Here is a 60948-nt window from a genome sequence, read left to right as displayed (position 1 = left end):
GTATGATTGAGACTATTTGTTGACAGGAATGGTTGGAACCACTTAAAGAATGTATGATTGGGACTTTTTGTTGACAGGAATGGTTGGGACTACTCATAGAAGGTATGATTGAAACTAAATATTGACAGGAATGGTTGGGACTACTTATAGAAGGTATGATTGAGACTATATATTGGCAGGAATGGTTGGGACTACTTATAGAAGGTATGAATTAGATTATAAATTGACACGAATGGTTTGGACTACTTACTACCTATATAGTTTGGGTCTTTGTATTATGTAGGGAAATGGCTCTGCATGCTAGTGTTGTAATTAATGTAATACGACGTGAAACAAATTGACTTGTATCTTGTATCTTTTATCGAGAGGAATAGGTTAGCATATATGTTTTTTTCAAATAATTTGAAATATCCATTTACAGTCGCATACTTTTTATAATTGATGAATTTTGGAACGACCAATCAGCACCCGATTGTGTAACATTTGGTAACTTATGCATATGTTATATATATGCTCTCTGACGATAGGAGCATTTAGTCGCCACTTTGGTCGTCCGTTCGTTACACATTTGTCGGAGAAAAGCTTTAAAACCTCTAATTGGCTTGGAGTTGAACTTGGTATATACATAAGGGTGAATGAGAACAAAACACTGAACTGAGCCATAATCAAATCATTCATGTAGTTATATCCCCTTGTCTATAGCTTCCTAATCGATGTTTGCCCGGGCAAAGTACTACACGGATTTAAATTAAACTTAAAATAAAGATATATCGCGTTGAGGGGAAGTTTTGCATTAGAAACTTTATCCTGCTCAATATATTAGTTATCTCCCCTGATCCTGAAATGGGTCTTTGTCGGGCCATGTTTTGAAAAATAGTAAAGAGATTGAAATGGATTTGAACTTTAGAAAGATGGCAATGAGAAATTGTGATGTGCCAGATAATCATAATCATTCCTTTCATTACCTGATTAGTTTCCTCCACTTTACCTGATATTTCCATAATGGGACTGCTTGTCCCGATCATATATCATTCTTTTATATGAACATTGATGGCAATGTTATGAAGTGCAGTCCTGAAAGACCATCACACTGCTTTGAATTTGTTTAGTTGTTTTCCGTTGAAGTTCTCCATAACCTAATAGTTTTCCGAAATGACATTTGTGCGGGCCATATCATTTAAACTACTAAAGGGGGTGAAATAAAACTAAAAACGTAGACAGTGATGTTAATGGTATGCTTTAAATAGATTCAAATGGGATTTGGAATATTGATATAAGGCAATGCCATAATAAGATATTTGAAGATACATATTCATGCAGTTATGCAGTGTCATTAAAATAAGCTGCTGAGGTTTACCCATACCCTTGTTTGTTTAGTTTCTCATCCATATAATTTGATTGCTTTGTAGTTATTATCGGAAAACTAGTTAACACTTAACCCTTACATGCTGACTTTGACCAAACCAATCAGAAATGATTTGCTAACGATTTTATTTTTCAATATGACATCAATATTCATCAAAATGATGCATTTTACAGTATTAATTTAATTTTTCATGACAGAAGCGCAACACATGTACAATGATATTGTCAGTTTATCCCTCACTGTGTCACATTTGTGTGTAAAATGCAGACACAGTAAAATGGTTTATTATTTTAAATATCTAAATTTAATGCGAGATAGTATCTCTGTGATAAAATTGCCTTGTAAGAATAGTTTTAATATATGACGTAATTTTCATGAATGCGAATTTCTAGCATTTCATCATTTTAACATGTTGCATTGATTTCACGGATTGCGTCAATATTTTATTAGTTTCGATTCTCTTAATACCTAATATAAGTTCACAAAGTTATTATTTCTTGAAACAAAGTTTACATTAATAACCTATTGATACTAAAGATGTTTGTGTCAATGATCTAGAGACCCATTTTGATGACACTTTCCAATCCATCAAACCTACTTAGCACCAATTCTTCGTCTAAATCGGTTATTTATATGGCTAACCAGATTGTAACTGTACACCCTATTCATTTTAAACGACGTCGTTAGAGCTTAACAAGATTTAAAAGGGGATTACACCATATTTCGCCCAGAATTTCAAATTAAGCTTAACGTAAACCGCCCATTGTAAAATAAATACATTTGAAACACAATCTCCGACCTACGCTTTTATAATTCGTTTTCCTTGTCCATTAGTCTCCTCCAGTTAGACAGAACTAACGGACTAATGTGAAATGTAAACGTATTTCAAGTTCGTTCACACAGTGACGTGACTATTGTCCACTTACTCCTCATATAAATAGTTTTATAGAACTACTTGCTTTACTATGGAATTGATCGCAACATGCTGTTTGTCTTTTTTAAGTAAATAAGCGCGGTTTTATATAGTACTCGGTATATATTTCAAGGTAATTGCCATATATTTTTACCGATCTTTCCTTGCGATATACACCTTCTCGCCACTTGATAGATATGATTTAAAGGCGTCAGGAGACAGTCATGTGAGAGGTTGCGATGCCCGATGAATACATGTTCTTATACCTACTGCTACACATTAATGTTAGGTTAAAGTTTAATCCTACTTTTTGCGAAAAATCACTTTATTAATCTTGTAATTTTATGCTCGCTGATAGTTTGATACTCCTGCTCCTCGTCATATTGAATATGCCAGTATATACATGTATTATTAACATTCGTTAATAACGCAGTAAATAAAACGTATCAAACACTGATATATGCTTTTATGATGTAGTGAAAAAACCTTTCCCACACATGCACCTGCCTTGTTGAAATAGTATATGAAAGGTAGCCACCACTTACACTAGCCTTTATGACGCAGTGTATGAAAAATAGCCCACATGTATACATACCATGATAACAAAGTGAAAGAAAAGTAGCCATCACGTACATATACCTTGATGCCGGAGTGTATGAACAGAAGCCCTAACGTACATACATCTTGATGACATAGTGTAGGAAAAGTAGCCATCACGAACATATACCTTGATGACATAGTGTAGCAAGAGTAGCCATCACGTACATAGTATATATCTCGATGACAAAGTGTAAGAAAAGTAGCCATTACGTACATATACCTTGATGACATAGTGTAGGAAGTTTAGCAATCCTGAACATGTACCTTGATGACATAGTGTAGAAAGTCACGTACATATATCTAGATAACATAGTGAAGGAAGAGAAGCCATCACGTACATATATCTTGATGACGTAGTGTAGGAAGAGTATCCTTCACGTACATATATCTCGGTAACATAGTGTTGGAAGAGTAACCATCACGTACATATATCTTGATGACATAGTGTAGGAAGCCACGTACATATATCTAGATGACAAAGTGAAGAAAGAGTAGCCATCTTGTATATATATCTCCATGACATAGTGAAGGAAGCCACGTACATATATCTAGATAACATAGTGAAGGAAGAGTAACCATTACGTTCATATATCTTGATGATATAGTGTAGGGAGAGTAGCCATCACGAACATATATATTGATGACATAGTGTAGGAAGAGTAGCCATTACATACATATACCTTGATGACATAGTGTAGCAAGAGTAGCCATCACGTACATATATCTTGAAAACAAAGTGTAGGAAGAGTAGCCATCACGAACATATATCTTGATAACATAGTTTAGGAAGAGGAGACATCACGTAAAAATATCTTGATGACGGAGTGTATGAAATGTAGCACTCTAGTACACATACCTTGATGACATAGTGTAGGAAGAGTAGCCATGACGTACACATATCTCGATGACAAAGTTTAAGAAGTGTAGACATGACGTACACATATCTCGATGACAAAGTTTAAGAAGAGTAGTCATGACGTACACACATCTCGATGACAAAGTTTAAGAAGAGTAGACATGACATACACATGTCTTGATGACAAAGTTTAAGAAGAGTAGCCATGACGTACACATATCTCGATGGCAAAGTGTAGGAAGAGTAGCCATCACGTACATAAATCTTTATGAAATAGTGTAGGAATAGTAGCCATCACGTACATATATCTTGATGACATAGTGAAGGAAGAATAGCCACCACGATCATATATTTTGATGACATGGTGTACGAAGAGTAGCCATCACGTACACATATCTTGATGACAATGTGAAAGAAGAGTACCCATCATGTACATACATCTTGATACATAGTGCATGAAGAGTAAACATCACGTACATATACCTATATATCTCGATGACATAGTGAAGAAAGAGTAGCAATCTCGTACACATACCTTGATGACATAGTGTAGGAAGAGTATCCATCACGTACATACATCTTGTTCACATAGTGAAGGAAGAGTTGCCATCACGTCCACATATCTTGATGACATAATTAAAGAAGAGTTGCCATCACGTCCATATATCTCGATGACAAAGTGTAGAAAGAGTAGCCGTCACGTACATATCTCTTGATGTTATAGAGAAGGAAGAGAAGACATCATGTACACACACCTTGATGACGGAGTGTATGAACAGTTGCCCTCGCGTGCACATATTTTGATTGCATAGTGTAGAGATAGAAGCCATCACGTACAAATATATTGATGACATAGTGTAGGAAGAGTAGCCATCACGTACATAAATCTTCATGACATAGTGTAGGAAGAGTTGCCATCACGTACACATACCTTTATGACATAGTGTTGGAAAAGTAGCCATTACATGCATTGATCACAAAGTATATGAACAATAGCCCTCACGTACACATGCCTTGATAACATAGTGTAGGAAGAGTAGCCATCACGAACACATACCTTGAAGACAAAGTGTAGGAAGAGTAGCCATCACGTACATATATCTTGATGCCATAGTGAAGGAAGAGTAGCCATCATGTCATCATATGTTGATGACATAGTGTAGGAAGAGTAGCCATTACGTACATATACCATGATAACATAGTGTAGGAAACCACGTACACATATCTTGATGACATAGTGAAGGTAGAGTTGCCATTATGTCCACATATGTTGATGACATAGTGTAGGAAGAGTAGCCATCAGGTACATATACCTTGATGAAGTAATGTATGAACAGTAGCTCTTACGTACACTTACCTTGATCACATAGTGTAGGAAGAGTAGCCATTACGTACATATATCTTGATGACATAGTGTAGGAAGAGTAGCCTGTACGTTCATATATCTTGATGACATATTGTAGGGAGAGTAGCCATCACATACATATATCTTGATGGCATAGTGTAGGAAGAGTAACCATTACGTTCATATATCTTGATAATATAGTGTAGGGAGAGTAGCCATTACGTACATATAACTTGATGACATAGTGTAGAAAGAGTGGCCATCACGTACATATTTTATATCTCGATGACAAAGTGTAAGAAAAGTAGCCATTACGTACATATATCTTGATGACATAGTGTAGGAAGAGTAGCCATCACGAACATATACCTTGATGACATAGTATAGAAAGTCACGTACATATATCTAGATAACATAATAAAGGAAGAGAAGCCATCACGTTCATATATCTTGATGACGTAGTGTAGGAAGATTATCCATCACATACATATATCTCGATGACATAGTGTAGGAAGCCACGTACATATATCTAGATGACAAAGTGAAGGAAGAGTTGTCATCACGTACATATATCTCCATGACATAGTGTAGGAAGCCACGTATATATATCTTGATGACATAGTGTAGGAAGAGCAGCCATTACGTACATATATCTTGATGACATAGTGTCGGGAGAGTAGCCTTCACGCACATATACATTGATGACATAGTGTAGGAAGCCACGTACATAAATCTAAATGACATAGTGAAAGTGGAGTAGCCATCACGTACATATATCTTGATGAAATAGTGTAGGAAGAGTAGCCATTACGTACATATGTCTTGATGACATTGTGTAGGAAGCCACTTACATATATCTTGATGACATAGTGAAGGAATAGTAGCCATCACGTACATATATCTTGATGACATAGTGTAGGAAGAGTAGCCATCACATACATATATCTTGATGACATAGTGTAGGAAGAGTAGCCATTACGTTCATATATCTTGATGATATAGTGTAAGCAGAGTAGCCATCACGTACATATATCTTGATGACATAGTGTAGGGAGAGTAGCCATCACGTACATATATTTTGATGGCGTAATGTATGAAGAGTAGTCCTTACGTACACTTACCTTGATGACATAGTGTAGGAAGAGTAGCCATTACGTACATATATTTTGGTGACATAGTGTAGGAAGAGTAGCCATTACGTACATATACCTTGATGACATAGTGTAGGAAGAGTAACCATTACGTACATATATCATGATGACATAGTGTAGGAAGAGTAGCCATTACGTACATATATCTTGATGACATAGTGTAGGAAGAGTAGCCATTACTTACATATATCTTAATGACAAAGTTGTTATTTTGACTTTAGACTTCTGCCTCTTAACATTGTTTATACTTAAATGTTGGACTACTTGGATTGTTCCCGCAGTTTGTATTGTAATTTACAAGTACTGCACCTTTATCGAAGGGTACAGATGAATGATCGGTATACCTTTAGTTCATTTGAAATTCTAAACGTCTTGTGACGTTCTCTGTCGCTGACTCATACCATGAGATAACTCTATATTTATTAATATGTTTGAATGTAACTATGAGTATTTCGTATCTCTTGTTTGACAATGTTGCGCTTTGCCTTATTTGACATTTAAGGCTCCTTGGCTTGTCCCGTATTTTCAATTGTATATATAAAACTACAGAACATTTAAAGAAGGGAGCATATAAATCATGCTTTGGGAATCTTTAATAATAAGTGTTGTTGATATTGTAGAGACGCTTTAAACAAACTTGAAAATGCCCTTCTCATTTCCTTACATTTTCTCTACACGGTCGATACTAATTTGAATATCTAACGATAGCTAGTTAAAAGTCTGATGAAATAAGATTACACATAAGACATATTTATTTCTAGACTTAATGGACTTACTGTCTGGAATAGAGCAACTACTACCATTATTGTTAAAGGTCAATATTTAATTCGCTGGGGAATAGCACTTTTGTAATAAAACAAAACTCTTAAGATACAAGTAAATATATATATTTTATTTTTCTTTAATAATGTTTAAGCGGGTGCAGAAATATAACATAGTAAACATGAAGTATATAAATAATGTTTCATATAAAAATCAAACAATTAATTTTATTTACAATTCGAAAATAAGAGTATAACAATTTCTAATTATACAATATGTATATAGTTAATAAAATGATGTACATTGTACTTTACGAATACCATTAATATACAAATTAATGTTTCTGTTTAAGTAGTCAGACACTACAAGTAAACGTCATTGCTAGATGCTTTACATGAGAGCTTTCGAAATGCCATTCTAAAATCCTTATTAAAGAACGTATAGATAAACGGATTACAAGCTGAATTAAAATATCCTAGCCACATTACACATTTGATTAATATACTAGGAATGGCGCAGTCATAACAGACAACTCGTAAGAACGTTATTATGAAAAACGGGAGCCAGCAGACACTGAAACATCCCATTACAATTCCAAGTGTTTTTGCAGCGCGTTTCTCTTGAGATATTGCTATTTTCTTGCTTTTTCGAGAATTATGACGTCTTAGTGTAGACGACTTCAGTTTACGTTTAACCCTTTGCCTAGTCCCTTGTCCATCGTCACTTAGTTCATCATGTGTATCGTCAGTTTCGACAGTGCCAGATTGTCTCATCATCTTTAGTTTAGCCGCCCCTGTTGGTTGTTCACTCTCATCTTGCAACTCAAGCTGAGCTGCCGAGACGATCTCGTGTATGACCTCTTGGTGTAGACTACTATGGCGTGCACTAGACAAGCGATGACCACGCAGGTTATTGTATCTCCGGCTTTCAGAACTAAAGCTACGACTCCCTTCAGTCGAAGAGCTATAGCTTTTGTCTCTTCCTTCAGTGCTTATACTGCTGCTTCGGTCGCTTGTGTCTGAAAATGATGTTGTCGCCGTTTGGGATGAATCAGTCGAAGAATAAAACGCAGAACCTACGCTAGTCATAGTTGCGTTTGATAATATCCGTTTTGATCTTTGACGCATTTGGTATATAGCTAGCAATTCTGGTTCGATGCTTTCTCTACGAATTTCATCTTCTGGAACGGACAACTGTGGAATAATTTTATCAGATGCCGTTTCCTGGACCGTGTGGGTAGACTGTTCTTGTGTATCTGGAAGCTCACATTTTACTTCTGTCAAACATGGTGACGAGCTACATGTAAAGCAGCTTAAGCACACTCCCCGGTTTTCGCCTTTAATTTGCGTGTCCTTATAATGGTTATTACCAGGCCGCTGATGCCACTGATAACTTCTGCTGTAGATTTTATAATAAAAGTACAACATGATAACCATGGGAAAGATGAATGCCATGAAAATGGAGTAGAATGTGTATCCAGTGTCTTGACTTATCATACACTTTCCATCCGGAAGGCCCGTTTCGCCTTTCTTGCGCCAGCCAAGAAAACGAGGAACGGCGATTATTACTGAATACACCCATACGAGTATGACGACACACCAGGCACGTTTAAATGTCCTTTTTCGAGCGTATTTCATGGGTTTAACAATGGCATTACTTCTATCATACGCTATGGCACAAAGGTTGAGAATACTTGCGGAGCAACATACAATGTCAAGTGACACCCATATATCACATACCACCTCGCCAAGAGCCCACTGCTCGGTGATGTCGTATGTTATAGCCAGGGGACTGACTATTAAGCCAACGAGGCAGTCACTGATTGCGAGATTTATAATAAACACATTTCCAACTTTTCGAAGTCGTTTTTCACTGATCACTGCTACTATTACCAAAACGTTTCCTATAATTGTCGCTAGTGTTATTAAAACTCCGAGTACATAAAATAAATAATTAAGCACCGTTATGTACCGTATTTCTTTAATTTCATTTTGTAATGAATGGTTGTGACTAGTGTTTTGTATCACCATGGCACCAAAGCTCCCATTCTCCGAAATGTTATTTATTATCCTCGAACCTCCAGAGTGCAACACGTAGCTAGCAAATGACATGTTCATGGCGAAACAATTAAACTGCTTTCCACTGCACTATTAAAGTGTAGCTTTTTCCGCCTTTAAAGGAAATTGTCACTGACAGGAAATAAGAGTTGTTTCTTTTTACCACGTTGAAACAGATGCTTCTTAAAACAAGAGATTTATTTTTCTGCGACGATAATGACAATCGTATTCTTGGCAGATTCTTGTTTTCAAATTTTAAGACGAGCGAAAACATTTTGAATGTGTTACAATGTTCCTCATGTATGCGGTTTGAACATCTTGGATGAATTTATTCTTACCATGATGACCTTTAATTGTAATCCAAAATCATCAATTGAAGTTGACCGTTTTAAATTCACCTTTCGAATATAAGAGTTAAACACCACAATACTATTTATGTTCGTTGTTTAAAGGCGTTATCCGTGATATTTATCGAAGTAACAAGTCGCCGTCAGACGTAAAACTGGCGCACTGAGCTGCATCCTCATGTTTTATATCAGCGTAAAGGGTTTAAGATAAAATAAAACCACTAGTGACACTTTTTCCATTCACAAATATCGGGACTGTAGATGCCACCTACAGTCTGTGACGTTTAAGTCACGTGACAAATTCTAAGACTTGTTTTCTCTAGCTACATTGAATGAAATCGGGAATCGATACTCATGACAGGAAAATTCCTAAGGGTTGAAGCTTCATCTCTAATGTTCATTATATGTTTTGAGTGATGGAAATGCTTCTGTCGTAAGGCAATACGTAGGCGTCTGGTTTAATGCTGGAAATTTGTCGAACAAACATGTCCTTTTATGTCATGTTCTGGAATAATGAGCATTAACTTTTTTTACGTATTCATGAATCTTAAATACGTTGTAGTTGATAAATTACATTTTTTTCTTCTCTGTTTTACAAAAAAGTTATAGTGTAGTATAAAAATCTTCTGTATTTTGTACTAGTGTGAGCGGTCATTGTAAAGTTATATTTAAATTGCTATGAATATAGAGAGGACCTAACATGACCATTCAATGTGGGATGAATTAAACGAGATTTCTTAAAATCACGAAAATTTTAATTGCGCGATTGTGATAATCATTTTATTTCAAAACTATTTGGGTGATTATCAGCTCTTGATAAAACGTCGCTTTATTGTGCACACATTTTCAACGCGATTAACTTTTGACGTCATGTCAAAAGTTATTTATCAAAACTATCTCTTAATGCCATTGAGTTGATATGAAAACATGTTCAAGAGTTTTTTAAGATCACACGAAGCATGGAATGCAAACATACACGCAACAACGAGTCATACATTGTCTTAGACACTGACGGGCCTCTTAAAGCAGTAAAATATCGTCATAAATCAATATTTGCATCTAACAACTAGGCTAAGGCAGTTTAACAATACATCGGTTGATGATCGTAATGGGAGAAAACCCAGACCATAAGAGCTTCATCGCAAGAACTTAAATTAGCATATAAACTTGTTTGGGATTATTTTGACTTATATTATCCAACAAAATGGTTAGAGTAATCAAATTTAAATGCATGCCAAATAATGTCATATAAAACGGCTTTTTTGGGGATGTTATTTTGTGCATTTTAGTTTTGCCATTTCGTGTAATTTTCGTGCATTTTTTTTAGTGTTGATAGTGTATTTTGGTGATGTTGTTTTGTGTGTTTAGGTTATGCTGTTTATTTTGTGTGTTTTTGTGTATTTGTTTTCGGTGTGTTTTGTTGATGTTGTTTTGTTTTTTTAGGTTATGCAGTTTATTTTGTGTATTTGTTATTCGGTGTGTTTTGGTGGTGTTGTTATGTAGTGACAGTTTGTGTTGATTTTGTTCAAACATCACTGAACAAACAAAACATAATTGTGAACATGTCGTGTCGGGATGTTTTGGGTAACATATTTTTCGACCTGAAAGAAGCATAGTTTATAAATGTTTCATGACCGTGCCGTTTATGTTTTGAAATCGACTGATGCTTTCTTTATATATCGGATTATAATTAACGTTATCGTTAAGTTATTGGCGTTGCACACGACTGTTGTAACAAATTTCAGTTCTAGATTAAATTACAACCGTCTTGCATTAAGCCTGCTTATGTTGTCTTTTACCCTCTTCATTTGAAATGTATGTATACGTGTTTCTTTCAGGTATACATATCTTATATATGTGTCACATGTAATGCCGACTCATTATGAAACAGTACACGTTTTTTTTAATACACCATGTGCGCATTGTTTAAATAAAAGCTGCATTAAAATGACAGAAAGTTTGTGTAGCACACTAAATTGTCCGATATCGTATCTATCAGCAGCTTGTCGCACGTGGGCAAAACTGCTAATGAATAAATACCCACCAAACACCTCTACTACACCTCTACTACTGAAATGTCTCTATCATAACTCTTTGAAAATAAATGTATTGTGTCACCTTAACTGTCAGCATTTGATGGACATTCTTAAATTTGCTGCATATATAGCCTTATTTATTTAAAAAAATCAAACATTATCATTTTATAGCTTGCGTTTCAGTTGGCTATTGTTTTATCGTTGATTATTGTTGTTTATAGCAATCTTTGTGTTTCCCTTAATAACAAATCTTACCCCTCTGCATCTATGCTAATGTACTATAACTGAAGACAGACGTAACCATTGAAAGTGGAGCGAACTGGGAATTATAATGATATTTCCTGCAAACCAAACGCGTAATCCTCTCTCTTACTTTGCAGTCACAATATCTCGGAAAGACGTCATTGATACATCCATTAGCCAGGGAAAAACATAGCATGATAACTAAAACGTAACAAAGATTCCCCAATAAGGATTTAAAAGAAAGTTGTGAAGTGGTGTTAGGTGTCAAATAGTATTTTTCTGGTAAATTGATATTGATATTGGTTGATACTCCTACTGTTTATTTTTAAGCAGGCGCTAGGGTCGGTGACAGTGGTGCACTGGCATTTCACGTTGTTTTCTCAATTTAAGTCTTGTTTATGTTTGCTGCGATGAGGTTTTTTATTCTGCGAATCGATATAAGTGGGAAGGTTGCGCAGAGCTTCTCGTTCGTGAGGAATTCTTTTGCTACGTGCTTATTGAACAATTATATAGAAAATATTGTTTATTTCAGTGTAAAATCGTATTTTATTTTACAAGTGTCATGGTAAAAAGATTTTCACGATGGCGTATTAACAAGTGAATTTTAGTACGATCTTACACTAACATAACCAAATATTATGTTTCTTAAATGCTAATTTTCGGAGTTTTATCGGTATTTTGATTTATTTTCTAAATAACCTCTTTTTTGAAAAGAGCGATATTTACGACGCTACCCGAGGAACGCCCGTTACGTAAATTATAGCTGATTGCGTAACTCTCAAGCTACTATTTCCGGTTTCTTGAGAAAATATAATCTAATTTTCTTTTTAATAGTCTTTTATTCTCTCGTTTAGTGCGACAATTTTATGAACATTAATCAATGAATCAGTGGACCTGGGGTGCGTTTTGCCATTATCGTAAATTTACGATCATAATAACGACCAACTTAACGATAATCATAAAGGCGTTTCAGAAACGTCTCGTAAACTCTCCGGTCGTACGTAAAAAATAACGATAAAGCACAGCGTTAAAGCGAGTGACCCAGTCTGAAGTGAAATGACGTTACGTAATATTAATCTGATGAGCGCACCTGTCTTTTTTACTAATGATAATTATAGTAATAATAATAATAATAATAATAATAATAAAAATAATAATAATAATAATAATAATAATAATAATAATAATAATAATAATGATAATCTATTGAAGGGAATCAATTAATGTAACTCTCCTTTTTATAATAATTGACACAAATGATACAAACTTGTGGCCTCTATTCTGATTAAACATCTGCTATTTATGTTACAATTGTATCTTAAGTAAATCATCATCCGGGATTTTTTTGTGATGGAGGCAGTCCCTTTAAAATTGGTGTAATTATAATGAAAATTGGACAACAACAAAATACTTTTTTTTCAGGCTGGTGCTTTTACTTTAAATTCGTCTTTGATAAGTGAAATATTATAGAATGCGTATTAAGAATGTTCTGTAAATTAAAAGCAAACGTGCAGCGTTGTGCTGATGATGATGGTCACGCTGATGCGACGACAACGACAATGATAATTTAATAATAATAATAATAATGCGACAACGAAACTATAATGATGATGCGATGACGACGATAGTGATAATGCAGCGACGACGAAGGCGAATATTATGATTATTATAATGATAATGCGACGACGACGACTAAGATGATGATACTAATTATGATGTGACGATGACGACAATGATCATGACGAGATGATGATGCGTAGATGATGTTAATGATTGATGATGTGGATGATGATGAAGGTGGTGAAGTTTGTGGCTGTGGTGGATGATGATGATGATGATGATGATGATGATGATGAGGGTGATGATGATGACTGATTACAATCATCAACAAGCGGCCTTAGTTCAGATCACAAGTAATGTTCATACGTTTATGTACCAAAACTGTGACTGAGAGTTATTGTATTGGGAAACAGTTCGAAAATACAATTTTGACTGGATGGATTTTTTGTATGAAGACAATTCATAAATCCATCTTTATTGGGTCAATCGTTGTAATAACAGTTAAATAAACAGTATTTCAGATCCATTCAAAATACATGATAAAATCTACATTTGCAGACATGCTTCAAATACACAAAATGACTAAAAGAAATACAGATATCTTACAAGCTCGTCTCATCAAAACACATTATTCAACAAAACGTATCTTAACTGGTGCAGATTGCCATAGTGGTTAAGTGTTCAGAGTTTCATGCAAATATTATCTATTATCTATTTCAATCATGTTACGGTATACACTTGAGTATACACTTTATGTAGCATTCTGTGTTTTAACATGAGCCAGTCAAAGTAAAAATAAATGTATTCAGAAATATCAAAAGATTCACTTAATTTCTATAAAAAGATAGTATGAAGGTTTACATGATCAACCATGATAGTGTGTGTGTTTTATTTTATCATAAGTTTGAATAAATTATCATTTAAATTTTCCTATATAATTCAAAAGTGGTTTAATTTTTAGAGGAAACATGTACAACTGGATATACATCACAGTTGAAACTGTATAAAATATATATATATATATTTGGAAAATCTAATGCTACTGTAATGGCTTTTAAATGCAAAGTCAAATTTAAATAAATATAAGAAATTTCATTTCAAATAATGAAGGTTGCACACAAATGCCTCACTGCCTATTTAACAGTTTAAAATCTTATGTTGTGTTTGGATATGCAATGAATTTCATGTTCTGTGTCAATATATCTGTAGTTATCTGCTGGGTCTGGTATCTCCAGTGTATGTAGGTATAAAGTACTGTTCTGACAAAGTCTCCTAAAACAAACTGGAATCATTAAGGTGAGTATCTTGAAGACTGACTGTGAGCATATTCTAGATGTTTGAAACCTTGTAATTTCTCAGTGTCCTGAAAAGACAAAAAGTTATAAAATATTGTTTAATACAGCACAATATAATACATTTATGAAAACCCTTTTTAATGGTTAAACTACAACTAACACATAATTTACATTCTCATTTTTCAACTGAAATAGTTTGCATATTTTATGAAAATTATTGTCTTTTTAAAAAAAAAATAAGTAGGGTATTTAAGAAAACATGAAAAACACCATTCTGGTCACATTTTATTTCTTGTTTAATGTTCATATAAGTTAAATAACAATTTTGTTATGCAAGTTAACTGCTCAAAGTGAGATGCCCAACATTGTATCAATATAAAAAAATATCTTATTGTATTATTCATAAAATTGGTTTATATCCTATTGCATTTTATCATTTCCAACCTACTTTTACATTTCCCTCCATTGCCAGCTTGAAGCATTCTTGATAGTTTTCTATCACCAGCCTGAAATAATTAACCAAAACAAATATTTAACAAGCAAAACAACTAAAAAAATGAAAACATAGAATATCAATAAGCATCTGTACATAGCCTGTGCATTAACTGCAGGTACATAATATGGTTTTGCAGTTTAGTTTCTACATTAGTCCTTATGACAATGTGTTCATATGTTGAATATACCTCCATTATTATTCATAAAACCAACATTAGAATTTAATTCCCTTTTCCATACCATTATTAAACCAGAGTTCAATGAAGAACACAGCACTTTCCAACCAGACCATGACACTTCTGTTGTCAATTTTCATTTCAGTTTTTATTGTACACTTGGCATCAAATGGTATGACTGAAAAAGACAAGATTTAACCTTTGTCAGTTGAAAACCCTCATATGTATATATACTACAAAGTTCTACATAAACCATATGATACCTTACTAAAACAAGTTTCAATTACAAGTAAAGGTGAAACAAAATGATTACATTGTCACCTGATAGTGTCCATGGTATTAAAGTGCCAATAATCAACTTATTTGTTGTGACAGTGTTGTTTACATTACTGTACAGTATATTTACATATTTAGCATCAGTTTTAGATGTGTAAAAATAAGAAATATAATTAAGCTATATTATGACATGATAAAATGGTAACACGGATTAATAATTCACTGACTACATGCCACAAAGACCGATAATATTACAACAAAATATGTACAGGCATTTATTTTTCCGAATTAAAAACCATCCGAAATAGAAGAATTTCAAGAAAATGTTTTACATGACATATTAAACTGCAATGAAACCAAATCAAATTCAACATCATATTCCATGTTTAAGATGTACACAATATCAGCACATTAACTAAATATAACAAAAAGCTTACATCTTCTACAGTTAAAATCCTTTTTTGACAGAATGGCGGAAATAAAACATTTTCGTACTGTTTTCAGCTATTTTTAGACATAGTTTGAAAATTCCACACCAGCGAACATGCTATTCGCAATATTAAACTCTCAAATGTTGATAAAAAGTAAAAATATACTTTGATATGGAGAAAATCTTCATCCGCCATCTTGATCGTTAAGTTAACGAGTCCCCTTACCGGTCGTAGGTTTACGAGCAAAATTAACGATAAAGCAGGTGCACGGTGCGTCTCTGAAACGGTGCTGATCGGTAATTTTGGTCGTACTACCAAAATCAGCTAACGATCGCCTTAACGATCGTCTCTGAAACGCACCCCTGTTTTCCAAAAATGCGCTTTTATATTAATCATGGCATGAATACATAACCAAATTACTACGCCGCCATTTATTGAATGACAATTTGGAGGCTTTTTTCTGTAGCTTTTCGCATCAATACCGGAATGTCGAACATGTAAGCAAAACAATTGCGGATAGTATATAAAACGTTTTTCTTAGTTTTAGTGTCTGTTTCATGATACATGGGTATTCAGTCTTCTCACTGTAAAAGACCAGTCTGTTTAGCTTGAAGGCAGGTCGTTTCAGGGAAAGAGTGAATACCACGCTAGATTGTTAAAAAAGATTGAGGCGTGGATGAGTTAACCAATCATTAGTTAATCTATAAGTTAGCAAGCAGAAATTTATTATTATTATTATTATTATTATTATTATTATTATTATTATAGCTCATTTTTAAAGCAATCCTTTAGTATGGCACATACTTTCATAATGCTTTACAAGTAAAATGTCTATACATTTTTTATACATACAGGCATACAGCTTAAAGATGGCATTAAGTGTAAAACATAAAACAATCGTTTAAAAAAAAATATTAATATAAGTCATAAGATCAACCATAGTTTTTTCTAACAACAATCACAAACCAAGTAAAATCTCCATATGACAATAAAAACAATGACAAGCTTAGGCATAGATGTGTCAGATAAACGAAATCATCAGTTACCATATAAAAGAAATGAGTTTTCAGAGATCTTTTAAAATAGTCAAAATTGTTTAAGCTCCGTTTTCCTAGTGGAAGCGCATTACACAACTTTGGGGCAGCATTTGTATAGCAATGATCACCACGTGTAACAGTACCGGATCTTGATATCACAAGAGTGTCACTTTGGAATCTGAAAACACGCTGTGTCTATGTATCTATGACATGTTTTTGAAGTAGCAATTGCTCATTTAAGGTTTTATAGGTATATGTCAGTATTTTAAAATCAATCCGGTATCGCACAGGAAGCCAGAGAAGTACCTTTAACACTGCTGTTATGTGGTTGAATCTAGGAGTCATGGTTATGATACGAGCTGCCGTGTTTTGGTCGATTTGAAGTTTGTTCAAGGTTGTGTTAGGTAGGTCATGAAACAGGAAGTTGCAGTAGTCAAGTCTGGATGTTAACAGAGAGTTCACAAGGGTTTTGGTTGCATCACTGGCTATATATTGTCTTTTTTGGCCTACTTCTCGTAATTGAGCATAGCAAGATCTACAAACAGAATACACGTGTTGTTCCGTGTCCATTTTGGAATCCAGAAAAAATCTACCTTTCTTATGCAAGATGTTGGTTTTAACTCGGAATCGCCCATCTTTATAGTCAATGCCAGGATACATCCTGTATTGCGCTTGGAGCTATACAGTATAAGTTCTGTTTGGTTTGCATTTAATATAAACATATTGTGGTGCATCCAGGAGACAATAACGTTTAGAGAGGCTTCTACATGCCGCACAGCTTCAACTTGTGTAATTTCATCTGCGGGTTCAAATGCTAAGTATAACTTAGAGTCATCAGCGTAGAAAAGATGACCTTATCCATGGTTTCTGCAAATAGTACCAACTGGTTTAGTATACATAATGTATTTTTGGGTCCTAACACTAATCCTTGCGGCACACTGTAATTCATTAGCACTGGATTGTAAATTTTCCCAATCGAGGCAAACAGTTTGATAACGATTATTTGGATAAGATGTTATCCATGCAGGTGCCTTACTGGATATCCCAAAGTCATGTTCTATAGACCTTTTAAATGTGCAAACCTATGTCTCTAGATTTTTGATTTGCTGAAGAACAGCTTTCCACATCAATGGTATGGCGCCTGTCCACCATGGGTGTGCTCATGCTTGTACAGCCCCGACCTGCGTTTAAACGCCTTTTCACAATGGCGGCACATCGATTCTTTTCTACATTTCTGAAAATTATTTGGAATAGTTTATTACACATTTGCATGTTTATGATAGATGTTGACAATGATTGTAAATCAGACTTAATTGAACAATACGTTGTATAAACAAAAATGTTCATGCTTCGACAACCCCTCTTGTCACCTTTCGCATATTGTGTCAATATGACATTTGTCTTATTATACATTGTTGCCCCTGTTCTCTATAGTGTAATTGTGCTGTGCTGGGCTTCGATTTATATTCAATGCCCTAATCGTACACAAACAATCGATTTTCAAATCATTTCAAATAGCAAATATCACTTCTTTCTTATTAAATTATTTTTAATAAATTAATTCCGTCAACGAAATAAGCCTTTTTCATCTTTAAACAGGCATACGTATACGATGACATGTATATAATAAACATATACGTACCATTGTAATGAATGTATATTGATCAGATTCTAAAATCAAAAAAGATAATATAATAATTAAATATGATAATGAAATTTAGTTATTTTAAAGAAATCATTTATTATTGAAGAGAAAATAATGTAAATGTCATAAATAGGTTAAATTAAAAATCAGTTGGACATTGTACTCGTAAATATTTTGTTTGGACATTGTACTTGCTTTGAAAATTGTCCAGAACTTTTGTGAAACACCGAACTATCACTTGAAAATTACACTGAAGGATTCATTTGCAAATGTAATCAATTTGTAGACATTTGTTTCATATACCTGCTTTTTGCGCTTAAACACACGGAAAACGGACTTATTCGGACAATGTTCGAACAGAAATAAAATCTGTATCGAGTTTCAGGCTTAAACTAAGCAAACATCCGAAAAACAAAAATCACGCGAGTAAACTGTGTTACAATGCGGGTGCGCCTATTATAAAGATCCAACCTTAACATTCACCATCCGTAAAAGCCGAAATTATAGGTTGAAGCGGGCGGATTATTCGCCATGTTGTTCGGCCGATATACTATAGCGATCACGCGATACTCCTCTGTGATGTAGAAAACTCTGTCAGATGACTATCTTACGGTACATGAACAGATTCAATGTTTATGACACTGGAACCGGATATATAACGTGTAGATATATCACATCTTATAATGTATATTTTGTTGACGAAAACATCACTGGTCGTTGTTACAGGATTCTATTTTATCAGCGTAGTAGTTTACTCTAGCTTGTTTAAGAAGTTTATTGACAATGCTATATTGGTTCCTGTATATTTCATGGTGAATTGTTTATTTTGTGTTACGCCATTGTCATTCCAGATTTCGTTTCAAATGTTTTGCATCATGTAATTCATCATTAAACCAAGGGCAAGATGGTCCCAGAGTAATAATATTTGTGCATAACGGAGCGTGCTTGTCAATAGGTGCTGACAGTTTATCATTATACACACGAACAAGGTCATCAATGTCTGTACATTGTATAACATTACGCAAAGCTTCTGAGGTTCGGATATCAGTTTTAAAGGCATCAATGCTAGAGGAGCGTAATTTTCTGACATATATACTCACAGGAGCAGGTCTCGAAGCTTTGACACTGAAATTCATTACTAGATGGTCACATGCTACTTCCAGAACTATCAGATAGACCAGGATCGGTTACATCTATATTGGAGACTATTGTTTCCGTATCCCTTGTGATCATAACCAGTGGCGGATCCAGGTTTCTCAGTTAGGGGGGCGTAACTTCTTAAATTGACTTCTGTTGGCCGCTAAGGCCCCCATGTGTTTTCATGGTAATTCAGGGGGTCGGAGGCCTTCGCGACGGCCTCAAGCTCTTAAACTACTGCATGTGTTTACTATGGAACGCCGGGGCTCAATGCTTCTTGCGAAATGCGTTATGCAAATGCTATATATAGAACAATAGTTTCATTTTCGACCAATCGAATGGCCGGGTACGGAATTACGGAAGCTCGTGCTATGTGAAATCTAAATATAGTAACACCTCCTGAATAACGGATATTCTTCGCATCTCGCATTTCGCATGAAGCATTTTGCAAAATAAATCATTTCCCAAAAAGCATTTCGCATATGGTATAACACAATCAAATTGAATCGGACGAAATATTGTGCACGTTCCGAACTGCTCCCGGCAGTGAAGGGGATGTTAGACATAGGCTACTGATACTGCTACAGAAATATTATTATACGATGGAAGAAACGATACTCTTTCTAACCTAACGCGTTTACAGCAATATACAGAGTTGCACATCTTGCTATTCCCAATCTAACTCACTTTCTGGCATTTTTTCTCTAGGACACCACTTTACTTTACCGTTTCTGAATATTATATTGTATTGGTGTGTTTATATATGTGATTCTTATGAATAGACACAACAAACGTATTATTTTTTACCTCTATTACATGCAGATAAAAGTATTTTTCAAATTAATGTGTTCCTTTTTTCATTTCATACAAAATGATTATGCTCAATTAATGCTAACAACGGTAAAAATATTGAATCGAAGCTTTTCGCATTTCGCATTTCGCAAAAAAGAATTTCGCATTAAGCAATTCGCAAAAAGCATTTCGCATAAAGCATTAAGCGTTTTTCAAAAAACATTAAGCATTATGCAAAAAGCATGAAGTATTTCGCATTTCGCAAGAAGCATTGCGCCCCGGCGTTCCATAGATTACACTGTTTTTACAAAGCTTGAACTGCGTGAGACACTTTGTAACGTAGTAACGCCGTTAAGCTGATCGTCACCTCCATATAGATCAAGTTTTTTTCCCCGCATAAATTGAAAGACCTTGGTAAAATTGAAAAAGTAATTCATACAGTTATTGGGTAAACTTTAATGTTTGTTCAGTGACAACGAGTGAAAGTGTCTGCTTTAAGCAAGTAGTCCGCTGAATTCTCGTGTATTTGATCTCTTAAGTTAATCTTGTTTCATATTATCGGATTTGGTGAAAATGTTACTGGATTGCTTAACGGTTTGGATCCGGATTAGACGCCGAGTTACTCGGCGTCTGATCCGGATCCAATCTGGTTGACGACATCACTACGGTCGCTATCGGCATGCTTAGGGTTACAAACAAAACTTTATCGAAATTACCCATTTACTTCATAGATACGCATGTATTAGCATCTCGAGCAGATAGAAATTGACGCCATAGTGCGAAATTGTTTTTTTATGAGTTTAAATGAATTGCCCCTCGTGAATTGTCCCTTACCGCTATAAACAGTGTTGACCCTTATCATACCGATCGCGACCATAGTAATTTTAAAGTTAACCAGCTTGGACGAACTAACTCGGCGTCTGATCTGGATCCAAGCTGTTTTACACTCAGTCAACTGTTTTACCAGTTTTCAGACGGACCAAACAAGTTTTAATGACCAAACACATGATAATTCAGCGGACTATTTCTTTGAAGGCAGGATGAGGGTTAAACCATTACAGTTTGGGAGCTATGGAAATCGGAATCGTCAAAACAGCTTGGATCCATATAAGATGACAAGCTACTCGGCGTCTGATATGATTCAAAGCTGTTTGACACTCCCACCATATCAATCTTTCGAACAGATTTGTTTAGCATAAGACAGTCGCTTATAGTAATAAACTTTAAAATACTTCCAAAGTCATAGAAATGTGAAGACAAATAAAAAAAAAAGTTTGCAGAGAACGTAGTCTGCTGGGTGTTATTCTGTACATTGTATTTAGTCATTATAACGAACGATCCGAAAAGTGAAACAGAAGAGCAAACGTCTGTTTCACTGACTTCTCAGGGTTAATACATTCAACACAATGTCGAATAAAACCAGAACATATTTTATTAAAATAACTGTTGTGTCCGATATTCCCCGCATGTATTTCAGCCGTCCGATATTCACTACAAAACTACGCATGTGTCCGATTGAACGGCGTTTTACTTCCTGCGTATAGCCGTACTAACGGAGGATAGCCAAACGCTAACACACTGAATACGTCATAATAGATAATTTAATCGATAAGAGCGTTCCACAACGTCTCGGACCAATTATGTTTCGTAATGTGGCCAAGTAGATGTTCGATACAACCACGGTAAATCGATATCTATTTTTTGTGTGGAGCAAATCATAACCTTAAAAGCTATCTACAATGATGGAACGATATTAATAATTTATACATTTACTTGGAAAGTTTTAGCGGGGGGGGGGGCGCCGGGTCCGCCCCCCCCCCCTGGATCCGCCTATGATAACATCTAGACACAGACATATCGCGCATTCCACATAAGTCAAGGAGACTGCTGAACCTGGCAGAATCCCTGTCAGCAGGTTTGTCTAGATGGAAGTTAAGATCGTCTACAATAATGACGTTCTTATCTTGAGTTGCATATCTTGATACAAACACTGGCCATCCTTGTCCAAGAATGTCGCTGGTCTTGAAACCATTTTTCTGTGTTTTTGGATGCCCATTATCACTGCTATGCGTAAGGAGTAGCCATTTATGGTCATCTTGCAGTCCATAAACTCAAAGTCAGAGAAATCACTACCACGACTTGATTCCACAATACGGATGTATATAGCAGTCGTGTATGTAAGTGCCTCACCCCTCAACACCTCTCACTACGAGGGACATGTTTTATCTGATAGCCCGTGGGTACAAGTTCACAGATGCATGCTTTATCAACCGATGTACCGAGCCATATTTCAGTCACAGCAAGTATATCAAGATTATTAGTCACATATAGCCAGAGTTATGTTCTTCACATATCTTGTTTTCAGGCAAACATACTTTTTAATTAGTCTGGCTTTTGACAACATTAATGTTATGAGGCTTAATCTTCACATTGATTTATCACATTGCCTGTGGGTACATTTGCACTGGGTACAGTTATAATAGCGGGGATCTGTTCAGGCAGGCATTGTAAGTTGTTTATTTTGCCTCCCTGATTGATTCCCAAACACGTCTCACTCTAGGAGTTCCCCTCGGTTACCTCGATATAATAGAATACCTAGCTCTTTCAGTCCTGACATTATGGATGAATTAGGCGTTGTTGGTTGTCCATTTTTGTGTAGACCACAGCTACTGTACTGTATAATCCGTAATATGTGTTCACCCATCATTGCTGAGGGCAAAATGCACTCAGATTAAAATCCGATTGAATCTATGGTATTGTTTTTAAGTTGAAATTAATACGAAAGCCAATTAAAAATCCACATAAATTCCACATATATGAACTCTTGTCACAATCATGAATTTTCACGTCTTAAACTTAAATCACAATACATTGAGAGCTAAAAAAGTGCAGCCTAAACCTGACGCATAGTTTACGGGGATTCCGTGGAACAATGCTTTACGCTGGTGCAAGTTACAAAACCATGGTAGCTCTGACCAGGGTAGCATTCTGTATGTGCAGTATGCTCCAACAATGGGAAGGCCTGAGTGCGAAACTAAATAATCTTACACAGCACCACGATTGATTGAATACAGTACGGGAGTTTGACAGACTTGGCGAGACATACTCTAATCAGTTAGTGAGTGGCGCTATTGTCACAGCGTTCATGGATTCTAGCCCAAAACCAGACACTATGTTTTCATCACAGTTTTTTATTTTAAATTATGCATCCTGCAACGAAAACCCGGGAATGTACATGTGAGATTGTATGTAATAACTAAGTTGTGTACAAAAAGCATAAAAGGCTTTAACTTTAATATTGGTTTCTTAAATAAAATAATTATGACAGTGTTCATAATCATGTACATAAATATTTGTTAAAAGTGTGCATGCTTTCAAAAAATTAAGTAAATAAAATAAAAAAAAATATCAACGCCTTTAAATCATGTAAACGTACGAAATTGCTCAATAATAACTTATGATCATATATGGGAACCTTTTGTCCACGAATTTATCAGGCATTTTGTTTTTTGTCAGTTTGTATTTTTATAATTTTACTGTTGTGGCTAAAATTGTTAGATGATCCAACTTGTCAGAGGATTCTTTTAAGTGTTTTCTTATTTAAACAAATGTTCTTCAGGAAATCATCATCGAGTTTCCAAGTTCTATTATGTGGATATTCCGTTTTTGAGCTTTATACAGCTTGGACATAGCTTCCGTCACTGAAAATAACAACACCGGTACAGGCCGAATACGTCCGATGTTCCTCACGGTCTGTTCCGGTGAGTGGCGATAAATTCGATGTTACATGATGTTTACCGCGTTCTTTACATGGCTTAACATTCAAAGGATATGTGTTGATTTAAGTGTAATGTCGTTTATTATTTCACGGTTAGACATACAAAAATAATTTCATTAACCATGAGCGAAATGAACTAATGTTTACCAGGAACATGAATAATTTTTGTTTGCATCAACTAAAAGTTGGCATCTTTAGTGTATGTTCGAGTCGTTTTAAATTAAACATCCGTTAACCTTTCATGAAATATTTGGAAATGTTAAACATAAAAAAAATGTAATGTACATTCAACTAATTATACTATGTTCATTTTTTTTGATTGATGTATTCAAATTTATTTTAGTTCGTTGATAACAGATACAGTTGAAGATGTACTTGATAATCATTGTCTTATCATCAAATTATTGAGATTGGTAAAAAATACTCTTTTGACAGGTGTCTTTCCACTTGAGGAATTCCTTACTTTGCTTATGAAACAGATTCAATTAACAAATAATTATTTTGGTGGCAACAAAACACAAAAGGCAACACCAGGTATAAACATCAGAATTTCATTTAAAAAACTGTTCTAGATTTTAAATGAAACCTCGCGGAGAGTATTCAGTAAAACACTTTAATTAAATTTAGAAGTGAGGGTTTCTATTGGACAGTAACACATTTAGCTTAAACATTGACTGAGGTCAAATGTATATCAGTTACGTAGTGAATTTGTGGTCTATAGGTACGTGATAGTCAACCCATGCTTCGCAGATTCGATTCTCCAGCTCACCTCTCATTACTAACCGCCTAGCGGGAATGATAAGTTGAACATTTAGATTTGTAGTTACAAAATTCAAAATGTAAGAACGAAAAACCTTTCAGTTGCTGTTTGGTAAAAATTCATTAAAAGTAAAATAACACAAAATCTTTGCAGAACCCTGCCAACACAAAATTTATAAACGAGTCCCTTTAACATGTATATTGATTATGGACCAAGGGCCTATTTTCAACACTAAATTTCAAGAGGATCCCAGTTGGAGATCTCTAAACCAATAAACCTCTAAACATATTCTTTACAAATGCACATTTTTTCATATTGCGTTATCTTTCTGCTTGCAAATGTATATCTGATCATATCATTATTATATCTTCACATGTACTTATCATGACATATTTCTTTTCGTCTATTGTGTTAACACATGCATTGATATTTTTATATGTTAATTAATATATCTATCTCGATCAGAGGAAATAAAGAGCATATATATATGAAATAGTTCTTGAATAATAATAACAAACAAATGCAAACTATAACTCGGATAATGAGTCAGATTTATAGTTACATATATGCAATAGAAAAACAGGATCAGACACCTTATTAAACACAATGAGAAACAATAATATGATGAAACAAATGCACGCATCACATGGTACAATGAAACTGTTGTCAAAGTAAAAAGATGCAAGGTTTAAGAGAAAATGTTAAATCATGTAAAGTTACATAGTGTTGTTTAATATGAAATATGAACACAATCATATAAATTTTCATATTGATTGACACATGCGCGTTATTTTCAACATATGGCCGGTGAGATCAACGAAGTCAGTTTGACAGAAACCATTAAAAGTCGTCCAGTACTAAATTCAATATGTCTATAATTCCAAGCCTGACATAACCTGGTTTTGAAGTTGTACATTACAATCAAACTGTCCATGTTAAACAGGTAATGTAACACTTCTTTACTTGACCCTGAAGTAGGTCCATGACAAGTAGCGTTGCGCAACCTAACAACTTAATAGCCACAGACATAAACATGACAAAACGGAGAAAAGAAAGATACATGCTCGATTATCACTGTCACCGACTTTAATTTAAACAGAAGGAGTATCAACAAGTATCAATATCCATTTACAAGAAAACTTCTTTTGACACTTGACACGACTTTACATGTTCCTTGTTAATCCTTATAAGGGACTCTTTGTTGTGTTGCGATCGTGCTATGTCCTTTTCCTGCCTAATGGATGAATCAATGACGTATTTGACTGCAGAATAAGAGGGAGAATTTCGTCTCGGGTTTGCAGGAAATTTCATTATAATTCCCAGTTCGCTCCAGTCTCAATGATTACGTCTGAGTTCAGTTATAGTACTTAATCATAGCCACAATAGGAGTATGGTTTGTTAGTAAGGGAACTCAAAGATTGACTTGAACACGTATAATTACATTTTAAATTAAAAGGGTTAAAGACAAACTAAGCTCGCTTAGAGCTAGACGGTTGTAACTCGGTATAGAACTTTGATGCGTTACAACAGTCGTGTGTAACTCCCTCAACTTGACGATCGTTAAGTATAATTCGATATATACACAAAGTATGATTCGTTTTTACATTTAATGTTGACATAATTTCCAGTATTACAGAGACTGAGAACGGTGATCTTTACATACTCTTAGCCATGTTAAAGACCTTTTTATACAAAGGTTGTAGTACATTTTTCTAATCACTCAGTGTTGATTTCATTCACACAATTATTGAATTATTAATCACTTATGAGTTTTTAGACCGCATTTTATATGCAAGCATCCTACACTCAAATTGATTTTAGGTTGTCCCTAATATAGCTTTTTGGCAATGTTCTGAAACGTTTCTGTAAACGAAGTGGTTATGCACTGTGCTGTTTGTGGAGTTTTGTGCTGTTCGTTCATGTTTCTTGTTTGTGATTTTATGTTCTATGCCTTTGGCGTTTACCCAGTGTCATTAAACCGGGTATATGTTAAAACGTTTTGCTACTGAGCTTGTTTCTGTAGCTTTTCGCGTAAATATTGAAAAGAAAAGAGGAACGATTGTGATACATTTGTAGACTATGCCTCTTTTAGCTCGAAAACAGGGTACATGTACACAAACTATCAAGAAATTTCTTGTCATCAATTGTCACCTATAGTTTACTTTCAGTGTTATTTGAACAAAAGCTCTTGTCTGTGGAATTGTGCCAGCAAAAAACCAATGCATTATATTTGTTAACAGTTTGTCTTAATTGCGACCAGTCATTGTTAAATCATCTGCTTTACTTAAAAAGTGACCAACACCAAAACACACAAAATAACACCACCACCAAAACACAAAAAAAACACCACCAAAGTACACAAAACTACACTAAAACAATAATACCAAAAATGCACAAAATAACAACACAAAAATAAACAGATTCACATCACCCATTTTAATAGGCAATTGAATATGAGTACTTTTACCATTTTGTAAAATTATGCCAGGCAAAGAAATCTGTAACAAAATATACGCTAATTTGTTTTTTTGTGATTCACATAATATGGTGAAATGGTAAGTTTACATTTTCTTCCTAGAACATAGGACTTTGTTGCGTTTTATTTAAGTTTGAATTATCTCCCATCAAGAATATCAATCGAAGGCTTGGGACACAAGACATGTTGTTTATGTAAATATGAATTTATGGTGGCATTGTACTGCTTTAAGCGGCCGGGTTATGTCTTAGACAATGTCTGCACTCATTACGCATGTCTATTTTGCATTCCACGCGTCGTGTAGCCTTAATAAACTCGTTCATATACTTTAAAATCAACACAGAAAAATAGAGATGGTTTTACGTGAGGTCACAAATGATTATCGTTGAAAATGTGCGCACTATCACGCGACGTGCGCAAATCACCATTACAATATTTAAAATATTTAAAATATCACAATCGCGCAATCATCGTTTTGTCAATTTTAAACAATTATCAAAATTCCATACTAAATGATCACTCATGCTCATCTCAATTTATTTTTACCAAGTAAAATATATATCTTAACAATGACCGCAACATTATTTCGAGACATCAACATTGGCCTAAAAGATATATAACTTATGGTTAAACAATGAAGAAATAAATGTTACTCCGCTTCTACAACGAACTCTAAGATGCAACATCATGAATACGTGGCTACGGTGTATTATTCGAGAACATTACATTAAAGGTCAAGTCTGTTCGAATATTTTCCAGTATGATACCAGACGCCTACGTCTTGCCTTACGACAGACGAATTTCCATCATTCATATATTGCAAGGAACGTTGTAGATCAGTCTTTAGCCCTTAGGAATTTTCCTGTCATGAGTATTGATTCCCGATTTCATTCAGTGAAGCTAGAGAAAACAAGTTCTAGAATTAGTCACGTGACCTAAACGTCACACACTGTAGGCGGCCTCTCCAGTCTCGATATTTGTGAATGGAAAAAGTGTCACTAGTGGTTTTATTTTATCTTAAGCCATTTACGCTGGTATAAAAGATGAAGACGCGGCCGAGTTCGCCATTTTTACTGCTGACGGAGACTTGATACATCGATAGGAATTTTCGATAACATCTTAAAACAAAGAGCATAACCAGTATTGCGTTTGATAACTCTTTTACTTGCCAGGTGAATTTCAAACGGTGATATTTTATTGATGATTTTGGATTTAAGGTCGTCATGGAAAGAATAAACTCTGCTAATGTTTACAAACTGCGCATGTGAGGAACATTGTAACACATTCAAAATGTTTTCGCTCGTCTTAAAATTTGAAAACAAGAATTTGCCGAGAATACGATTGTCATTATCGTCGCAGAAAAACAAATCTCTTGTTTTAAGAAGCATTTGTTTCAACGTGGTAAAAAGCAAAAACTCTTATTTCCTGTCAGTGACAATTTCCTTTAAAGGCGGAAAAAGCTATAGTTTTACCGTTCAGTGGAAAGCAATTTAATTGTTTCGCCATGAAAATGTCATTTGCTAGCTATGTGTTGCATTCTGGAGCTTCGTGGATAATAAACAACATTTCGGAGAATGGGAGCTTTGGTGCCATGGTGATACAAAACACTAGTAACAACGATACAGTACAAAATGAAATTAAGGAAATGCGGTACATAACGGTGCTTAATTACCTACTTTATGTAATCGGAGTTTTAATAACACTAGCGACGATTATAGGAAACGTTTTTGTTATAGTAGCAGTGATCAGTGAAAAACGACTTCGAAAAGTTGGAAATGTGTTTATTATAAATCTCGCAATCAGTGACTGCCTCGTTGGCTTAATAGTCAGTCCCCTGGCTATAACATACGACATCACCGAGCAGTGGGCTCTTGGCGAGGTGGTGTGTGATATATGGGTGTCACTTGACATTGTATGTTGCTCTGCAAGTATTCTCAACCTTTGTGCAATTGCGTACGATAGAAGTAATGCCATTGTTAAACCAATGAAATACGCACGAAAAAGGACATTTAAACGTGCCTGGTGTGTCGTCATATTCGTATGGGTGTATTCAGTATTAATCGCCGTTCCTCGTTTTCTTGGCTGGCGCAAGAAAGGCGAAACGGGCCTCCCGGATGGAAAGTGTGTGATAAGTCAAGATATTGGCTACACATTTTACTCCATTTTAATGGCATTCGTCCTTCCCATGGTTGTTATGTTGTACTTTTATTATAAAATATACAGCGCAACCTGTGTCAGAAGTTCTCAGTGGCATCAGCGGCCTGGTAATAACCATTTTAAGGACACGCAGGTCAAAGGTGAAGACCGCAGAGTGTGCTTAAGCTGCTTTACATGTGCATGGCCAAAGTTTTTAATAGAAGACAAATGTGAGTTTCCTGATACACAAGAACAGTCTACACAAACGGTCCAGGAAACGCCATCTGATAAACTTATTCCCCAGTTGTCCGTTCCAGAAGATGAAATGCGTAGAGAAAGCATCGAACCAGAATTGCTAGCTATATACCAAATGCGTCAAAGATCCAAACGGATATTATCAAACGCAACTATGACTAGCGTAGGTTCTGCGTTTTATTCTTCGTCTGATTCATCCCAAACGGCGACGACATCATTTTCAGACACAAGCGACCGAAGCAGCAGTATAAGCACTGAAGGAAGAGACAGAAGCTATAGCTCTTCGACTGAAGGGAGTCGTAGCTTTAGTTCTGAGAGCCGGAGGCACAGTAACCTGCGTGGCCATCGCTTGTCTAGTGCACGCCATAGTAGTCTACACCAAGAGGTCATACACGAGATCGCCTCAGCAGCTCAGCTTGAGTTGCAAGATGAGAGTGAACAACCAACAGGGGCGGCTAAACTAAAGATGATGAGACAAACTGGCACTGTCGAAACTGACGATACACATGATGAACTAAGTGACGATGGACAAGGGACTAAGCAAAGGGTTAAACGTAAACTGAAGTCGTCTACACTAAGACGTCATAATTCTCGAAAAAGCAAGAAAATAGCAATATCTCAAGAGAAACGCGCTGCAAAAACACTTGGAATTGTAATGGGATGTTTCAGTGTCTGCTGGCTCCCGTTTTTCTTGATAACATTTTTACGAGTTGTCTGTTATGACTGCGCCATTCCTAGTATATTAATCAAAAGTGTTATGTGGCTAGGATATTTTAATTCAGCATGTAATCCGTTTATCTATACGTTCTTCAATAAAGATTTCAGAATGGCATTTCGAAAGCTCTCATGTAAAGCATCTGGCAATGTCGTTTACTTGTAGTGTCTGACTACTTGAACAGAAACATTAATTTGTATATTAATGGTATTCGTAATGTACAATGTACATCATTTTATAAACTATATATTTTATTAAAATTGCCAGATTCTTTTATTTTCTATATGTAAATAAATGTATTTGTTTAAATCTTAAATGAAACCTTATTTATTTTCTTTATGTTAACTATGTTATATATATTTGCTACCCGCTTGAAATTCATTAAAGAAATAAAATATACATATTATGACTATTTTCCAAAGAATGTGGTTAAATACAGCATACAATATTGACCCTTAACATTAATGGCAAAAGTTGCCCTATACCAGACAGTAAGTCCATTAAATATAGAACTGAATAAGTCTCTTGTGTAGTCTTATTCATCATACTATTAATTTGCTTTATGTAAAGTACATACAAATTAGTATCGACCGTGTAGAGATAATGTAGGGAATTGAGAAGGGCGCTCTCAAGTTTGATTTAAGCGTCTTAACAATACCAACAACCTTAACTGTCAAAAAAATCAAAGCATGACAATACGTTGAATTTTTTCTTTTTGAAATGATTTGTAGTTTATATTTTCAATTGAATTTACGGGGACAAGCGTAGTAGCCGAAATCTGTATAGAGGAATAATGCTCAGGTAAAACGCAATGTTGTAAAACGGCAAACAATGAAAACACATTTTAACAACTATATTAATAAATAGGTTTTAGTTACCGCATTGTAACAGTCAGAGAAACAAAAGGTCACAAGTTGATTAGAACTTTATCAGAACTTAAGGCAAATCGATTCGTTCATCTGTACCCTTCGATAAAGGTGTTTTGCTTTAAATAACACAATGCAGACTACAGAGTCAATCCCAGAGGTCAATCATTTAAGTGTACACCATGTTAAGAGGTAGAAGACTAAGACTAAAATGACACCGACCGATATTCAGAAAACGTACAAACACCATTAACATATTATATATGCATTATAGAAGCACTATCAATACATTATAGGAGTATCGCATTGAAACGGACAACATGAGCTCATCTGAACACTAATACACTGCGGGTTTGAATACCTTAATTGGTACGCAACTTACATTTGTCCCTACATTTATCAATGACAACACAGTTTATTAAATAATTGAGTCATTAATAGCTTGACCACAACCAAGAATACAGTAGAACTAATAATTTTAACTTAAAAAGGAATTTCAAGTTGCGAACGAACGTATACAGATATTACCTGCAAATGGGAAGAATTCAATAGGAGCAACAGCGTCAATTTTAAACGGTACGATGCAGTCATTTAAATACAACCTTCTGACATTGTTTGCCTTAATAAATAAAAGGCTTTAAATTAAGAATTCATGAAGTATGTAATGATCGCATTATTTTTCAACCAAGGAGGTAAAATAAAGTAAGAATATATATATATATATATATTTTGTTTTAATTTCAGACTTATAGTACACATTGCAGACTTCTAGAATAATATTATTTGCAGGATTCATTTCCGCGTTAAACGTTAGGACTTAATCAATACTTGTGTGAAAAACTACAGAATCAATATCCAAAAGTTTAAACATAAACCCCGTTTATTGGCACTGTGTAAACATAGAACAAAGACATAGAACACAAAAACAAAAATTAACAAACAAGAAACATGGAACAACAGTACAAAACTCGCATATATACTATATAACAAGACTTTCTATAGACTTTAACAGCTTTCTGATTTGCATGATTAATTAATGGGTTCGAAAGGTATATTGTCCGTAGCCGCCTGTGGTCAGCTAAAAACATGATTTCCACCATTATCTAAATATTACGTAAGGCATGATTCGAATAATTTCAAGTTTTGATTTTATGAAAAGCCTTCTGTAACCAAAGAATTATATTAGATATAACCGGTCGCTTATCCATGGTCTGTAACACTTGATCCGGGTTCTTCACTTTATTCACAAGGGACAACAGATGAGCGTGAGCCCTCATATATAACAGATACAAAATATATGCTATCTGAATATCAAGCATGTAACATACTATATAAATCAATATATATATAGTACTCAGTGACCACATAGGCACGTGAAAAAAAATAACACAATACGAACATGTTACAAAAAATACAAAATTACAAATATACACGGCATGTTCTATGTCTTTGACGTTTACCCAGTGCCATAAAACCGGGTTTATGTTCACACGTTTTGCTACTGAGCTTGTTTCTGTTGATTTTCGCATAAATAATAAAAAACTGACATGACAATGTAACAGTTCTACCGGTATGAGGAACTAGGAACTAACTATCTCTCAACATAAAATGTGCCCAGAAAAATGGAGTGTATGATATCAGATGTAAGAAGAAACTAATACTGACATTTTAGAAGTTTAAAGGAAAACACTGCCTTCAGCAATTACTCACTTTCAATCGGAGACGTTATCAAACCATGCACCCAATGAGCTATTTCATCAGGAATCCGAAGAGCTATTCCGAAAATAGGAAAAAACCTCTCATACTTACGTAATCATTACATGTCTCCTATTGAAAGTGCGGAAAATAACTTTAGTGCGGACAACGGTTAAGGGCAAAATACCGTTTAACTGACCGGAAAAAAGAGTTTCTTTAAAGGGGACTACAGACCGCAAAACTTCTCTGCCATCTGGGAAAATAGTTAAATAGGGGACTATAGACCATACCCTTACCGCAAAGAAAGGTGTTCATACCGCATAATGTATTTACACTTCTGGAAAAAGGGTATACAGGTGATAACATGCCGAAAAAAGTCCCCGTATGAGAACAGTATGTTATATTGTTGTCTTCATACCTTGAAACGTATGATGGAAATTTGTTTATACTGCGGAAAGCGGACGACATAATATTGGAAGGGATTTATATAAAAATGTTCTAAATGCAAGGAGCATGGCTATATAGGGGACTACTTAATACATGTATAATACACTATATGCTTTATTAGGGAAATTGGCGATTATAGTGGAGTATGGAATGTGGAACTTCTCTTTATGAATTGAATTAGTTTATTCAGGGGACTGCAGATCGCGGTACAAGATAACTCCTTGGGCGAATATCTCATCAACCGATGGGTTAAAATTCCACCATTGGCTTTAAAATAGTGATTATGTGACACTTGTTGATGTGACAGGGTCAAGCCATAATGCATATATTATAATCGTGCGGAAACAAGGCACAATATTACTAAACATTTACACACGGGCAAAATATATAGGGTTTTTATTCTATAGCAGGGGAAATGTTTATATAGGGAGCTGACGACCGCAGAGTTGCCCTACATGCTTGATGTGGATTCTTCTTGGGACCACAGACAGCTGAACATTCTTACATGCCGGACAGGGCGTATAAGAGGATATTCCCTTCATTTTGGCAAAATGGTTATGTAATGGTTCCAAAGTTTATTTAATTTTGGAAAATGGATTATTTTTAGTGGGACATCACCACACGCGTGTTAGTAGGTAATAATGGGACTATGACCCCCGAAGTTTCCCTAAATGCAGAGGAGAGTTATAAAGGGGACATCGGATTGCCGATTATTCCTTATTGCGTTTAAGATGGGATTTGGGACTGGGAAACCACTCTACATGTTAGGCAGTGCATTATAAAGCAGATTCCAGACAGTGAAATACTCCTACATGTCAGGCAGTAAGTAATATAGAAGATTGCGAACAGCAGAACTTTCATATATGCGCGATGTTTGAAAACTTGTCGTTTTTATTGTTTAAAACACTAATTATGATACCGTGGTTCAGTACCGTTCAGTACAGTAAATATACAGTTTGTGGCCACAAAAATAAACATAACATTTTTCGAAGTACGCCAAAAATGTAAACAAAGTATTCATTCAAAATCCTCATAAAACTAAAATGAAAAATAATTTTCCGTCTGGTGCGAATTTGTGTGTTGCGTTTCCATCTATCAGCCTAATGCAAGATAATGAAGTGTCATGCAGGTTTTAGTCAAGGAAATGAGTTGCCGTCTAGTTAAAGTTTGTCAGTTGTTTTCCCCGACTCTATCAATCTAATAAACATTAATTTATTCATGCAGATTAAACAGACAAGGAAATTGAATTGTTGCACATTTAAAATGTTGTCAATAAAAAATCACCGTCCCCTAATTTAAAACTCCAACAAGCTTGATTTCAGTATAAGGTATTCCAATGCACGAACTGGTTGGTTTGTAATTTCCATAAAACATGCAGAAGGAAATTAAGATCCGTACGACTAGCTAAAAAGTGCAATTGAATTAAATTTGCCTCCGTTCCGTAAGGTCAAAACAAAAGCCAGTCGAGCAATTTACATCATTCTTAATCTATAAGTGTTTTCATGGTTCATGTCTTAAATGAACATTAACCCACAGTAACAAGGATCTAAGCAAGGGAAAGCACAGGTACATATTTAAAAATATCTTCCTTTTCATGTAAACACATACTATTTTATGTAATTTCAGAAAAGAATACCGCTCAGGTCCTTGCCAGTAACTAGTAACTACAATGTGTATCATGTGCCTTTGTATATATTCCTTTCTGCCTTTGAAAGAATTTGAAATATAAAAGAATTGGTTAACAAGTATTTACTTTGATAATATAATTAATTCTCAAAACACTTATAATACCAAGTAGACAGATACTCATAAATATAGATTGTTTTACATCAATAGCGGTAATATATTATTATATAAAGTAGAGAGACATTGTGCAGTACTAAAACCCAAAGAAGGAGAAAAGAAATGTCACAGAAAGAATGATTTAAGGAAAGGAGAACTCGCCTAGCCGATTCAGGGACGGTGACTATGTTTTATATTGAAATTAATTTGTAAAACACTTGGTGTTGGCGATAAATGTTTGTAATTGGAGGAATAAGTGCTTGTTAAGGGTACATCGTTAAGGGTACTGAGATTATCAAACTAGACCAATCTTTTGTTAGTTTATAAGGAAAATGTGAAAAAAGATGGAAAGTGTTTTCCATTTCTCATAAAGTACACACCTGACTTTGTACGTTAGACTCAGGAAAGATATGTTAATTAAGAACGCTGCAATGCATTCGAAAAGGATCATGGTGGATGTTGTAGACTCTAGATCCATGGTAGAGTTTGCTTTTGTACGTCTAGATCATTGTAATTATTTGAGACATAATTCGGTTTTTAAAAAATGCGAGGCGAGTCATTCTAGTGTATATACGAGCTGCTTTCAATTGAAAACGTTCAATGTCATCTTGATCTGTTATGGTAATATATTTACACCTCAACTTCCGTTCCTTAAATGAACTGCCTTTCGGCAATTGCGTTCATCAATCGATGAACGCAACATCTTCGGATATGTTCGGATCGTAATTCATTGCATAACAATATACATAAAAGATATTGATCTCCTTCGAACTCAACACACATTGACCAACCCATTTGCGTTCATACCCCGATAATGACATCAACCCCGCAATTCATTCCTTAAATTATCCCAGATAGAATCGTTGTACTAAAGCATTGGGCGAATACATGTTTTGAACATAATTGCAAGCGAAAGATGGTCTAAGGTGAACGTAAATTTCCATAGTACATTATTACATTTCCATGGCATATTAGCACCTAGATGTTTGTGGTTTTCTTCTTCTTGGATCACTGTGTTATTTATATAAATTTGTCGTAGATTGTTTTTATTGTGTTTACGCGATATAAGAACAAAATCTGTTTTGAAGAATTAAAAGTTATAAACCACTGGCTAGCCAATAGTAGCTCAGAATTCAACACATTAGTAGCATGAAAAGGGTAATTAAATACAATGTACAGTGTCGTGTCTTTAGCAAAAGAACATTTTCTTTGCCTATCTTTCGTCGACTATATATACGAGGACTAGACATATGTGCCTCGCTAAAATGGGAACTTTTTCTTCTATCTGATCAATAGTTCTTAAACCATGGAAAGGTTTGCAACATGTAGGTTTGCAACATGTACACTAGTTGATTGACGGTCGTCATATCCAGATTCGAGTGGCGTTATAAAATTATTTCGAATATAGAGATTGAAATAAGTTATGATTAATATGTAAGTACGTTCGAGGACCTAAATAAAAAATGTCAGCAAGGGAAAGAGTCTACAATATGCAACGTCGTAGAGGCCGTTTTTTATAAAGATATCAAAACCAAACTTCAAGTGGTGTAACTTCAATCAAAGATAGTGTTGGTGATTTGGGGTTTGCTGTGCTGGAAGAAACTTGGAGATTTGTAGCATCGATATTTCTGATTGAAAGAATGTGAAATGTTTGCTTTGTTTAAGTAGTCTTTTTACAGCTAATTGTGCCTGAGTTGCAGAATGCTGCATGCTAGGTTTGGTGCAGTGTTCATTTTTTAATGATTGTCCATAGGTCTGCGGGGTGGAGTGATGAATCACGCATTACTTTTAGTGTTTTTGTTTGATTTCTTATACGTTACTGGTGGACATGCCTGACGGGGTGTTTGTGATTTTCACTAGCTTTTAGACTTTCATCCGTCTTCGAATCTTTTGACAGGTTTTTGAAAGTTATATACAATATAATGAACAACAAACAGGTTTAAGTTAAAGCACGAAGCGGACAACGAAATTGATGGTGACAACAAGTTTGTATTGAACGTTGTACAAGGATATTTGTTAATGTCATCATATAAGTAACACATAGAATAACTGGCCATGTATTGAGTTACAATTTGCTCAGACCTTCGATATCTTTGAATCGTAATTGATAGAAACTGAACAGTTATGCATGTTTGGTTGACAGAAGACTGAAAACATCTTGTTCAGTCCACCCGTTAGGTCATTTAAAACTGTTTTGTAAAATGCATGTAAAAATATTTGAAATGAATTAGAAAAACGATAAAAAAAGACTTATTGTGTATTTTATTATTGAGGTAGATGTATCTGAGAGAATTTCACAATCAATGACGTAGACAGCTGTGTTAAGGGGGTTAGGGGAGGTATCTTATACGTTTTAAGTAATGGTTTATAACCTTTTAAGGACTCAGAATACTATAGTGACGACACGATTTAACTATGGATGATCACACTGAAAAGTGAACATATTTGATGGTAGATAAGTTTAAAAGCGAATAAAAGTTACTTTTAATTCAAGTGTTGAAATACACAGTGGATCCTGGAAAGGTGGTAGTGTGTAAGTTTTGGAATATATTCATTAGCAGAGTAGAAAATGTACAGCAAAGCGTTCAAATAGAAAAATAGTCAAATGTTTGGCAAGCAAATATTGTGATATAAAAGCAATTTTATTTTAATATGTATTTTTCAATCAAGTATAATTAATGCTAATAAATGCTTAGTAGATGAAAACAATTACAGCAATAAAAGACTCTAGACTTTCAGTGAAAGGTCTGAGGAAATGAGGGGAAAATGAAAAACAAATATTATTTGAATACAAACATAAGTGAGAGCCAGTACAGTTTCATGTAAATCTACCGCAAAATCTATCTCTGCAAAATGGCTGAATATGTTTGACAGGCAACCTTCCCAAAGATGCAATTAAATTTAGTGAAAATAAAGGACAAATGGGAATCAGCGAGCTTTCAAGTACAAGTTTATAGTTCGCAAAACATGTTAAGCTGCAACATTGACATAAACAAGTAGCTGAACTTGAGATCGGATAAAATTTATGTCAAAAGCCTTGGAACATATACCGAGTACGACATAAAACCGCCCTTATTGACTTAGAATGACTGGCAGCTTGTTCAAATCAATTTCAAAGTACTTCAAGTAAGTCGTGATTAACTATTTACCTAAGAATGAACTATGAGTTTGTGTTTCAATGTAATCTATAACGTATGGTTTACTTTCAGCTTAAAATGTTATATTCAAACTATGGACGAAAATATATTCATTTTTATATTTAATCCCTTTTAAACGATGTTTAACTCTAACAACTTCGTCTTAATTAAAATAAATTGTACAGTAACAATCCGGAAAGCCATATACACAACCATTTTATGAGAAGGATTCGTGCTAAGTAGGTTTGACTGATTGGAGAATGTCATACATATATGATCTGACACGAGTTGTCATTTAATACAAGATTTTATTAAACGAGTTCATGAAATTTGTTAGTAAGCGAGCCTCTGGCGAGCTTACTAACAACTTCATGGACGAGTTTAATAAAAATCTTGTATAAAATGACAACGAGTGTCAGATCTTTTTTATCACATGCTTAAAACTGTGTTTTTATTACCAATTTAGTTCCACGTTCCACTTTTTAAACCCATTGTTTGACAGCCAAAGTACACTGAGTGGAATGTCAACGATGCGCCATATAAATAGTTCCAAATGAAAATGACAAAAACAGCTAGCAGTTATTAAGTTTTAATTCTGATAAAGCGCTGAACAAGTCATAAGTATAAAAATGTGTAGTAAAATATCCAACAACATGAATAACAATTTTAACCGTTAAAACACAATAAGTACACAATTTGATGACGTCACACTGAGAGTACATGCTTTACGCGGTTTATGTGACCTACATCGGTCTGTCAAGTTTTACTGTGTGCACGGATTTAAAAGTTATTCGCTGTCGCTTTCTACGATGACTTTGAAGCGTTTTCTTAGTGTACATGGATTTTCACAACATGCAGATGATTATGACGAAGCCTTACTCTGCACTGCATGGATGTTGATGTTGAAAAAGTTCCATCAAGAATGTTTCCAGAGAACAAGCTGTTCTTACCGTCTTGGAACGTACGTGTGATGAGAAACCTGTGCTGCGGAATTCGTATTAGTGTTTTGGTAACCGACAGCTGATTAAACTTGCAAGCAAATTTTATGGTATTGGTCGCATATTGCCTGTTAAGATGGAGATGTTTGAAATGTTCTCGTGTTGTTTGTCACTAATGTGGCTGTATTTGTTGACTGATTGGATAATTCTGTGACTAGTAATCTGCATTATCTGGTTGGCGGAACATTGTTATCAGAAAGTTTTCGAACAAGATGCTTTCTGGCATTATGATTCGTTAGCCATTTGTCTCCCAGAAGTCCTACCGCTTCATTATTGAGGTAAGTATTTGTTGGCGTTTAAACCATTTTGTTTACAATCAATGCGGAGGGATATCTAGGTCGCGTGTGATTAGTCTAGCCAATAGAAATGTCTGATATGTTATCTTACACATGTGTAAGATAAAAATATTCGTAATGGGTATATTACACGGAAAACAAGGGTAAGCATGTGATAAAAATTTGTCTGTAGGTCATTGGTACAAACAATTTCAGTTTTAATACAATATTTATGTAAACTTTGTTTTCAAGAAATCATAAAACAGAAAATTAACATTAGGTATAAAGAGAATGTAAACTAGTGAAATGTAGACGCTATCTGCAAAATCAATGCTACATTTGAAAATGATGAAACGCTAGAATTCGCGTTCTCGAAATTTGCTTTATATATTCAAAGTAAAATTTAAATAAAGTAAGTTTTACATAGAAAGTATTCAACATTCTATAACATATCTAATAAATAAATATTTAAATAAATATAAACCATTTTACTGTCTCTGCATTATACCAAAAGATCTGAAAACGTGAAAACGTGATATGTTGTATGACAATATCAAAAATCCCTAAAGTACGTTCCATGACGCGCAAGCATCAATTAGGAAACTATAGTTAAGGGGAGGTATTTACATGAACGATAGGATTTAATTGACATTTGATCATGATGAATATTTTTAATTCGACCCTTTCGAGGAAGAATGACTTATATAATCAAACCTTGATGTCAAAGTATGACTCCGAAGTTTGAGCTGCGGCGCTGATGATGAACTGTGTTGCTATTTCAACAATACTATCAATGCATTGTGAACTATATTAAAAAGGCAATTTGTTATTGTTAGTACTTGGCTTGGCTCGAATTCCTCGTTTGCTCGAGCCAGATGTAAAGGACCGATTTCCTTATTCTGAAGATAAACGTTTCCGCTTGGCTCGAATGTTCCGAGGCGCGCGGTTTCTTCGCCGGTCCTTCGGAGTTCGAGCGAACGGGGTTTGACTGTATAATTATATATATTGAATCGTTTACAACCCTGCCATGGAATCATCTTTAATAGACTTTACAGTTGACATATGTTGCACAAAACTTCATTGACATCAACTGATAACCTTAAAACCACAACGGTTTGCTCTACATCTTGTAACTGAAAACTGTATATTCCTAGAATAACGAACACAGCATCAACAGGCCTAATTCTTAAATGATTTGACTCTGCATATGACAAATGATCGTGACGAATTATAATATCAGTATAAAAGCTACGGTCTAGGCATAGTCTGCATAAGACTTGCACACTTTATACCTAATTGTGCTCACAGCCTTCATGAATCAAGGAAACAACATTGGGTTTGTCCTAGGTTTTATCTTTCATTTGTTATTTACCTTTATGAAGAATATGAGGGTGTCTGTATTTGTCTGTTTCAACTGTTTGTATAGTAACGTTGGTCAATCATCTAGCACGTCGTATAACAATGTGCATTAAAATTGATTTGTTTTGATTCATTTTTTTAATTCTTTTATTTTAGTCTGATTCTCCCACACGGATGCTTTTAATGGTCTCTAGATTTGTTAATAGTTCAATAAAATTGTTTTCTTCTTTTAAGCTCATCAAACAAAGGAAAATAAAGAGATGTACATTTCTTTCCCGTATAATTATCAATCCTAAGGGGAGTTAGTTTTGAGATACAGTATCACATATTGTATTGTAATTTCTTCGAAAATCAACGACGTCTTACAACTACGATATCATGTAGGAGAATGTCATGACTTTCTGTTTCCTTATATAACCATGTCAATAGTGGCTTTTAAGAGCATATTTACGTTCCCTTGTAGTAAAACTTCGACAAGTTATTTATAGAATAAGATTCGTAAGTCGTGGGAAGATGTAAAAACATTTATACCAGAAAAGACATAAATATGACCAGTCTATATAAGGAGTTAATTTCAGTTTTATATATATATATAAATATGTATATATATATATATATATATATATATATATATATATATATATATATATATATATATATATATATATATACATATATATAAAACAACAGCATATTGAAATTATGGAAATCGGTTATTTGATTGTTTTTAAAACAGAAGAAAAAGCAATTAAATGGCATAAAAGGCGATCATGTTTAATAAAGTTAAAAGTTCTTCCGGAATTTATCTCAAATTTCAATTACATAATATTGTACTCAGAAATCTTATTTTTTGCTGCATTTAAATTGTTCGCAGCGTTGCTCCAAAAGTGTTTCAGTTATCGTCTACAAACTTTTATTACTGATGAATATAATTAAGAAGAAGAATACCGCACACAAACCATAACTTGCTGTAATATTCATTGAGTTATAGAAAATACTGAAACAAAATTATTATTGTCGTCAAAGCGCTTGCGAATGATTTGTATGAAATAGTGAACAACATTTGGTTGCATACATATATTTTCAAAGGTGAATTAACATGTTTATTTAATATTTTAAATTTAACCTCTCCTGACCCTTTGCAATAAACATCAAACATGGTTACTAGGCAATATATGAATACATTTAATACTTTTGAAAAAATGTTTTGCGACGAAATAATAATAATCTATGTTTTGAAACTTAAAACGAATTAGTCAGAAAATACATCGTCTAAGAAACCATTGATGATTTGGAAACAAACTGTAATCATTTAATTAAAACTGATAGAAATTTCAAATCTCTAAATGACATAAATAACCCAAATTACAGTCAAACAATTTCAATATCAAATTTATGTAAAGTGTCGTGTACCGAACCCATTTTAATGCCTGGGACATCAATGGATAATAGATAGGCAATATAACCCTTATCTTGTGTTCCTACCTACTCAATTTCAGAATTAACTAGGCATTTCCTGTTCAATTTCAGATGTAACTAGGTCAGTAAACATGCTTTGTTTTTAATCAGACAAATTTCCTGTTCCGATAACGATACCAAAACAATTTCTACCCATTGAAGGTAAATAAGAGATCAACAGTCTCCTGCTGACCATTTCAATAAAGTAGACGGCACACTGACTACACATTTATTACCCTTAGCTTTATATTCATTTTCAACATTTAAGTTCAATTTACTCAAATGTCTAGCAAAGTAATGAAAATATGACACCAAGATAATTTCAAATTACTACTGAAATTCATCAAGCAGCTAAGTGAAATATTTTAACGTTTCCAATTTAAGTTTATTGTTTTCCCTTGTAACCTGGCTAGGTTGGTGAGCGATAGCATTGAGCCCATATTTACTCAGTGCAATATTCAGACAGGTTTTACGTACTAAGTCAACAAGAAAACAGTCCAATACAAACAAAATCCTTTTGGAATTAATGTCAAGTCTTGTCTCGGAAGAAATAATGCCTCCCAAGGTGCCAAGACATTTTTAATGTTATCATTTTCATGGCAACTCTATGGTAGATGATATCTACGGAATGCCGTTAGGACCATCGCCTATGATTGTGTTGATCTGAAACGCGATACTCGACAGTACGATGATGATAATGCGATAAACTATCGTGTTTTCACCATCGTACTTTCGCGTTTTCACCATCGTAATATCGTGATTTCACGTTAGCATCATCGTACTATCGAACTATCGCGTTTTCACCATCTTACTGTCGTGTTTTCATCATCGTACTATCGCGTTTTCATCATCGTACTATCGCGTGTTTACCATCGGGTTTCCCAAACTATTAGCTCATTGTCCGCTAAATCCGAGCCAAAATGATAAATGGGCATGTAACCTACCAGACGGGTTTCGTACATGTTGGAAACCTTGCAGAAGTGTTCTCGAAAACGGTTACAATTTTAAGGAAAATATGGATATGGTAATACACACTAGGTAGATGGGCATATGATAGGCTTTGTTTAAATTCCAAGGAACTATTATAATTGTATGTATTACCTTGATTTTCGGCTCGAGTCGAGCGATTTGGTGACGCCATCTTGCACTGAAACCAACCATTTGGTCACGTGGATTCCCCGTCGTGAATACTTCGTTAAGTTGCTTGTGGCTCTTGCTTGGAAAGCATAATATAACCATTTCACACAACACTAATTTTTATGTATGACAACAAAGTCGCGGCTGAATAGGTTTAAGTGTATATATATATATATATATATATATATATATATATATATATATCTACTACAGATATTAAGGTGACCATATATATATTAATCTAGGCATTATGGGGACCGCTGGATTAAGGCGACAAAAATTGGTCTCCTTAATATTTTCAGTCCAGATTTGATGTATCAAATGTCAATAAAAATGTCCATTGATAGTAAGTTGATAAGCTTGAATGTTTATTTACGAGATCATTTCATTGTTTTAAATCTTATTATCTTTTATTATAAAAAAAAATATTCTTAAACTTTTGTGCGTGTATATTTGTGTATCCATAAAAATAGCTATTAAGGCGACCAGGGAAAAAATCATAATTTTGGTCAAAAATAGCTATATACTAAGCATTTTTTATTTGTTTTACTTTATTTAAAGCCTAATGTATATTATCCCGAAGTTTCATTCCATAAAAAACAGAAATAAGGAAATTCGATATTTCGTGTACCATCAGCATCCAAATTTTCAAGTATACAGAAATTTAACTTTCCGGAATATAACGGAAATTTTCGGGTATCTCCGTGGTACCATCTCCGTGCAATTATGCAGTATGGCGTTCATCTCTTACGGAAAGAGAATGGTAACTTGGCAAGTGTTTAAAATACATATTCAACGTTTTTTTTTCGTTTATTTTTATGACTTTTGTACAGTAGTATAAATCGTCCACCCTTTGGATGAAAAGCAAATGATTTATCCGGATTTTGTTCATCCGAAACTAAATCACTAGTATCAACATCCGGTGTAATTTTTGCTTGTATTTTGGAGAAACTCGATTGATTTCTAGCAAACTTGGTTTACCACTACATCGTCGCTTATTATTATTTGGTATGTTCCAATCTAAAAAGGGATTTGCTCCCTTAACATCTAAGATTTTAATAAATAAAAGACGAAATGATACAAATGCCTTACATTTTGTTTGTCAATGTCATGTCATTTGTCATTCTCATCACCTTTGAATAGCAGAACAGAACGAACACTATCACCAATTCGTATTGTGGCTTTTTGCATGTGTCTTAAATTTTCATATTTGATAATAAATGCAACAATAAAATATTTCCCTTATTCTGACACAGTTATGCACCAGTCAATTGTAACCATGGCCCCCAGGCAGGTCTTGTTTATACCAGGGATAGCAGGGGAAATGGGCCATGTTTTTACGTTCCAGGTGGACCGTCAGTGCTGAGTGAATGCAGTGTTATTGTTTTTGCGCTGAAAACAGGGAATGGGCCTAACCTAGGATGCCCCCAGGGGCATTTGACGGGGATCTGGTCATTTCGTAACCTTACCATTTCGTAACTGCTGAATCTTGGTTATTTTGTAACCATTTTGTTAGTCAATTCGTAACCATCAATAAATCAATTGCTCATATGGTAACCACCATTTAACAAGGTGATAAATAGTACACTTAGCACCTCGTTAAGTATATTGTTCGAACCTGGATGTATATGGCACAGCAACCAAGACACCAATTGGGAGACATTACTCAAATTATCACTAGTAACAAGCCAATAATTTATGTTACTCAATAGTTATTAGATATATATCATGGTAAATTAGAAATGATTTGTTATACTACCAAAATATGTTAATTATTTTCTTACATTTTGCTTACTTATAAACAATAATTTAAGACTGATCGCGATGTATTTTTGAGTAAAATTACGTTTACATAAATGATCATTCTTGACCTATTTCATTGACTATATTTGTTTGAATTGTTTAAAACGAAAAAAAATTTGTTCTGTTCTTTTCTCAATTGATCCATATTCTGCATACTTTATATCCGAAACCGACAAAAAACAGCCTAAAATTATTAGTTATGGTAGTGTGGAAACTCACTAAACCGGATCTCCACAAAACCGGAATCCTCGGGATACTGGAATTTTATCAGAGTCCCGGTTTTCCCCTTCTATTTTCAATGTAAAAAAATCCCTACAAAACCTGAACCCCGGAATTCCGGATACCGGACAAAAAATCGAGAAAATTTGTTAGTTGTCAACGTAATTTTACCTTACAAAACCAGACGTTTTGTTCAAACATGTCAAAATAATTCTGTGTATTAGGAATTCGCGAATCACGTGTCATTTTGTTTTGACAGCCGGTACGTCGTTAAATATTACACCTGTGATGTTGTGTTAACACGATAATCGATAATGATGATTGCGCTGTGGATTGACTGTCGCGCGATAATCAAACGATAATCAAACTTGTGAAAAGAAAATTGATTAAAACATTTATTTGTTTGTTGCAGAAAATAAAGAACTAGAAACGGTTTTTTAGTGATCATTTTGAAGTGTTGTTTTATCTAAAGACTTCTATGATTGAATCAAATTAGAGCGGTGCTTTAATTAAACTATCAAACATACTAAACAAGCATTAAATTACGAGAGTTGTTTTATTTCAAGACTTGGAAAAAAGATGGTTATAAAAACGCAGAAATGTTTAATTATGCTTATCACTTTTGCAAGTGCTTTAATCATGTCTCAACCTCCGTCTAAACGTTGGAGAATTGAACTGTCCCTAGAGGACAAAAGCCTTTAAAGGTTAACTCAGTTAATATATTGAGTAAACTTACTCCGTACATCGAATCCCCACTAAACCGGAAATTTTGCCCAGTCCGGACCTTGTCCGGTTTAGTGAGTTTCCAATGTATTAATTTCCAATAACAAGATACAAAATTAAACATATGGGCACATTTTTAATACAATAAGCATATAAAAAGCGCATACTCTCATTCGGCAAACTTACTACATTTTACAATACTTCTATGCAATTTAAAAAAAATGAAATTCTAAAGTTATATGGTCTATATATTTAAAAAATATTGGCTTAAGGTCACAATTCCTCTTAATGGTAGAACATCTATGAATTAAAAAATTATTACAGTTAATATTCAGCCTACTTATAATATTTCCTTCGCAACATAAAAAATAGCTAGTGTGAATGTTTCTATTTGTCATAGTTTCAGAGTTTATTGGCAAATCGCACTACACTATTAGGAATAAAGAAGGAATACAACTACTAGATTTAACTTTGTTTATGTTGTTATTTTTATGTTTTATACTTACCGTAAACTTATTTTGTAAATTCAAATGGTATTAAACTAATTCCTCATAATTATAGGAGTCAACGGTTAAGATATGACCATTCGATTTCTTAACGGTTACGAATTGACTAACACAATGGTTACGAAATGACCAGCAATGAGCGGTTACGAAATGACCATAATTCATTGGACAGGACTTTTACCAGCTGTTTGTCTGTGCAGAGCGGGAATTTTACCTGGGATTGGCTGGACGGAAAGTCAAAGTCCCCGCTATTAGCAGGACCTTGGGGGCCCATGCTGCAATTGACTGTTGCATTATTTTTATTTGGATTTTTTCTTAACTTTACGACACGCCCCCCTACAGTATTTTATAGTCAAATTTAGTAACATTTATTTACAGAAATTGGATAACTTAACAAGTAAAGTAAACTGTACTGAGCTTTTGAACAAACCTACATACTTATAAATCAAAATTGATATTTTAGGGTCTACACTGAATAAACCCAAAATGTTAATTTTGATTTGCTAAATTCGAACAGTATTTAGTCTATCCACACAAAATTTACAGGATCATCAGATAACAAATTTTCTAAAAATTCTCTGTTTGCCAAATAGGGAAGACAGGTTTAAGTGGGGTTAAAAGGTTGCTATCTGTGACCAAAAAAATACTGTTCAAAATTGTGAGTATTCATTTATCTTTCATTCAGTAAAGAGCATGCAATGGCATAGTGGTTGGATTAGATAATCTGACAGCGGTGCTGGACGTCAGGAGTTCAAATATTGTTTTGAGTTCAATATACCAAAAGAATACCTTTGGAATACACAATTATCTATAAAAATGGCAGAGCCAATTGCCCATATTGTAGTAATGTCTTAGATTCAGCTTGGATAACTTGGACACAGTAAGCGGTTCACACCAAGGGAAATTCTCAGATTAAACAGCGCTTATGAACTTGAACATTACATTTTTCATTGAGACAAAGAAAAAACATTATTGCTGATCTTCTGAAAACAAATCTTGGATTTATACTAATCACCACCAAAAATTTAATTTTAATCACACAATGTAAACAACTGCGCCACAGATCTATCTTATCTGTATGTTTAGAGTTTTTAAAATTTAGCAGTTAAATATAGATTAGCATACTGGTAGATCTGGTTGGTCTGTTGCTTTAGATGCTAAGTAAACATAATGTCAGTGATATCATCACTATTTCTATTAAAATATCAGTTTTCTTCTTCAGAGCTTCTCACATTTGCACCATTTTTTACCATTTGAATCATAAAAAGATAACGAACAAACACGGATGGAACATTTGAAAATACAATTCAGTTGGTTTCTATTTTCATGCTCATTTTTGCTTAAAATTATTCTGCTTGAATGTGATTTATGTTGCTTAAATTTGAACTTAACTCTTTGTGAATATTTAAGGAATGTAAGGGGTCAGATTTCAGATTGCTCATTATTTCTGGAACACTAAATACTTTATTTGATTGTGTACACTGCACTTTCTTGTTAAGCATTCATCCAAATCATTTGGGTAAATATTGGCAGAAAAACTGCTTTTAGATTTATACTGGTCATCAAAACCGGCACTGACAAAACATAAGATGTGTTTAATTAATGTGCGGGAAAGAGGTTTAAAGGTGTCCGCCCACAACGAAATGCTTGCGGGTCACAGTACCCCTTCAAGTAGTTCTTGAAAAAAAATGATTCTCTCAGGTAGCGTTTGATTATGTGTACATTGTATCCTTGTATATATTCTCAAGTGTACACATGATTTATATAAGGTTTGTACAATTTTAGTTTTATTTAAATTTTAAAATTTTGACATTTTTTTTAAGATTTGCCTGCCCCTGTCTAAACACTTAAATTCTTGGTCTTTGGACTATTGTCTGCAACTTCAAAACACACTTTTTGGAACAGGACACATTTTTCTGATATTTTATCCAGTTTGACTGCAATATAAGTTGTATTTATCAATCAAGTAAAAAATGACATTTATTTTTCCATAATTACCTGGTAGTTATTTGTTAATTTGTTTTAATTCATGGATAGGTTTATTGCAAGTGTCATGGAAAGCTGGAACTTTCCAGTACACAACATGCAAACAGAGAATGAACTGTGTGTGCCGGCTTTGTGAACAAAAACGCAAGGCGGCTATGGTAAGTTGCGTCAAGATATATCCTTGGGACCCCCCCCCCCCCCCCCCCCCCCCGGACACGCAATACAATTCGTGTTTCGCTGATCTGTTGGCTGGGATCAGATCATCCATTTGGGGATTTAGATATGTTACCCCAGCCAACAGGTTGCATGTTTAATTTAACTCAATACTAAGCTTTGTTTTAGTGCGAACATCAACATGTTTATATAATTGCAGTTGCTGCTTGGGACATTAAAGTTAAGTCAGCAACCGTCTATCAGACTGCAAGATTCATCTCTTCCAAAGGATGTCGTACCTTTCCAGGTGGGTGTGCATTGATTGATTGATTGATTGATTGTGAGTTTGTGTAAATGAATAACTGTGAAACCATAACCAAATGTTGGGCTGTAAAGGTGTGTATGTGCATGCTTCACATATTCTCCATCCTTTTGGCATACTGGACCGTCATCAGACACTCTGCCATGAATGTTAGAGAGTTTAAAGCTATTTCTTATTTTCCTGTGTAACTATATTGATGTTAGATTAAATTTACGCCGCCGTGTTCCTGAGTAACAATTTGAAATTGGGCCAAAATCATCAAGCTAGAGCTTTGCATAATCTTTTTCAAACTTCTGCGAGATTTCTGCCCTTGACAATATTTGCTCGCAGCCCCCCTTAATGTTGCACTTCGTTCAGTATTTGAAAGCTTACGGATACACTTTTTTGTTAATTTGAGATCTTAATGTGGCTACTTCTAAGTAAATAGATGCTCAAAGTAACTAGATGCTCTGGGTGTTCACTGGGTGGCAAAGGCTACACAGTATTGGTTGTTTCTTTTTTCTGAAAAGATGTTTCTAGTGAATTGCCCAGTTGCAGTGGTTTTGACGCCACAGAACCAGCATAGCTCCATGACAGATATATATGTTTTCGTCATTGATGTCAGTACTGCTGTATTGGAGGCCTCACAATTTCTGTGTGGAAATGTCATCTGATACACTCATAACGGCGTATTTCTAGCATAGCTTTCATAAGTGCATGGCCATTCTCTGTCATTTTCAGATACACTGTGTTTTGTGTGGATAAGAAATGCAGAGCGGTACCACCAATCACCTAAGCCACCATTCCCCTAACAGACAATAGGCTCAAGGGGACAGTTCCTGCAATTTACAGAAAAGCTCTCAATTGTAGCCCTACGAACTTAAGGTAAGCGATAAATCTGGACTTCAAGATATCTCTGTACTCACTGTAAGTTTATACTTCATTTGAACAAAACATAGGGCCGAATTCAGAACAATCACTCCCACTCACACTCAATGAGTTAATCCTCTGTAATCACATAACGGTCGAGATATTTTCGAGTGAAAGGTATATCCGTATTCACAGGTGTGAGTGAGACTCAAGTGTTTTGCGTGAGTGGGACATTTGTGAGTGCTCGGCTAGGCCACATGAACCGCCCTCGAGGATTGGTTGTAAATAGGAATTGAATGAGTGTATGTGAAAAAAGTACATGGCAAGTAGAAAAGATGAAATATATCAAATATTTGGAACAAATAAGGGACATGCTCGTTCCCAGACAATATTTAAGAGACCGGGATAATCCATTGAAGTACATGTTCATTCAATAACGTGGCCATCTATAAACAAAACAAATTCAAAAGGATGCGCCTATCATATATTTGTTTTGTTTCACAATGATCTTGAACCCCCAGCAATATTGATGTTTGCAATTCATCGATGGCTGCAAAGACAGGCAGCTAAATGTACGCGAAGTATGCAGCCTAGCGGCATAAAGTTAGCGGTCTAGCAGCATGAAGTTAGCATCCTAGCGGCATGAAGTTAGCGGCCTAGCGGCGTGAGGTTGACGGACTAGCGGCCTAAATTTGTTATCTATTTCAAGGTTCAATGGTTTAAATGGAAAATAAGATAAATCAATGTTTTTAGTCGTACATTAGCGGCCTTAAATTGTTTTCTACTTCAGCGCATTTTTATATGAGTTTTCTTCTAAAACAATGCTAAAATAATTGTTTTCCTATGCAAAATACATCACGCTTGAGTGGTCTTGCGGCGTGAACTTGGCGGCCTGGTGGCCTGGCGGCCTAAAAATCCCCAAAACTCATCCAGCAGCCCATGAAAAGGGGGAAATGCTGATATTCGCTAAAGGATGTTGATTTATGAAAAGGACATTTAATTTATCATTGTTTTAGAAAAGAACGCATATAAAATGCTTTGGAATAGGAAACAATTTTAGGCCGCTAGTCACATGAGGCGGCTAGGCCGCCAGGCTGCTAACTTGACGCCGCTAGGCCATTTCATAGCGTGGTAAGGGAATTGATATGTATTTTCCAGCCTACATTCAGCTGGATTATTATTACTATTATTATTATTATTATTATTATTATTATTATTATTATTATCATTTTCATCATCATCATCAGCAGCAGCAGCACCACCAACACCAGCAGCAGCACCACCAACACCAACACCACCATATCATCATCAACATCATCATTATTATTATTATTATCGTCATCTTCATCCATTTTCCCCTACATTTCTTGAGTTGTTTTTCACTCCGAGGTGTTATTTCCCCATAAGAAGTAGATTCATTCGCTAATTCTATCCATCTGCTATTTTTTCAACTTCCATATATTATTTTCAAACGCCCAAGACCGCTTTATGTAGAATACAAAAGCAAGATTATATATGAATACATATTTAAATTACGTGATACAATGGAAAACGGCTACATATTTAAAACAGCAACAACAATGACAACAAAAAACATGCATTTAAACGTATTTTGCAACAGTTATTTACAACCCAAAACGTTTATTTTTATTAACCAATTGTTTTAAAATGAAAATATCAGTTTTAGAATAACACTTATTATCATTTGTTTGTTGCCATAACTAACAATAAGGTACTCAAATCTCAAATAAACATATGTTTACAATGTATAATGTAAACATCACCATAGTCAAACAGATAATCCGATATGATCATGTAAACATACGTGTATAATTATATACTGTATTGCTCACTTGATGAAGTGGAGTGTTAGCGAGGCGTGTGAATACGAACAGATCACTTGAGTGTCACTCCCCATATTCCACTCAAGTGATCATTTGAGTGTCCCTTACGGGAATGTGGTTGGAGTGTGAGTGAGAGTGGATGTTCTGAATTCGGCCCTTACAATTTCACCATCAAAATCCAGGTTTAGATCCCAGACCGAACTTTGTCTCCTTCATTAAACTTAATTTCAGATGTTCTATAAGCCACATACATGTTCACTACTTATGACGGATAAGAACTTTCGCAAATTGATTATAAATGCGTTTTCCCAGATTTACACCCTCCTCTTGCAGATACTGCCGATGGTGAAGCTTGGATGCACCGGGCCGGTTTTCCAGCCGTGTGGAATCTCCAGCTGAACTGGGGCCGGGAATCATATAAGACTCCTTAGCAGCATGGTGAGCTTTTGCGTATTTATTTCCAGGCTCATATACCCGGCCAGACTTCTGCGTTTAAGCTTTCCTGTCATCATTTTTTTAAATAACGTATCTCAAGTCTTTCAATGAAATCACCACTGTGACACCTTTGGAGACTAGATTTAAATTAAGGAACCATTATGTGTAGAAAGCCTTTTGGGTGATTTAAAATCAAATTAATAAACAGGATTCTCATGGTTCATGGTTTATAATTGGTCTTGTGGACCTTTCATTCTTTACTTTGGTAACAGCCGCTTAAGTATGTAAGAAGGGGGGGGGGGTACAGATGTGATAGTAAACAGTGTTTAATAAGGTATATTTGTTTTTATTTTATCACCAGTTTGAAGGTAATGATTTTGTTAAATCAGGGTTAAGTAACAAGTTTAACACAAACACTGTAACATGTTCTTTATTTCAAATAAATCTATAAATTATCTCTGGAGAATTTAGTCTGATCTCCATTTCTCAGAAAATGTAGCTGTCTAAGTGCCTATTCCATCAATGAGTATCACTGTCTTTAAATTGCTGTTGCGGTACAGTTTAAATAGCAAAAGTTTTATGGCCCTGCTTGTTTGCAACTCCTCATTCATTTTTGTACAGCGAGAAAAGTAAGGGAATTCTAGAGATTTACTAGAATTATGGATTGTTTTTCATGAGTTACACAGTACATAAGGAGGAATAAGTGTGTACACAACTCCTCATTTTATTCCTGTTTATTATTTATATATGTAACATAGATGTGTACAAGACTTAGAAACATGACATAAAAGAGCTCACTTTGATAAATTTTCTCAAAAAAAGATATCTTTACTGTTAAAGTAAGAACTTTTACTGCATAGTAAGTAATGTCTTCTGCTCATCTTTATGACATCATTACATGGAATGGAAACTTCCCAAGATACATTTCCACATGGCGCAGCTCATTTATATATATTGCTGATGGATTGTTTAGAAAGGGACAGTTTTAATTGGACAAAATGTTTTAATCGCCATTTTACAGAGTGCCAGCCAGTCATTGCTGTTCTTGTATTGCTGAGGAGGACAGTCCTGCCAACATAACAGTTTGTTCAATAACAGGTAAAAAACTGGTCTAACTTTACATTTTCAACCACTGCCAGATAATATAATCTTATATAATGATAACTCCTTCTTCACAACTGGTGTTAAATATACAATGATTAAACAAACAATAAAATGAAAATTATGCTCTTTAAACTCAGAACCATTATTGACTGTCAGATGCTACTGGTAAATGAATTGGTCTTGATGTCCTTTTCTTGAGATAATAACTATTTGCATATTACCCCGGTACTACTATTGTACATTCAATAGAAAATCGTCTTGTTTGTATCGTTAAATGGCTTTATAATGTTCCCCACTTCCTGATTCTTGAAAATTACGTGAACAAATGACAATCCTACTACCATTTAAAGTTTGATAAAATTTCGTACAAATGTGTTTGTTTTAATTTGCCTTCTGCTTAAAGTAAGGGTATATATACTGGGCAAGAAGTGCTGAATTTCATCGTGAATGACAGTGATTATCCATAGTTTGAATTTGGTTCATTCTAAGATAAAAAATATAACCTTTTTCAAAATGTTTAATCTGTGAGAGTGCAGCTTTAATAGACCTGTGAAACTAAACTCTCAATCAAACTTTGGTAAAAGATCAAATGCGGGGCTCCGTGTGTGGCATAGACTGTGTTAATTTTTATTTAATATGATGAAGAGCTAGTTAAGTTATCTTTGTTAAAAGTCTTTATTTGAAGCAAAATATGTTTCAATACCCTGTATGAATTTTCTTCACTGGATATTGATTTATAAAAAACATTGCTCCAGGGTGCGGAGCTATTTTTTGCTATATGTCTATATGGAAAAATCTTCTCCTCAGAAGTCAACTTTGTTCCCCAATGTGCAAGGCACAATCGGTGAAAATAATTTCAATAGAAGTCACTGATTATTATTATTGTTATTATTATTAATAAACTTTTACTATTTCAGGAGACAAACAGAAACACAGAGGTGCTATACATTCTGATGGAAAAACAAAAGCATCTCCCATCATTTTGGCGTGGCTCAGATCAAGAGGAGAATTTTAAGAAAGGTAATAACTGAGCGACTAAGGACATGCAAGTTGCACTGGTTAGAGTGTAAGACCCATCTCCCTTCATAAGAATTGATAATCATCACTGTATTAAATCAAGAAATTGAAACGTAAGTGCCTTGTCTTTTGCAGTGTTTTTGAAATATAATATAATTTAAAAAAACTAAATTATTATTTAATATGATTGTGAATGTGTGATGTTTTCTTCTGATCATTCACTCTCAAAAACCAGATACTAAAAACATATTTGTAGATTTTTTTGTTTTACTTGTAAATATAGTTTTAAGGTTGTATTTTAGGCAAAGCCTTTTATTCTGCTCAATACAAACTTAAATATTGTAAGAGTTATGGCCCTTTGTAATTTTTTAAACAAATACATTTTTTTATGTTTTTGTAAGCCCATTATTAAGGGACTTTTAATATTTTCACCAGCTGCATTATAAAGTCAGACCAAAAGTGTTCAGTAAGTGTCCAAACAATAACTAAGTTAGAATCCTTTCTCAAATCAAGTGAGCGATATAGGGCCATCTCTGTGTTTGTCTGACTAAAAAACAATAATCAATCTTTGAGTTAAATTGACAAATATTGTTGTAGAATGTTTTGTGAAGACATACAATTGGATTACTTTTGTGTCAATAGGATTAAGGTTTCTGCACATAAAAATTATTTAGAATTGCATTTGGGTCAGTCGGTTCACGTTCAATATTACTTGCAGTATAAGTGGAAGCAGTGACTTAAAATTAATTACCAAACAGTTTCTGCTCAATTGCTTTGAGTTAACATACGAGTTATGAAACTTGGAATTCTAGTTCTTGGTGGCATAAATGAAAGACCTTGTTTTGTCACATTGACTTGTTATCAAGCACTAACTTCCTCTAAATTCTCTTCAGGTGATGGTTGGGCACACACAAGAAGACATAGATCACAGGTGTCTAGCCATATGAGTAGATAGGAGTGTCACACTCTGCCAAACTTACTTCATCAGACGAGCAGAAAGCTTCTCAAGATCCCGCACTGCACACTAAGACATAGTCTTTGACTACAACAAGGTGATGAAAGTACAGAGGTCCAATTGAAATCAATTCTGTGCTGCTGTCATTTCTTCATTCTGGAAGTCGATGGACATGATTTATTATGGCATCAAGTGTGCAGTTTGCCGACTATCAGCAGTCTTGTTCACCAGCTGTGCAACTTGAGCTGGTAGCTTTATTGCTTGAAGCCACTGCATAAGAGGGGGAAGGTGCAGGCTCATCAAAAAGTCTCAAAAGTTGAAACTAGGAAAAGAAGTTTATCAAGAGTGTGAATCTATTTTGAAAACAATCGTTACAATGATTTGGTTTCCTTTGAAACTTCATACATACTATGAATTGAGATGCTTAAATAAAAAACCGCTATTCAAATATCAGGAAACTGCCTTTTTCATACTAAAGGGTAAATGATGTCGCCATTTCCTGTATGTATTTAAATAAGATATGTCTCCACAATTAATATTTTTAGGGAATTTTTCTCAACCTTATGAATGAGATTAAATTGTACAGCGTTATATGAGCTTAATATGTTTTCTCATTCTTTAAAATTGGTGAAAAATTGTCAGAAGATAATTAGACCAGTATCCATTACTGCAATCATACAATCAAATATACAGGGACAAGCCCACTGGGCATATAATATAATTAAACCCTGTTTAGGGGCACGAGGCAAACAGAGTTACTTTCAAACGTTAAAGCTGCACTCTCACACTTTGGATGTTTTGACAACTTTTTTCATTTTATGTCTTGGATTGGAACCATCCAATTTTTGTGAAAAATTAAATCCCAGATTTTTCTATTTAAGTTAAAACATTGATATTTTTTATGCACTTTTCTTAAACCGTTAGTAACATTAATTTTCGAACGGAAATATGAAATCTTCGATCTGATCTTTTGTCAGCAATCTTTTATCATTGGTTTGCAGATAATTACGCAAAAACTTGCTCATTCGAAGACAAAAAAGTTGTGGAAACGGTATATCTGTGAGAGTGCAGCTCTAAATGTTTAATTTCTTGATTTTACTACTGTATTAGAAATTACAGGGATTGGGGTATATTTTTAGTGTTTTTATTGCTTGTTTTTGATTCATAGTCATACTTTATTCTTCAGGGCACAACTTACAAATAAACAAAACTGGAAAATGGTCATATCAAAAGGTCAAAGATAATGCAAGTTGAACAATCATATTGTTCATGGCTTGTATTTTTGGTATATTTTGTTGCATATGCTATAGAAAAGTTGAAAGTTAAAAATAAATTCATAGTTGAAATGATGGCTTTGAATGATATTGTCAGATGAGAAACGGCACTATTAAGAAATAGGTATAATGGTACTTTATTTATTTTAATCAATTTTAGATATTATGAAAATTATTATCTTTTTAGTACATGAGACCTTTTAAACAGTTATTGACAATATAACAATGTGTATATGAAGCTTTAGATCAAAACTTAAAGCTGCACTCTTACAGATTGTCAGTTTAGACACAAAATTGTCTCAAAATCGGCTGATTTGGTTATCATTCCTTTAATTCAGTCATATTAGATAATTCACAATAGAACCAATCAAAAATGTTTGGTAAAACTGCCGAAAAAGTAATTTACATTAAATTGTTTGTAATGCTTTTAGTCATTGTTCGTAATGCTTTTAGTCATAAAACATCATTTTTTTAACATAAATATGATGAACTGCAATCTGATCTTTTTTCAGCAGTCTTATATCACTTAAAATTGGGTCTAGACATTTCTGCAAAAAATACTCCATTTATTGACAAACAATAAAAGAGTACCGGTAGTCAAAACGATCAATCGGTGAGATTGCAGCTTTAAATACACCTTTTAAGACCGCCGTAAAATTCCAATGGTTTGCCTAAATCTTTAAAGCTAGCATACTGTTTAATTGACAACCATACTTATTGTTTAAAATATGTCATGATATCTTTGTACAATGTGTTTATATAATTCATTAAAGAAGTCAAAACAAATTTGTTTACCTTGTAATTTGTTATCTGTTATTTAAATGACTCAGACAAAAATGGGAACGTCAGTGCTAGTTCTTTTACTATTAACATCCCATGAAGTTTCTATTGGTGTAGCAGCAAGGAGGTGTTACATTAATTATGCATCATTTAAACCAAATTATACATTCATATGCACATCATACAGGCGTGTAGCCGCCTATACGTGAATACGCGGCTGAATCCACATGATTCTGACAAAAAAATCAACCAAAGTTGCAGTATGCGAACTTGACTACATGAATCTAAAACTGGTTATTTTCCAGTACTAAATAATGCACTAGATTGCACCATGGTTTTCAAAATTTTCTGAGGGGGCACGCCCCTGAACCCCCCAGCACATGAATTCACATGAATAGAGGGGTAGCTACGCCCCTGACATAACTGAAACCACAGTGTGGCTAAACAACACTTGTATGTTTATCATACGCAGTGATCTCCCATGGAAATGCAATCGTCAAAGAATCTGAAGGGGCTGTTTATATGGACTAGATTTGAAATGCACCAAGTGTTTAAAAAAGTTGATTTCAGTCACGAAGAGAATCAACCATACCCCACACTTGTTGGAGTAAGATGAAATGTCCACTTTCCGCGAGAAAGAAAGTACATTGAAAATGGTCATTTGATTCAATTGACTTTATCTTTTTATAAATATGTTGCAATACATAAAATACGTTATTTGTTATAATTGTTTACCCATGTTGAATTTTATTTGGCAAATTTATAAGAGATTTAAATATTAAGAAACTCAGCCGCTAAAGAGCATATGATTATGACATACTTTTTTTAAATCTTTCGAACATGAGTTTTTGAGTGAATATAAGCGAAGCGTTAAGTGTTTTGAAAATGCATCTTTTACTTGAATTTTATAGATTGTTATTACGAAATAAAGTATGGCGAATCAAACGAAGTGTTAAAGCCAAGCTATTGATGGCTGAAACCCTTCAATAAATGTTGATATGTGCTAAAATATAGTCTTTGAAGTCCAAAATTTTGACATGCGTTACTAACCCGATTCAACAAAAGGCTGTTGCACAATCAGTTGATTGACATAATCACCTGATAAACCAATAACTTCCATTAAAGTTAAAATATTCAACACCTTAGTATGAGTCCCTGTGGGCGAGTGGATAAGCGATCCGTTTTTTATTCTATGTGTTATCTGCACCCCCATGTGCTTGCTCCCAACTTGAACAAGATTAATTTTTAATACTTTAATCGGTTTTTTAAAAATGCAATTGAAGTATAAAAGAAAATCAACCTGGTTACTATTATTTCTGCAATTTCAGTACCAAGGAGTAAAATAAATATACATGTAAGTGTTTTTAGATGCATTACGAGGAAAAATATGTTTGGTGCCAAAACATGAGAGAGTCTCTTTAAACGGAAAAGTTTTGGCAGTTACTCAGTCAGTCAGATGATGATAAATATAATGCATAGCATCATCGCTCTGGAGTACGAGAACGTTGTATACAGAGTATGTTTTTACTGAACATGCGTCTGTTTATTTTGATGCCATAAAAGGTTTAAACTGTTTAAAGGAACTATAACATTATGAAACAACAAATCTGATTACAGATATCAGTGGCAGATCCAGGAATTGACTTAAGAAGGGGTACGTGAAACTCATGGGCTTAATCTTTCCACATCCGCCCCTCCCTCAGAACAGAAATTGAATGGCTTAAAATGTTGGGCCGGGGTGGGGGTTAGACTCCCCTAATTTATAGTCCGAAATAGTGCATTTTTATCTTAATATTGTATTTTTTCCCGATATTGACTGAGAACGTATTATAAACGGACGATTCAAAGGGGTGGGGGACGGCGCGCGCGCTGGGACCGACCCCCCCCCCCCTGAATCTGCAATTGAGTACATGCATTAAAACCGTCTCCGTAGCCTATTGGTTAAGGCGTTCTATACCCTTCATTCAATTGACTTAATACTTCACACAATTGTTCAGGACCATCAGCCAATGAGGTTACATAACTCCATAATACAAGTTATGGCCCCTGATTGACTTAGGTTAAAGTTTTAGGCAAGTAAAATTTAAGGGGAAGTTGGAATTTAATAAAAAAAACTTCCATGGGTCACAATGAACCCAATGCACAATGTTCTTCAATCATGAGCTAACTGTTCAAGCGTTAACAGACACATTCCTGTGCAGACAAAACTTTTATTGTTTTTACAAGCACAGAACTTGTATTTAGAATTTACAGTTTCTATATAATTCAACTGAAAGTTCTATTTAACCATAATATATCAAATATTAAGTCACCATTCACTAGCGGATTGAGAATGGGGCGCAATCGGCGTGCGCTGCCTTTAAAATCGTCCAAGTTTTCTTTTTGTGTCAATATATGAGAAGAAAATAAATACGCACATAATGCATCATTTCCGACTACCAATTGTTAAAAATTTCTTGATTGAGTAACCCTCAATCCTCCTGCAAACGCCCCTTAGTAACGCCCCCTTCTAACGACAATTCCTGGATCCGCCCCTGGCCATTATATTTTTTGTTGATCAAACGGTACACATACCAAGTGACTGAAGCTGAATTTCATTTAATGAATGAGATGGTCTGTAAAAGATTTCTGATGAATATCCTATGAAATTTGCAGTCCTCCCGTTTCGACCGGTCAATGTTTGTGGATTTATTACACACAATTATATAAAAATACTATTACAAAGTTGTCTCTTAAGGTTACGGGAGCCTTCACTGTCAAAAGTAAGATATATATAATTTGTCCCCCTAATGCCATAAAATATGGATGGTCCCCTTAATGCCTCAAAAATAATATTATATATACACTGGTCTCCATAAACCCTTCGACATATATACCGGTCCCCTTAAAACCTGCAACATACTTACAAATTATTAAGGAGACCGCAAATTACGTATATTTTTTGTTAATTAATTTAAGAAGCCTAAATCTTGTACACATAATAAATGATCATTTCAATACTAAATTATCAACAAAAAAGCAAAATAAAGTATAAAACAAAAAATATACAAATTGTCTCCTTAATGCCGTAAAATACATACGGTCTCCTTAATGCCCTAAGTAGATATATATATATATATATATATATATCATCATAAGTCGAATGATGATAAACATACATTTGAGCATTCTAATAAGTAATGTA

At 34.5% G+C, this 60948-nt stretch overlaps 2 protein-coding genes and 1 long non-coding RNA gene across 3 annotated transcripts; 2 read left to right on the top strand and 1 right to left on the bottom strand.

Moving 5' to 3' along the window:
- Window positions 1–7355: 7355 nt before the first annotated feature.
- LOC128210831 (probable G-protein coupled receptor No18) lies at window positions 7356–9104 on the bottom strand. Its single transcript, XM_052915186.1, has one exon. The coding sequence runs from the start codon at window positions 9102–9104 to the stop codon at window positions 7356–7358; it is 1749 nt and encodes a 582-aa protein (XP_052771146.1).
- Window positions 9105–29115: 20011 nt separating this feature from the next.
- LOC128210830 (5-hydroxytryptamine receptor 1F-like) lies at window positions 29116–30805 on the top strand. Its single transcript, XM_052915185.1, has one exon. It carries the CDS (start codon window positions 29126–29128, stop codon window positions 30803–30805), a length of 1680 nt encoding a protein of 559 aa, XP_052771145.1. The 5' UTR covers window positions 29116–29125.
- An 18598-nt stretch (window positions 30806–49403) lies between these two features.
- LOC128210997 (uncharacterized) lies at window positions 49404–57770 on the top strand. Its single transcript, XR_008257186.1, has 6 exons — window positions 49404–49491; window positions 50227–50370; window positions 52533–52637; window positions 53656–53732; window positions 54656–54758; window positions 55649–57770. It is a non-coding gene; the product is annotated as an uncharacterized LOC128210997 (long non-coding RNA).
- The last annotated feature ends 3178 nt before the right edge of the window (window positions 57771–60948 follow it).

Source organism: Mya arenaria, chromosome 12, assembly GCF_026914265.1.
Source record: "Mya arenaria isolate MELC-2E11 chromosome 12, ASM2691426v1".
In the NCBI taxonomy this organism is placed as follows: domain Eukaryota; kingdom Metazoa; phylum Mollusca; class Bivalvia; order Myida; family Myidae; genus Mya; species Mya arenaria.
Note: the sequence above shows the minus strand (reverse complement) of the source record. Positions and strands in the feature narration are given on the sequence as shown.

Excerpts from the sequence above, each read along its gene's own strand:
- LOC128210831 (XM_052915186.1), bottom strand. The coding sequence starts at position 9,104 with ATGTCATTTGCTAGCTACGTGTTGCACTCTGGAGGTTCGAGGATAATA.
- LOC128210830 (XM_052915185.1), top strand. The coding sequence starts at position 29,126 with ATGGTGATACAAAACACTAGTAACAACGATACAGTACAAAATGAAATT.